This window comes from Zingiber officinale, chromosome 9B, assembly GCF_018446385.1.
Source record: "Zingiber officinale cultivar Zhangliang chromosome 9B, Zo_v1.1, whole genome shotgun sequence".
NCBI classification, from domain to species: Eukaryota; Viridiplantae; Streptophyta; class Magnoliopsida; order Zingiberales; family Zingiberaceae; genus Zingiber; species Zingiber officinale.
Genome location: NC_056003.1, coordinates 107,678,209 through 107,750,297, shown reverse-complemented (window position 1 = coordinate 107,750,297; position 72,089 = coordinate 107,678,209). Strand labels below are relative to the sequence as shown.

General features: G+C 38.2%; 1 protein-coding gene across 2 annotated transcripts; it reads right to left on the bottom strand.

The window, feature by feature from the left end:
* Positions 1-57,908: 57,908 nt before the first annotated feature.
* On the bottom strand, positions 57,909-70,362 carry LOC122022575 (BTB/POZ domain-containing protein FBL11-like). 2 transcript variants are annotated; one of them, XM_042580606.1, is made up of 19 exons: positions 70,052-70,362; positions 69,895-69,945; positions 69,275-69,395; positions 68,930-69,062; positions 68,753-68,802; positions 65,944-66,032; positions 65,776-65,875; positions 65,548-65,584; positions 65,309-65,454; positions 62,230-62,788; positions 61,698-61,976; positions 61,224-61,261; positions 59,676-60,014; positions 59,360-59,603; positions 59,217-59,272; positions 58,784-58,864; positions 58,501-58,545; positions 58,348-58,416; positions 57,909-58,274 (listed from the first exon to the last, which is right to left on the bottom strand). In XM_042580606.1, exons 1-19 carry the CDS (start codon positions 70,231-70,233, stop codon positions 58,104-58,106), a joined length of 2,790 nt encoding a protein of 929 aa, XP_042436540.1. In that variant the 5' UTR covers positions 70,234-70,362; the 3' UTR covers positions 57,909-58,103. The 2 variants fall into 2 exon arrangements, with proteins under 2 accessions (XP_042436540.1, XP_042436539.1); XM_042580605.1 differs by having other exon boundaries at positions 61,224-61,369; positions 70,052-70,361.
* Between the last annotated feature and the right edge of the window lie 1,727 nt (positions 70,363-72,089).

Sequence of the window (72,089 nt, the reverse complement as noted above, 5' to 3'; positions counted from 1 at the left end):
AATAGACCCTGAAGAATGGACAAATGATTTAAAGAAAAAGGCATCAATGGAGAACAAAGCCATCAACACTCTACTGCGGACTAACACGAGAAGAAGAACCGGTCGGACCGCATGAAAGCTAAGGAGCTCGGGATAAACGGTCGAGCTGCGAAGGAACAAGCGACGCCAAGGTAACAAAAGAGATTTGTTGTTAAATAAAATTTTAATATAAAAATGCGAAGGAGACGGCAAGTCAGCTCCACGCGAGAATCAAAGATATCCTCAACGGTCTCCGCGATAGGACACCAAATGGAGAACGAGACTTAATAAGGTACGCGTTAAATGCTTTTCGTGAAATAATTTGTGGGCATCAATTGTAGATGCTTACAAAATTTCAAAAATCTATCTAAATTAAAATTGGATGAACTCTTTTGTGAATTAGAACTTCATGAGCAAACTAACGCCGGGGTCGAGAAAGGTGTAGCTTTAATTGCAGGTTCCTCTAAAGAAAAGAAGAACAAGCCCGAATCTCAAGAAGATTCCGATCAAGACTCGAGGACGAAGAACACCGGTGAACCTGGTAAGGAAGATGTTCACCAGGAAAAAGAGAAGCTTCAACAAACAGGATCTTCGAAGATCAGTTCGCCAGCCGACTCGAGAAATGTCACATGTTTCGGTGTAACAAAAGGGCACTACAAGAACGAATGCCCAAGATTGAAACTTGACAAACCAAAGTCAACAAAGAAGAAAGCCCTCAAAGCAACATGGGACGATTCCTCCTCGGACGAATCGGAGGAGAAAGGCAAAACACCAAAGTCACCTCGCGCTGATGGCTCGCGAAGACGAATCAGAGGAATCGGAAGACGGGTCCGAACCCGAATCGAGCCACGAGTCCGCACTCGTTTCCGAAGGTTCCGAAGAGGTATACCGAAACTTAAATCATAAATTCTTTAGAATTATCTCGTGTTTAAATAAAAAATTAGTTAAATTGGAAAATGAAAATAAATCGCTTCTTGAGGAAAACCAAAACCTCAAGGAACAATTAAAAAATTCGAATCCAACTCAAGACCGAACACTTGAGGAGGAGAATATATCATTAAAAAGTGAAATTAATAAGTTAAAAGAATTGTTGGAAAAATTCACAACAAGATCTAAAAATTTAGATTTAATTCTAAATAACCAAAAGGCATGCTATAATAAAACCGGACTTGGATATAAGTCAAAATCAAACAAAACCTTTAAATCATTATTAACCCAACACAAAGCAACTAAACAAGCTTGGGTTCCGAAAGCGTGCTTAACCACGCAAGTAGGACTTAATCAATTCTATATACCTAAAGATAAAATACATTATATAAACTTGAATAAATCAGATCAAAAACTAAAAAATAAATTTAACTTAAAATCAAAATTCAAAACTCAACAAAATTTAGACTATCACCAAGTTGATTATAACTATAAAAAGAATCGACACAAACCCAAAATCTAAATTAATGGCCATTAATGGGGAGGCTCCGGAATAGCTGGCACCTCCAAAACTAACATACCCGACAGGGTAACCCAAAACAAACTAACCCGGCAGGGTAATCAGGATTAGTTAAAAGAGACCGAGGTTAACCGACTCATGGTACTGGTGAAGTTTTTGGATGATAGTACGTTAGGGAAGCTTGGGCATCGCATGTCTAGAAAGATATGGCTTCGATCTGGTGCATTTGGCCAAGTGGAACTGACCGAAGCTACCCTTAAACGAATCCTAACCAGTTAGACCAAGATTTAGTACTAAGTTCCGTGGATAGGACTATTCGGAAAACTTCGAAAGGTTGGTTACTTCTAATGATGTCCCTGTGACTCACCAAGCTTAGAAGTTTATCCGAAGAATGCCTATTTGTGGAAACCAAAACTAAATCTGAATCTAACACAAGTTAACCCAAAAGTCTGTAATCAAACCAATTTCATCTCACAAAATCATAGGATTCCCTGATTGATAATATAGATCGGGTGAGATGAATAAGGCTTAACTTAATTTTAAACTTTCAAAAATTTTAATTTTAAACTTAAAAATTATTTTCAAATATTTTAATTTTAAACTTAAAAATTATTTTCAAAATTTTAAACTTAAAAATTATTTTCAAAATTTTAAACTTAAAAATTATTTTCAAAATTTTAAACTTAAAAATTATTTTCAAAATTTTAAACTTAAAAATTATTTTCAAAATTTTAATTTTAAAACTTAAAAATTATTTTCAAAAATTTTAATTTTAAAACTTAAAAATTATTTTCAAAAATTTTAATTTAAAACTTAAAAATTATTTTCAAAAATTTTAATTTTAAAACTTAAATCAATTTCTTAAGTAATGATTGATTAAAAAATTGATAAACTAAGACTAACATAAATCCTACGTGTTGTAGGAAACCAAGTGGATTTTGGACAGTGGTTGCTCCAAACATATGACTGGAGATCACACCAAGTTCACTCAATTAACCTACAAAAGCCTAGGAACAGTTACCTTTGGAAACAACGGTAAACTCAAGGTAATTGGTATAGGTAATATTGAATTAAACATAGATTTCATAATTTCAAATGTTCTACTTGTTGAAAATTTTAAATACAATCTTCTGAGTATAAGTCAATTGTGTGACACTAGGTATAAGGTAAAATTTCTATCCACAGAATGTTTGATCAAACATCTAGATAATCCAACTATAAGCCTAAAAGGCTTTAGAAAAGACAATATCTATGCCATCAACTTAACCACTTCTTCAGTCAAGTGTTATTTAACGCAAAAAGAAGAAACCTGGTTATGGCACAGACGAATGTCACACACCCATTTCAGAAACATAAGTAAATTAAACGGTTTAGTTAGAGGCTTACCAAAATTACCTAACTTAGATTCAACAATATGTAATGCTTGTCAACAAGGCAAACAAACAAAATCTACCCACAAACCAATTAATGAATCCCAAACCAACTCAGTCCTAGAACTTTTACACTTAGATTTATTTGACTCCCATGGGGTCAAATCAATAAATGGAAGTCTGTACTGTTTAGTTATAATAGACGACTATTCTAGGTTCACTTGGGTCAAATTCTTAAAACATAAAGATGAAACTTTTGAAATTTTTACGAATTTCTGCAAACAAATTGAAAATGAAAAAGGCATAAAAATTAAAAGAATCAGAAGTGATAATGGAGGAGAATTTAAAAATCATAATTTTGATAAATTTTGCCTTGAAAATGGCTACCATCATGAATTTTCTTGCCCTAAAACTCCCCAACAAAACGGAATTGTAGAAAGGAAAAATAGAACCTTACTTGAAGCATCTAGAACTATGCTAAATGAATACAACTTACCTAAATATTTTTGGGCAGAAGCTGTTAGTACAGCCTGCTATGTACAAAACCGAACAACACTAAACAAAAACCACAATAAAACATTTTTTGAAATATTTTACAACAAGCAACCTAATATAAAATACTTTAAGGTATTTGGTTGCCCAGCCTTTATCCTAAATACTAGAGAACACTTAGGCAAATTCACTTCCAAAATAGAGAATGGAATTTTTCTAGGTTACTCTCTGAATAGCAGAGGCTACAGAATTTATAATAAAGTCACTTTAAGAATTGAAGAAACCACCAATGTAAAATTCAAAGAATCCAATCAAAACCTAGAACAAGCCCAACCTCAACCAGTTGACTCTGTTCACGAACATATCAATTCTGAGGGAACAAACCAAACCCAAAATAATGAAGAAGAAGAAGAACACCTACAAGAAAGTCAACCTCCTAGAACCATAAGAGTCAACCCAAACCATCCTACTAACCAAATAATTGGTGACCCAGACCTGAGAGTTCAAACTAGGTCATCTTTCAGAAACCTAAGTCAAATCTCGTTAATCTCAAATATTGAACCCAAAACTGTAGCTGAATCTCTACTTGACCCAGACTGGGTCATAGCTATGCAAGAAGAATTAGCTCAATTTGAGCGCAATGAAGTTTGGGACCTAGTACCTCAACCTACCGATAAGAAAATAATAGAAACCAAATGGGTATTTCGAAACAAATTAAGTGAAACTGGAGAAATTACTAGGAACAAGGCCAGGTTAGTTGCCAAAGGGTTCAGTCAAGTTGAAGGACTTGACTACGATGAAACTTATGCCCCGGTAGCTAGACTAGAGTTCATTAGAATGTTACTAAGCTATGCAGCCCATAAAGGATTCAAACTATACCAAATGGATGTCAAGTCTGCCTTTCTTAATGGATTGATAAAAGAAGAAGTGTATGTAGGTCAGCCGCCAGGTTTTGAAAGCCTAGAACACCCTGATTATGTCTACAAATTAAAAAGGCATTATATGGACTTAAACAGGCACCTAGGGCATGGTATGAAAGACTAACCTCTTACTTAACCTCTAAAGGGTTCAATCAAGGTCAAATTGACCCAACACTATTTGTGAAATCAATAAAAAAAGATATTTTTATAGCTCAAATTTATGTAGATGATATCATCTTTGGTTCAACCAACTCAGAATTTTTAAACGAATTTACAAACCTAATGGAACACGAATTCGAAATGAGTCTGGTAGGAAAATTAACTTATTTTCTAGGGTTACAAGTCAAACAAACAAATGAAGGAAATTATATTTATCAACAAAAATATACTAAGGAGTTACTTAGAAAATTTGGAATGGAAAATACTAAAGAAATAAAAACACCTATAGCCGTAAACACAATCCTAGATGATGATCCTAATGGAAAATCAGTAGACTTAAAACATTATCGGAGCGCAATAGGTAGTCTACTTTACTTAACTGCAAGCCGACCTGACATTTTATTTGCAGTTAGTATGTGTGCTCGATACCAAACCTGTGCTTAAGAATCTCATTTGACTCAAGTCAAAAGAATCTTTAGATACCTCAAGGGAACCACAAATGTAGGTATTTGGTATCCTAGGACCAACAACTTTGAATTAATAGGATATTCTGATTCAGATTATGCCGGATGCAAATTAGACCGCAAAAGCACAAGTGATGGATACCAACTACTTGGTCCATCCCTTGTCAGCTGGTTTAGTAGAAAGCAACACTGTGTTGCACTATCTACAACTGAGTCAGAATACATAGCTATAGGCGAGTGTGTTGCACAAATATTATGGATGATGCATACTCTAAAAGCTTTCAACTTAAATATCACAAATGTAAAAGTATTAATTGATAATATAAGTTCGATTAACTTAACCAAGAATCCTGTGCATCATTCAAGAACCAAACATATTGAAGTTAGGCATCACTTCATCAGGGATCATGTTACTAAAGGTGATATTGAACTCAAGTACATTGAGTCTAAATCAAATTTAGCTGACATTTTTACAAAACCACTCCCTGAAAGTGAATTTAGCAACTTACGACGACAATTAGGGATGTGCTCAATAGACTAGGATCATTCATAAATACTTTCAAAACTGATTTTATCAACTTATAGGCTAAACTTGTTTGTTTTCAAAATTTTCATTTTTAAACTTTCAAAAACAGTTTTGGCCTTAGACTAGTTTTGCATCCTTAGAAAGCATGTACCCATAGGTTTAGCTCTTGAGCATCTCACCAACACCTTAGGTTTACCTTGCTTGTGTTTGACAAACATAGAAAGGGGTGAGATGCATAGGCCATCTGTCTGGACTTAAGATGCTTATCTCAGTGCATCAGTATAAGTCTGGACGTTAAATACAATTCAAATATTAATCAGATTAAAGTTCATCAGTCAAGTCAAACACTGACTGATTATAATTAACTTAATCTGACTAACCAAGTGAAAGCTACTATTTTCTAATAGTTAGTTAGTACCTAATTGGTTAGACAGCTGGTTAAAGTTAGATATCAAATTCAGGGGGAGAAATAAACTACTTTAGTTTTCCAAATTGAATTTTAAACTTAATTTTGAAAATCAGAGTTTAAAAATAATTTGTTTAAAATTGTGAAATTTTTAAACTCACAAACTCTTTACCTATTCTTTGAAAACTGAACTTTTCAAGTATTTTAAACCATGGTTTTGAATCTAATACTTTTAAACTTTGAAAAATTTGATTTTGAAAAACAAATTTCATCTTACGTTTACCAAGACTCCTTTGAAAACTAAAAGTAAAGATTTAAACTTAATTTTACTTTGAAAATTGTCCTGAGTCTACTTCTTAAAAATTTGACTTTACTTAATTTTGACAATTTAATTTGAAGGATAAATTTTACAAAATTTAGTTTACAAACTAAGCTTCTCAAAGTTATTTTCCTTGTTTTGAAAATTAAATCTTGTACATTTAGTGTTGAAAAATAAATTTCAATTAGTTTTGAAAAATAGACTTTTCAAACTTAGCTTTGGGATTTTGGTTTTGAAAACTTATGTTTAAGTAGCATTTCAAAGTTGAAACTTGTTTTGAAAATTTTTTTTAGACCTTATACACTTATGTTTGAAAATTAACCTATCTAAACTTAGCATTTTTTTCTAAAAGCTAAAAGCTAATGCTTTAAACAAATTTTCAAAACTTTATACTCCCCCAAGTCAATTTGATCTTCTCTTGGAGTTAAAAACTCAGTTATTGTTCAAAGTATTATTGTTTTCGGTATTTCTCACTGTGATTGTTTACCCTTGTTTTTTGATGAATGCCAAAGGGGGAGGGTTAGGTTGGTTAAGTTAGAGCAACTAAATGAAAACAAAAAAAACTAACTTAAACCTTAAAAAAACCTCAAAAATCATGCTTGATTTTTGCATACTTTTTATCACTAACTTAACCAGGTTGTCATTCCATCAAAAAGGGGGAGATTGTTGGTGCGGTTAGCACTAACGGTCTAACTCAGGTTTTGATGAATGACAAATCAGGTTAAGTTAGGTTTGTTGTCGTCTGACACTTTTATCAAGTGTGCAGGAAAAGTCCAGCTAGGTCGACGGGCTGACCGGATAGCTGGCGAGGGCTGACCGGATAGCTGGCGAGAAGTCCAGACGGGTCGACGGGCTGACCGGACGTCTGGCAGGTAAGTGAGGTAAGTCACTGGAGGGGAGTGACTGCGAGGACGCGTTCCCGGGTAGGGAACATTAGGCGTCGATCCGACTTAGATCCATTTCGGATATCTAAGTCGAGATCGTGACTAGATTCCGGTCTCGGAAAGACGGAATCTAAGTCATACTCTGCTCATCTATAAAACTGTGCTAACATTCTTTTGCTGCAGGGTACATTTGCCTCGGACTAACCTTTTCTTGCAGGAGAAGGACTTTCTGGAGAAGAGGGGTCCGGGCGCCCGGAAGGCAAATTTCATCCAGCCGAGTCGTCGCCACGTGGAGCATCATGGTTTGTGCAGCTACGTCACATTCCAGGCGCCCGGAAGGGATTCAGGCGCCCGGGACAGCATATAAAAGAAGCCCCAGGCAGGAGCTTCAGAACCAATCATCAACTGAGAACTTTCGACTGCTGGTCCCACTGCTCTACGTTCCTGCGACGCTAACAAAGCTCCGACAAAGTGCTTCTTCGCTTTTGGTTAATTTTCTTGTCGGTATTACTTTGTTTCATTAAGCATTTCCTGTATTCATTCTGTAATTATATTCGAATTGCTAGTGATTGCCCAACGAAAGTGGTCAAGGACCACGGGCCTTCGAGTAGGAGTCGTCACAGGCTCCGAACGAAGTAAAAAACAACTGTGTCTACTTTACTTTTCCGCTGCGCTAATACTCTATATTTTCGAATCGATATTCACCCCCCCCTCTATCGAACCTATCGGTCTTACAATTAAAACCATCCTTTTAAACTACAAATAAGGAAAGAGATTAATCTCTTCTCTTAATCTTTTGTAGAAAGCTATAAAAGGAAATTTTTAATTTTTAAACTCTCTTTTAAAATCATGATATCCACATAAGAAACAATTTTAATAAAAATCCTTTTTAATATTCTAGTGGCCGGCCACCTACATGACTCATCCACTTGATCTTGGCTGGCCCTAGCTTGGGTTCCAAGCTAGCTTGGCCGGCCCCATTGGATGGGTAAGAAGGTGGGTATGCGATGGGTATAAATCTCTATATACTAGAGGCTACGATAGGGACCGAGAGGAGGAATTGGTTTTGGTCTCCCGATGAAATTAAGCATCCCGTGTTCGCCCCGAACACACAACTTAATTTCATCAATAATAATTCATTCCACTAAAGAACTATTATTGAACTACAGCACCAATCTCAAATTACATTTTGGGCTCCTTCTTATTATGAGTGTGTTAGTCTCCCTGTGTTTAAGATAACAAATGTCCACTAATTAAGTAAGTTACTGACAACTCACTTAATTAATATCTAGCTCCAAGAGTAGTACCACTCAACTTCATCGTCATGTCGGACTAAGTCCACCTGCAGGGTTTAACATGACAATCCTTATGAGCTCTTCTTGGGGACATTCTCAACCTAGATTACTAGGACACAGTTTCCTTCTATAATCAACAACACACACTATAAGTGATATCATTTCCCAACTTATCGGGCTTATTGATTCATCGAACTAAATCTCACCCATTGATAAATTAAAGAAATAAATATCAAATATATGTGCTTGTTATTATATTAGGATTAAGAGCACACACTTCCATAATAACTGAGGTCTTTGTCCCTTTATAAAGTCAGTATAAAAGAAACGACCTCTAATGGTCCTACTCAATACACTCTTAGTATACTAGTGTAATTATATAGTTAAGATAAACTAACACCTAATTACACTACGACCTTCCAATGGTTTGTTCCTTTCCATCATGGTCGTGAGCTACTGTTTATAATTTATAAGGTACTGATAACATGATCTTCTGTGTGTGACACCACACACCATGTTATCTACAATATAAATTAATTGAACAACTACATTTATCACAAATGTAGACATTTGACCAATGTGATTCTTATTTCTAGATAAATGTTTATACCAAAAGCTAGGCTTTTAGTATACACTCTAACACAGGGATCTCGAGGGAGTCGAAGTGCCGCACGATGATGCCCTCATCATCCGAGTGGTAATAGCGAATTATACTATTCATGCATCTTCATTGACACAGGGAGTTCGGTTAACATCATCTTCAAGAAGGCGTTCGACCAACTCCAGATCGATCGCGCCGGGCTTCTGCCAATGACAACCCCCCTGTACGAGTTTACGGGCAACAAGGTCCAGCCGCTCGGACAGATCAAATTGGTCGTGTCGCTCTAAGAGGAGCCTCGCTAGAGGACAAGAATAACTAACTTCATCGTGGTGGAGGCCCTCTTAGCATATAACGTCATTCTGGACCGGCCGACCCTCAATGAGTTCCGCGCAGTCGTCTCGACCTTTTGCCAGAAGATCAAATTTCCGGTCGAAGATCGAGTAGGAGGAGTGAAGGGGGACCAGCTGACGGCTTGGCAATGCTACGTCGAGATGATCAGGATAGAAGCCAAGTCCGCTTGAAAAGTCCCCCGGCTCGAGGTAAACTCCATAACCGAAAAACCTCCTACCTTAGTTTAAGAAGAAAAGGAGGAAGTACAGATACGTCCTAGCCGACCAGAGGCGACGACTTTCATAGCATCTGATCTGGGAGCCGAGCTGATCAGCTGCCTCCAGTAGAACCATGATGTCTTCGCGTGGTCATGCACACGAGTTGCCCGGCATCTCCCCCAGTATCGCGCAGCATGAGCTTCATGTCCGATCAGATGCCCGACTAGTAAAGCAAATAAAGAGGGATTTTAGCGCCGAGTAGAATCAGATTATCCGGGCAGAGGTTGAGAAGCTGTTAGAGGCCGGTCACATACGAGAAGTCCAGTTCCCAAGCTGGCTAGCGAATGTAGTACTCGTCTCCAAGCCAAACAACAAGTGGATGTTAGAGTGTATACTAAAAGCCTAGCTTTTGGTATAAACATTAATCTAGAAATAAGAATCGCATTGGTCAAATGTCTACATTTATGATAAATGTAGTTGCTCAATTAATTTATATTGTAGATAACATGGTGTGTGGTGTCACATACAGAAGATCATGTTATCGGTTCCTTATAAATTATAAACAGTAGCTCACGACCAAGATGGAAAGGAACAAACCATTGGAAGGTCGTAGTGTAATTAGGTATTAGTTTATCTTAACTATATGATTACACTAGTACACTTAGAGTGTATTGAGTAGGACCATTTGAGGTCGTTCCTTTTATACTAACTTTATAAAGGGACAAAGACCTCAGTTATTATGGAAGTGTGTGCTCTTAATCCTAATATAATAACAAGCACATATATTTGATATTTATTTCTTTAATTTATCAATGGGTGAGATTTAGTTCGATAAATCAATAAACCCGATAAGTTGGGAAATGGTATCACTTATAGTGTGTGTTGTTGATTATAGAAGGAAACTGTGTCCTAGAGATACTAGGTTGATAATGTCCTGAAGAGGAGCTCATAAGCATTGTCATGTTAAACCCTGCAGGTGGACTTAGTCCGACATGATAATAAGGTTGAGTGGTACTACTCTTGGACTTAGATATTAATTAAATGAGTTGTCAGTAACTCACTTAATTAGTGGACATTCGATATCTTAAACACAGGGAGACTAACACGCTCATAATAAGAAGGGCCCAAAATGTAATTTGGGATTGGGAGTTCAATAATAGTTCTTTAGTGGAATGAATTATTGATGAAATTAAGTTGTGTGTTCGAACACGGATGCTTAATTTCATCGGAGACCAAACCAATTCCTCCTCTCGGTCCCTATCGTAGCCTCTAGTATATAGAGTTTATACCCACCGCATACCCACCTTCTTACCCATCCAATGGGGTCGGCCAAGCTAGCTGGAACCCAAGCTAGGGGCCAAGACCAAGTGGATGAGTCATGTAGGGTCGGCCAAAGCTTGGGTCCCAAGCTTGGGTGGCGGCCACTAGAATATTAAAAGGATTTTATTAAAATTATTTCTTATGTGGATATCATGATTTTAAAGAGAGTTTAAAAATTAAAAATTTCCTTTTATAACTTTCTACAAAGATTAAGAGAAGAGATTAATCTCTTTCCTTATTTGTAAATTAAAAGGATGGTTTTAATTTTGGTAAAACTTTCCTTATTTGTAAATCATCTACATGTTTAAAAGAGAGTTTAAAATTTGAAATCTTTCCTTATTTGTTGATTAAAGGAGGATTTTAAATTTTAAGAAAACTTTCCTTTTAACCATGTTCATGATTTAAAGAAAGTTTAAAATTAATAATTCTCTTTTATTAGTTTCTACAAAAGATTGAGAAAAGATTTGATATCTTTCCTTATTTGTAGATTAAAAGAGATTTTAATTTTAGAGATAACTTTCTTTTATCCACATGTTTAAAAGAAAGATTTTAATTAAATTTTCTTTTTATAAACCAATCATGAAGGATTAAATTATTGGAGAAATTTTATAAATTTCTGAGACAAATTAGGAAGTTTTAATTAATTAAAACTCTCCTTGTTTATAACTTGATGGTGGCAGCCATGTAAATTGAGAAAAGGAAAATTATTTTTAATTAATAAATTTTTCCTTTTCATGGCAAAAGAATTAAGGAAGTTTTAATTAAATTTCCTTATTTGCCAAGACCAAGGATTATAAAAGAGGGGTAGAGAAGGCTTCATGGTGAACAACCTCTATTATTTCTCTCCCTCTTTTCCTTGGTGTTGTGGTCGGCCAACCTCTCTCCTCTCTTCCTCTTGGTGGTGGCCGAACCCCTCTATTTGCTTGGAGCTCTTGTGGTGGCGGATACTACTTGGAGAAGAAGAAGAAGAAGGAGAGAAAGCTTGTATCCCTTGGAGCTTGGTTGGTGGAAAAAGATCTTCATCTTTTGGAAGTTTTGTGCTTGGCCGAAACTTGAAGAAAGGAGAAGAAGGTGCTTTGGTGGATTCTCATCTCGGAAGATCGTTGCCCACATAACGTCCGAGGTTAGAAGAGGAATACGGTAGAAGATCAAGAGGTCTTTCTAAAAGGTATAACTAGTATTTTTTCTTTCCGCATCATACTAGTTATTTTTGGAAATAATATCAAATACAAGAGGCTTACGATTCTAGTATTTCGAATATGTTTTTCGAAGTTGTGTTCTTTTGTTTTATTTCTCCTTGTGATTTGATTGTTCTTTTCGGTTAACCTAAAGTTATTTTAGGAAATTAAATATTAGATTTCAATAAAAGGTTTTGTCTAGTCGGTGGTGGTTGCTCCCATATCCAAGAAGGCCATGTGCCTCGCCACGTCAGTACTGGGAACCAATTATGGAAATTAATATTTAATGGAATTAATAACTTAAGGTGATTTGGGTCGAACGTGTAAAGTTCCGCAGGAGATCCAAGTCAAAACCTAAAAGAACGAATAGATTAAGTTTTGGATCAAACGTGTTAAGTTCCGCAGGCGATCCAAAATTTAATTTAAAAGAACACATGGTAGCTAGGAAAAGGTTCAGACCTTTGTACAAAATTTTTGTACAGTGGAACCTCTAGGCTTTCCGAGTAGCAACCAACAATTGGTATCAGAGCTAGGGTTTTGCCTCTGTGTATTTGGTATTAGTTTAATTATGCACATGTCATACATAATTTAGGCAGGTTAATAGTAGGATGTGCTAACTTTGTGGATGCAGGATCCAACTATTATGGCTTTTAGTTATTATGTGTGTGATTGGACCCTTGGACATGTCAAGGGCATTTATCTGTGTGTGCATGATTGTATTAAAATACAGCAGGAGCTGTATTTAGTTTTATTAGGATTTTATTTTTGATCTAGATACATGTACATTCCTTTTATGGAATATAGGATCAAAATGTAAATTCTATGTATGTCGCGGATCGAATCTTGCAAAGCGTGGAACCTTCTAAGGACCAGAGGCGCAGCGGAACTAGTAGCAAGATGGATGCAGCTAGACCCGGTGGCAGTGGCCAAATATGGCAGCAGCTTGGGATGACAACACACGGAGGACAACTAGAGATAAAAGCTATAATAGTTGAAAATTAGATTTTCTATTTATTGCTTTTATATTGTGCTGTGTGTGCATGTTGGTTTACATATTTAGTAGGCTAGCATAGTTAAAATTCCTCATTTATAAATAACTAAGTGGGAGAGGGATTTTTAAGTAAATCCCATGGTCTCCATTACTGGTTTGTAAGTGATGCAAACAAGCTTGCGCGTTGGCTCTGAGTGCCTTCCTCCATAACGGATGAGCTTGTTTGCGGATCACTAGAACAGACTTCCATTTTTGGATGACTATAGGAAGTTAATTAAGAGTGTGTGATCTTCCCCAACGGAAGGGGCATAATCTTATTAATGGACTTAGTGTCAAGTAATGGTATACACTTAGACACATCTAATAGTATCCTCCCCATCGGAGTCACTGCTATTATTTGTGTGACCAAATGAAACCAACTATTAATTTTTCATAAAACTAGGTTGACAAGATAATAAAATTAAAGGGTTAAAACCCCTCTTACAAATGATTGATTTTGTATACGTCCACACTAACGTGGCATACAAAATTAACGGTGTTTGAGATAATTTTATTTGTCAAAAAGATACGTTGACAAGATAGTTAATGGGTAAAACCCTCCTTTTACAAATGTTGAATTTGTATACGTCCACACTAACGTGGCATGCAAAATTCACGGTGTTTGAGGTGTTGGTAAATTTAAATAATATTGTTTGAGGAATCAATGTTATTTTAAATTCAAAGAGTTTTGACCAAATATTTGATCAAAGACAGATCAACTATTAATTTTTTTCGTCATAAAGTAAAGTTGACGAGATAATAAAATTAATGAATAAAATCTCCTCTTCAATTTTGTATACACAAAATTCATGGAGATTTTAAGGAGTTGATCTTGACCAAATGTTTTTGTGATTCTTAGGATGTTTGTCAAATCCCTAGTAGTCATACTATAGAAAAAGACTTAGTAGTCTAAATTGTAATGATTGGAAATAGGACTTGGACATTAAGGTAGACTGTCTTCTTAGAACTAAGAACAATTTAGGTGTATTTAATTCATTAGTTGAAACATGTCTAATGGTGTTATCTACCAGAACCTGGAGTGTAGATACAAGATGCCATTAATCATGTATGCAATTCATTGCAGGGTTCCAAGAAACCCGACAACTAAATGAAAGGTAAATCACCATCCACATGGGCACTACTGTAAAAGTGGTAGCTGTTGCAGTGGGAGATGTTTATCCTTTGATAAGAATAAAATATGGATTATTAGAAATTATCTTTACGTACTAAGTTTAGAAAGAACCTGATTTCAGTTTCTAAACTATTATAGAATAGATATTGTGTCTATTTTGATAACAAAGCTGTTATCAAGAAAAATAGAGAAGTTATCTATTCTGGTATGTTGGTTGACAATTTATAATCCAATAACTCCTACGATGTAATAAATGGAAATTATAACACATCTTCTAAACTTTAAGAGGAAGCAACCTTCGGAAATGAACCAATATATCTTTGGCATCTAAGGCTAGGTTATATTAACTTGAGTAGGATTCATTGGTAGCTGATGAACTTTTTGGTTCATTAGTAGTGGAAATCTTTCCAACCTGCGAGTCTTACTTGGAAAGAAAAATAACCAAGAAGCTTTTAAGTCTAAGGGGTATGAAGCCAAAGATATGTTGAAATCGGTTCATTCTGATTTGTGTGATCCTATGACTATCCAGACAAGAGGTAGTATTGAATGTTTCGTCTATTTTATAGACAACTATTCAAGATACAAATAAATTTACTTAATGTACCGCAAGACTAAGTACTTTGATTAGTTCAAAGAGTACAAGGGTGATGCGGAGAAATGTTAAAGTAAAAAGTCACTATGGAAGATCGTAGTGGCAAGTACCTCTTGAGAGATTTTAGGAGTCACTTATCAGAAGTTGGATTTCAATCCCAACTCTGGTACACCCCAATAGAATGGTGTAGTAGAAAGAAGGTAAAGGACTCTTATGGAATAATTAGATAGATGATGAGTTATTCAGAAAATTACCAAATTTGTTTTAAGAATAAACTCTGAAAACGAAAGTGAACATAGTACCTTCCAAGTTAGAACTCTCTACTCATATAGAATTGCTGAATAGGTGAAAACCTATTTTGAAGCATATTCGGATTCGAGTAATCCAGCACATATGTTAAAGAGAGACAATGATAAGTTGGATAGGAGTTCACTTGTTTGTAAGTTATCCTAGATAATCAAAAGTAGGTTTATAGTCTTAAAAATCAGAAGGTCATTGTTAGCATCAATGACTGATTTTTTAGAAAATGACTATATAATGAACCATGTGCTCATAACTAAATTTGTTCTTAAGGAAATAATAAAGGACATGTCTAACCTAGTACCAACTGTACAAGATGAGATACCACAAGAAAACTGCAACACGTATCACAAATGATACACAATTGCAGTAAGTGCCTTGTCGTAGTGGGAGGGTTGTTAGGCAACCTAAAAAGATTCATGTTTTGGGAGAGTTTTTGGACTCGATCCCTGGAGGACATGAACCTGATCTCCGGTCATATGATGAAGCACTCCAAGATAAAGATGCAGCATCTTGGCAAAGAGTAATGAATAATAGAATTAGAATATATGTATTCTAATAAAATATGGAAGCTTGTAGAATCACCAAATGGTGTAAAAGCCGTTGGGTGTAAAAATGTCTATAATAGGAAAAGAGGGACAGACAGGAAGGTAGTAACTTTCAAAGCAAGACTTGATGAAAAAGGAAACTTTTTCACTGGTAGCCATGCTTAAGTCTATCCGGATTCTTTTATCTATTTGGCAAGTGGATGTCAAGACAGCATTCCTTAATGGAAGTCTTGAAGAAAGCATCCATATAAAGCAACCAGAAGGGTTCATTACAAAGGGCTAAGAGCATCTTGTGTGCAAGCTCAATCAGTCTATGGACTGAGGCAAAGCTTCAAGGTCTTAGAACATCCGGTTTATCAAAGTAATCCAGATCTATGGATTTAGTAACCGGATAAGTCTTGTGTATACAAAAGGTGTGATGGAAGCGTGGTGGTATTTCTTGTACTATACGTAGATAACATTTTTGGTAGTTGGAAACAATATCAAAATGTTGTCAGAAGTAAGGGTATGGTTGTTCAAACAATTCGATATAAAGGACTTGGGAGAATGTATATATTCTTAAGATCAAAGTAATAAGTGATCGCAAGAAAAGAATATTTTACTTATCCCAAGCTTCATATATCAGAAAAATCCTTGCTCGTTTTAAAAGCATGCAAAACTCCAAGAAAGGTTTCTTACCTTTTCAGGATGGAGTAACTTTATCTAAAGATATGTCTCTGTAGACATCAAAGGAGATAAAGGAAATAAAGGCAGTTCTTTATGCTTCGGCTGTCGGAAGCCTAATGTATGCTATGCACGAGATCAGAAATCTGTTTTGCCAAGGGCATAGTTAGCAGATATCAAAGTAACCCTGGACAAGGACAGTGGATTGCAGTAAAGCATATATTGAAGTACCTTAGAGGCACTAGAGAATATATGCTAGCTTACAAGGCAGTTAATTTGGTCCTAGTGGGTTGCATGGATTTTGGCTTCCAATCAGATAGGGATAATAATAAGTCAACCTCGGGGTTTTGTGATTACTTTAGGAGGTATAGTCATAACTATGGAAGAGTGATAAGCATAGGTATTTTTCTGGACTCCACCATAGAAGCTTAGTATATGGCAAGCCTATGAGGTAGCCATAAAAGCTGAATGACTCAATAACCTCAAGATAGACTTAGATATGATTTCTGGTTTGTCCAAAGATTGTTACAATTTAATGTAATAATGTTGGTGCAGTATCAAACTCGAAGAAACCATAAGTCTATAAGGCAAGTAAACACAATAGAGCGCAATACGAGAAATCGTATAAACGAGGAGAAGTTGTTGCTGCCTAGATTGCATCAGGTGATGACCTATAGATCTTTTCACTAAGGTCCTTAAGGCAAGAGCTTTTGATGGACATGTTGAAGGGTTGGGAATCAGATGTATGGCAGCAGATATGGCAGCTTAGTCTTTTAGTATAAGTGGGAGATTGTTAGAGTGTATACTAAAAGCCTAGCTTTTGGTATAAACATTAATCTAGAAATAAGAATCGCATTGGTCAAATGTCTACATTTATGATAAATGTAGTTGCTCAATTAATTTATATTGTAGATAACATGGTGTGTGGTGTCACACACAGAAGATCATGTTATCGGTTCCTTATAAATTATAAACAGTAGCTCACGACCAAGATGGAAAGGAACAAACCATTGGAAGGTCGTAGTGTAATTAGGTATTAGTTTATCTTAACTATATGATTACACTAGTACACTTAGAGTGTATTGAGTAGGACCATTTGAGGTCGTTCCTTTTATACTGACTTTATAAAGGAACAAAGACCTCAGTTATTATGGAAGTGTGTGCTCTTAATCCTAATATAATAACAAGCACATATATTTGATATTTATTTCTTTAATTTATCAATGGGTGAGATTTAGTTCGATAAATCAATAAACCCGATAAGTTGGGAAATGGTATCACTTATAGTGTGTGTTGTTGATTATAGAAGGAAACTGTGTCCTAGAGATACTAGGTTGATAATGTCCTCAAGAGGAGCTCATAAGGATTGTCATGTTAAACCCTGCAGGTGGACTTAGTCCGACATGATAATAAGGTTGAGTGGTACTACTCTTGGACTTAGATATTAATTAAATGAGTTGTCAGTAACTCACTTAATTAGTGGACATTCGATATCTTAAACACAGGGAGACTAACACGCTCATAATAAGAAGGAGCCCAAAATGTAATTTGGGATTGGTGCGGTAGTTCAATAATAGTTCTTTAGTGGAATGAATTATTATTGATGAAATTAAGTTGTGTGTTCGGGGCGAACACGGGATGCTTAATTTCATCGGGAGACCAAAACCAATTCCTCCTCTCGGTCCCTATCGTAGCCTCTAGTATATAGAGATTTATACCCACCGCATACCCACCTTCTTACCCATCCAATGGGGTCGGCCAAGCTAGCTTGGAACCCAAGCTAGGGCCGGCCAAGACCAAGTGGATGAGTCATGTAGGTGGCCGGCCAAAGCTTGGGTCCCAAGCTTAGGTGGCCGGCCACTAGAATATTAAAAGGATTTTTATTAAAATTATTTCTTATGTGGATATCATGATTTTAAAAGAGAGTTTAAAAATTAAAAATTTTCCTTTTATAACTTTCTACAAAAGATTAAGAGAAGAGATTAATCTCTTTCCTTATTTGTAAATTAAAAGGATGGTTTTAATTTTTGGTAAAAACTTTCCTTATTTGTAAATCATCTACATGTTTAAAAGAGAGTTTAAAATTTGAAATCTTTCCTTATTTGTTGATTAAAGGAGGATTTTAAATTTTAAGAAAACTTTCCTTTTTAACCATGTTCATGATTTAAAAGAAAGTTTAAAAATTAATAATTCTCTTTTATTAGTTTCTACAAAAGATTGAGAAAAGATTTGATATCTTTCCTTATTTGTAGATTAAAAGAGATTTTAATTTTTAGAGATAACTTTCTTTTTATCCACATGTTTAAAAGAAAGATTTTAATTAAATTTTATTTTTATAAATCAATCATGAAGGGATTAAATTATTGGAGAAATTTTATAAATTTCTGGAGATAAATTAGGAAGTTTTAATTAATTAAAACTCTCCTTGTTTATAGCTTGATGGTGGCCGGCCATGTAAATTGAGAAAAGGAAAATTGTTTTTAATTAATAAATTTTTCCTTTTCATGGCAAAAGAATTAAGGAAGTTTTTAATTAAATTTCCTTATTTGCCAAGACCAAGGATTATAAAAGAGGGGGTAGAGAAGGCTTCATGGTGAACAACCTCTATTATTTCTCTCCCTCTTTTCCTTGGTGTTGTGGCCGGCCAACCTCTCTTCCTCTCTTCCTCTTGGTGGTGGCCGAACCTTCTCTATTTGCTTGGAGCTCTTGTGGTGGCCGGATACTACTTGGAGAAGAAGAAGAAGAAGGAGAGAAAGCTTGTATCCCTTGGAGCTTGGTTGGTGGAAAAAGATCTTCATCTTTTGGAAGTTTTGTGCTTGGCCGAAACTTGAAGAAAGGAGAAGAAGGTGCTTTGGTGGATTCTCATCTCGGAAGATCGTTGCCCACACAACGTCCAAGGTTAGAAGAGGAATACGGTAGAAGATCAAGAGGTCTTTCTAAAAGGTATAACTAGTATTTTTTCTTTCCGCATCATACTAGTTATTTTTGGAAATAATATCAAATACAAGAGGCTTACGATTCTAGTATTTCGAATATGTTTTTCGAAGTTGTGTTCTTTTGTTTTATTTCTCCTTGTGATTTGATTGTTCTTTTCGGTTAACCTAAAGTTATTTTAGGAAATTAAATATTAGATTTCAATAAAAGGTTTTGTCTAGTCGGTGGTGGTTGCTCCCATATCCAAGAAGGCCATGTGCCTCGCCACGTCAGTACTGGGAACCAATTATGGAAATTAATATTTAATGGAATTAATAACTTAAGGTGATTTGGGTCGAACGTGTTAAGTTCCGCAGGAGATCCAAGTCAAAACCTAAAAGAACGAATAGATTAAGTTTTGGATCAAACGTGTTAAGTTCCGCAGGCGATCCAAAATTTAATTTAAAAGAACACATGGTAGCTAGGAAAAGGTTCAGACCTTTGTACAAAATTTTTGTACAGTGGAACCTCTAGGCTTTCCGAGTAGCAACCAACAGTGGAGGGTCTGCATCGACTTTTGGGACCTGAACAAAGCGTGCCCGAAGGACTTCTATCCCCTACCCAGAATCGATCAGATGGTGGACTCGACCGCTGGGTGTGAGCTGATATGCATGCTGAATGCATACCAAGGATACCATCAAGTGTCGCTCGCCCGAGAAGATCAAGAGAAGGTGAGCTTCATCACGACGGACGACACCTATTGTTATAACGTTATGTCGTTCGGATTGAAAAATGCGGGAGCTACGTACCAGCGGCTCATGAACAAGGTGTTCAGGAGGTAGATCGGCCGCAATATGGAGGTATACGTCGACGATATCTTAATTAAATCCCTCCGAGCTGCTGATCTTTGCACAGATATCAAGGAGACCTGTCAGACCCTCTGAACGTATGGAATCAAGCTGAATCCCCAAAAGTGTCTGTTCGGCGCGAGGAGCGGGTGTTTCTTGGGATATATAGTTACAGAGCGGGGGATTGAGGCCAACCCCAGCAAAGTAAAGGCACTCCAAGATATGCTGCCTCCGAGAAATCTGAAAGAAGCCCAACGTCTTACCGGACGGATAACGACTTTATCAAGGTTCATCTCAAAATCTACCGATCGGAGTTTGCCCTTTTTCAAAATCCTACGCCGAGCCACAAAGTTTCAATGTGACGAAGAATGTGATCGGGCGTTCGAAGAGCTCAAGTCTTATCTCAATTCTTTGCCTGTGCTCGCTAAGCCAGTTGCTGGTGAGCCCCTAAGGATTTACCTATCCTCGACCAAGTATGCGGTCGGGTCGGCTCTTGTAAGGCCGAACAGCGAGGAGCAGCCTGTATACTTCTTGAGTCATATATTGAAAGACGTTGAATCTCGCTACACTGGTCTCGAAAAGCTCGCATTTGCGTTAATACTAGTCGCTCAGAGGCTTCGCCCATACTTCCTCGCGCACAGTATCATAATAATGACGAACAACCCTCTAGGACGAGTCCTCCTCAACCCAGAAGCATTCGGATGGTTGATCAAGTGGACAACAGAGTTTAGCGAATTCGACATCCAGTATCAACCCCAAACGGCTATTAAGGAGCAGTCTTTGGCAAATTTCGTCACCAAAGTACAAAACCCCGAACCTGAGGTCGCGTGGCGGATATATGTGGACGGATCGTCCACTCGGCGAGGAGGTGGAATTGGTGTACTGCTAGTTTCTCCTCGGGACGAACGGATTCATCTGGCCGTCCAGCTAGAATCTTCTAGCCGCTCAGCATGTGGGAGCCATCAAGGTTTTGATCCACTCAGATTCTCAGCTAGCCGCTTAGCAACTTGTCAGAAATTTTGAGATAAGCAACCCAAGGCTCAGACTCTACGCCAAGGCATTTGAGAGGCTAAAGGGCAATTTCGAGGAAGTGATCATACAAAAGATTCTCCGATCAGAAAATCAAGCTGCTGATGATTTAGCCAAGCTCGCCAGTGTTGGTGCAATATTCCCAAGGTCAAGGTTGACCTGGTTGACTGAGCTTGAGTTGGCTCAAGCTTGAGTCTTGATGTTTGGGTTTCGATGTTTGACAATACATGGAGACAATACATGAAGATTGTAGATGCAATTATTCATGTGGGGAGATTGTTGTCAAGTAGGTCAAGGTTGACTGGATACTTGACGGGAAAATCCTGGTGAGTGAAGCTAGGTGAAAGTCTTGGTGAGTGAAGTCAGACAGATGGAAAGACCTAGTGAAGCTGGGCAGAAGGAAAGTCCTGGTGAGTGAAGCTAGGCAGAAGGGAAATCCTGATGAGTGAAGCTAAGTGAAAGTCCTGGTGAGTGAAGCTAGGCAGAAGAGAAATCTTGGTGAGTGAAGCCAGGTGAAAGACCTAGTGAGTGAAGCTAGGCAGAAGGAAAATCTTGGTGAGTGAAGCCAGGTGAAAGTCCTGGTGAGTGAAGCCGGGCAGATGAGAAGTCCTGGTGAGTGAAGCCAGACAGATGAGAGGTCCTAGTGAGTGAAGCTAGGCAGAAAGGGAAGTCCTGATGAGTGGAGCCAGGCATAGGAAAATCCAGGTGGATCAAGGCTGATCGGACATCTGGTAGTGGTAAGTCCAAGTGGGTCAAAGTTGACCGGACACTTGGCACGAGGAGAAAGTCCAAGTAGGTCAAAGGGATTGACCAAACGCTCGGTGAGAGAGTCCTAGCAGGTCAAAGGTGGTCGGATGGTAGGCATGATGTACCAACAGGTCAGGTTGACCGGATGTTGGTTTAGGGGACTTTGGACTTGGTTTTGGGCAAAAACCATGAGCTGGATCGATCAGCCGATCGATTGGCTCATGCTCAATCGATCGGCTGATCGATTGGGTGAGTCCCCGTGACAAGCCTCCTCTCAATCGATCGGAGGATCGATTGGGAGAAGCTCACGATCACACAGAACAGCTCTGGATCGATCGACCGATCGATTCAGAGCCTCCAATCGATCGGCTGATCGATTGGAGAGCTTCGTTTCTACGCGATAAGCCCTAGATCGATCAGCCGATCGATCCAGGCAATTCCCAAGAGCACAGAGGCACTATGGATTGATCGGTCGATCGATCCAAAGCCTCCCCAATCGATTGGAAGCAATCCAATCGATTGGGATTCGACCGTTGGCGTTGTTTTTAACCGTTGGCGAGTGTTTCTCTCGGTAGAACTTCCACGGCTTTGATCCTTTCTCTTCAGTGATTCCACAACTTCTCCACAGAGCTCTCACCGCCAGATCTTGAAGGTTCTTGGAGGCATTTCCAAGTCAAGAGGCGAATCTACAGCAAGAAGAAGAAGCTAGGGTTAGGGTTTCTTGTGTAAACCGTGTAAGCTTTCCCTTGTATTTGCTTCTCTTTGTTTCTTGTTGTACTGAGAGTGTTGTAAGGCTTCTCCGCCTTCGGTAGTTACCGAGAATGAGTGTTTTTCATAGTGGAGGGTGAGTGAGTGTGTGGATCCTTAGACTAGTCGCCTCTTCTTGATGTAGATACCAAGTAAATCCCTAGAGTTAGCGGTGTGTGTTTGTTTCCTTGTATTTTCCGCTGCTATCATCTTAAAGAAGCAAGCCACGCCGAGCACGAGATCGCGCTGAACTATTCACCCCCCCCCTCTAGCTACATTTTCGGTCCCAACAGCCAGTTTCATATCACCGGTTGTCATTCAGCAACCGGTCGATCAGGTAGCCCTGGTAGCTCATGTAGACAGGATGGAAGGGCTCACCTTTCCCCATGACTGGCGGAAGGCCATAACGGAGTTCTTGAAGTCCGGGGCCACTCCCTCCGATTGGGAGGAAGCGCATCTGCTTCGAAGAAGGGCTAGCCGTTTCATCCTGATCGGAGAACAACTCTATAAGAAAGTATTCTCCAAGCCTTTACTTAAGTGCGTCGGTCTGGAAGATGTCGATTATATACTACAAGAGGTGCATCAAGGGTCCTGCGGAGGACATCCGGGCAGTCGCTCATTAGCAAGAAAGGTCCTTTTAGCCGGGTACTTTTGGCCGACACTCCAGGAAGACGCCGCTCGGATAGTCAGCATGTGCTTGTCTTGCCAAAAATATCATAGCTTCTCGCATCGATCGACGGAAGAGATGAAGTGCTCCACCGTGTTCTGCCCGTTCGACCAATGGGGCATGGACATCGTAGGGTCGTTTCCTATGGCACCCAGGCAGCGAAAATTCTTACTGGTGGCGGTTGACTATTTCTCCAAGTGGGTCGAGGCTGAGCTGTTAGCGAAGATAACTGAGCAGATGGTCATGAAGTTCATCTGGCAGCATCTCATCTGTCAGTTCGGCATTCCCCGTCAGCTCATTTCGGACAACGGGAGGTAGTTCTCAGGTCAACAACTAAAGGAATGGTGTAAGGGATACGACATCCAACTAAGCCTTCACCTCTGTTGCATACCGGCGGAGTAACGGGCAAGCCGAGGTAGCGAATCGGGAAATCTTACGGATTCTTCGAGCTCGGCTCGATCATGAAGGGGGAAGCTGGGTGGACGAGCTGTCGGGTGTATTGTGGGCGATCGGCACAACGCCTAAGGAAGGGATGGGGTTGCCCCATTCCACTTGGTATATAGAGGAGAAGCTGTTGTTTCGGTCGAAGTCGGAATAGAGTCCGACCGGATCCGACGCTACAGCGAGGACAACGCCGAACGGAAGGACTTGGAGCTAGACCTGGTGGACGAGACACGAGCCAAGGCAGTCGTCCGGTTGATGGTGTATCGATAAAGAATGAAACAGAACTACAGCAGGCGAGTGGTACCCAGATCATTTCAGGTCGGCGACTTCATTTGGAAGAAAGTCAAGTCTGTCGACGACGTCACCAAGCTGGAGGCCCATGGGCTGGACCATTCAAGGTTGTGGAAAAGCTCCGTTCAGGGGCATATTATCTGGAAGACGAGAACGGGCGGCGACTAGAGCGCCCGTGGGGTGCTAACCACCTGCAACCATACCGAGCTGGATGAAAGGTGCGATAATGTAACTAATATCCTGTACCTTTACATTCTCTTGCGCCTTTTCATTACAAACTGAAAACTAAAAGCGTAATATTCGCTGAATTTATCGCCGAACAGTCATTCCTCAAGACCTCACCAGACCGTCGAGCGGCAACGTTAAACCCAAGAGTCGAGCGGCGACTATAAATCCTAGGGTCGGAGCGGCGACCATAATACCCCGCCTTGAAGACCATTGAGAGGCGACGTTAAACCCAAGAGTCGAGCGGTGACTATAAACCCTAGGGTCGGAGCGGCGATCATAAATAATCCGCCTTGAAGACCATCGAGCGACGACGTTAAACCCAAGAGTCGAGCGGCGATTATAAACCCTAGGGTCGGAGCGGCGATCATAAATACCCCGCCTTGAAGACCGTCGAGCGGCAACGTTAAACCCCAGGGTCGGAGCGGCCACCATAAATACCCCGCCTTGAAGACCGTCGAGCGGCGACGTTAAACCCCAGGGTCGGAGCGGTGACTGTAAATAGCCCTCCTTGAAAACCATCGAACGGCGACATTAAACCCCAGAGTCGACGCGGCGACTATAAAAACCCCGCTCGGAAGACCATCGAGCGACGACGTTAAACCCAAGAGTCGAGCGGTGACTATAAAACCCCGCCATGAATTGTTTAAATTAAGCATAAACTCGGGCCCTCCAAACGGGAGGGCGTAATCCTAAAACTCGAAAATCGAGCGGCTGATCAATAACCAAAAGAAAAAAAAAAGCACTCGCGAATATAGTAGCGTTCGGAGGATCAAGAAGCCCGCTCAGGCATACATAGCAAAGGAACAAACACGGGGCCGAAAAAGGAAAGTTCATTAGTCAAAATATGTCGAACGACAATTACATATCATCGGCTTCATTCCAGATAATCAAAGACCTCATCGGGCATCGTGGTGAGGAGCCCAGCACGGTCTTGGACAGGGATGCTGAAGTCTTCAGGGAGACTGCCCTTGGTCTTCAGATGATCAACCGTGGCAGTGACGGCCAACTCGAACGTATGGACAAACCGATCACAGACCTTCTTTACAAATTCTTCCGAGCGGATATACTTCTGCCCCATAGCAGTAAATCGGCTCGGCTCGGCGCCTTGATATTCCTTTAAGCAGCATGGGAGGCCTCGAGAGCAGTTTAAGAGGTTTTCAGCTCCTCTCGTAGAGCGGTCACTTCAACCGAACGACCATTCCGCTCGACGTTGATTAAATCGGTCAGCTCCTTGACTTTTAGCTCCAAGGCCCAAGCCTCGACTTTCTTCGCATCCAGGTCGGATATGGCCCTAAGCTTTCTGGTGGTGGCCAGATCGATCTTGCCATCATAAGATTTGACCTTATTTTCTAGCTGCTCCACCATGCTCTGCCGATCGGAAGAGCTCTTCCGCTCGTCCTCCTGGAGTCTCTGGGTCTGGGCTAGATCCTCCTGCAGCTCGGCGTATGAGGGCCCCTGAGCGGGAGCTCCTGTAGAGAGTTTGAGCTTCTTGATCTCATCTTCCAAAAATGTCAGGCGGTGGCACACCGCCACACTCTCCACTCAGTACTACAAGAAGTCAAGGACATGTTAATGCTGAACGGAAGTAAGATATGGATAAGCGAAGGGGAGAACTTACTCCTGTAGCGTATGACAGATGGTTGTTGCCGAGCAGCCCTGGGGGCACGGCCGTAACCCGAGCGCGAGCATCCTCCCAAACCTTGGCCAGCGCCCAGCGAATAACTATTTGGTGTTCAGGAGCCGTGGGCTGATTGGCGGGCGAAAGGAGCTCCTCAGTCGGGAGGTGCAAAAGGGCCCTTATGGATCGTCGACCGCTTGAGGTCGACTAAGCGAAGGCCGACGGACCTGAAGATTGGCCGGTCGGTGAAGACTGGATTCCTGATCGCCGAATTCTCTTGCGGGTGGGGGGCAGAACTCTGATGGGCTGAACGACGATCGGGTCGGATGGCAGGTCGCATTGCGAGGGGGTTCGATCGGAGGAGATCGCTTCCGCCGTGCTCGGAACGGCTGCAGAAGAAGGGTCATCCACTTGTTCGGAAGCGCTGATGGCCGAAGCAGCTAACCGAGAGGGGGTGTCCGACCGATGGCGTTTGCGGGTGGCCAAGGTTTCTTCATCACCTTCCGACGACGAGCCCCCCGCTCGGACAGTGGGGTGCGTCTCTGAAGGGGCGTCCGCTACCTCTTTACCTTTGGCCCGAGCGTCAGATCCCTCACCAACAGTTGGCACCTCTTCGCTTTCGCCCTCATGTGAGCCGACTGGCGCAATGTCGAGCCGCTCGATTTCCTTGGCCGTGGCTGCCTCGGCCTCAGTGGCCTTGAGCTTCATCAAGCCAATCGCTATCGACTTCATTAGGACGTTAGCTGCAAAAGAAAAAGGGTAAATCAGTTAGACCCAAAGAAAGTGGTAATGTGAAATTCCTTACCAATGCCACCCGGGAGGCCCGTTCGGATCGGGCTCAGCCCGAACATATACAACACGCCCTCAGGCAGCAACTTGTGGATATTGAATTTCAAATCGGCCAGCAGGTTGGTCGCATGGAGGTACTCCGGCCGGGTCTTGTATCTCGTCAGCTCGAGCTGAGGAGGAACGGTAGTCTGCCAGTGGGTTCGGAAGCGGGGTCGCTCGGGAAGACGCAGGTAGAAAAAATATTCCTTCCAATATTTATTGGAGGAAGGTATCTTATCGAAGAAAACCAAGCCGATCTGAGATTGAAAAAGAAAAGTACCAAATTTGGACTGCTTCGGATAATAGAAATAGTGGAAGATCTGGGGTCTAAGGGGAATGTTATGCACTCGGAATAGGACCACGACGCCACACAACAAACGGAAAGAGTTGGGGATGAGTTGGGCCAGCGGGATGCGGAAGTACTCGCAAACTTCAATAAAAAAACGGATGGATAGGAAAGCGCAGGTCGGCAACAAATTGGTCTCGGAAAAAACATACTGTGTCAGCCTGCAGTGTATGAGGTCGGACGGATGGTCCGGCCAGAATGATTTCGTGGTCGGAGGGGATGTCGAAAACATTGATCAAGCTCGCCGTGTCATCCTCGTCAAACCTGGTCTCCATGGTGGTGTACCAGAGACTAGGGGCGGGATCGACCGACTGAGGAGAACTTGCCATGATGGAGAAAGAAAAGAGCGGTGTCTGATGAAAAGGTCACCGGAGAAATTGAGGAACAAGGTCGACGCGGGACCCCGGAAAGCACGAGAGAACAAAAAGGAAAGAAGGGAGCTTATGAGAAAAGGGAAGTTGAAGATCACCGGAGCACTCAGCACAAGATCGCCGGAGCACTTGACACAAAATCGTCAGAGCATGCGAGCAAGCAGCAGCAGTAATAAGACAGAGGTCGGCGTATCTGGCTTATAAAGGGCAAGCTCGGCTAAGCAGAGCCATCCGATCTAGGTCGCGGCGACCAACGCGCGCATCCGACCGTTGATTTTGAACGGACGCCTATCACGTCACCGTAGACCCTTCGATCGCAGGGCAAAGGCAGCGGCGATACGTGGCATCTACCCATTGGGCGCATTTAATGAACACCATAGCCCGCGTGCTCGACCTTAATGGCAAGGATTTGCACGAATTTTGAGGCGATTTGGATGACGTCAGCTTTGACCATTTGCGGACCAGGACGCGAAGCAGCAAAAGTAGGAAGTGCCAGTGTGTGAGTCGCTGCTCGGCATATGGGAGCACGGTCCACGATGTTCACCACTTTTGAATGAGCCGATCGAAGCATCTTTCAACATCCTTGCCGATCGACCAACTAAGCACTAGGCTACTTGTCCAGTCAGTCGGATTTTCAGCCTCCTTCGACTAGACTTGAGGGGGAGGCAAGTAATCCGGCGGTAAGATAGGGCCCCCGCCCGGCAGAGGGTCTTAGGCCATGTGTGATGTCAAAGTCAACAGTCAAGGCAAAATTCAACGGTCATCACCTCAGCTCGACTCGGGTCTGAGCTCCCGATGCCCGGCGGGCGACTAGTACGGCTTAACAGCAGGGGTCGAGGGCTGAGCGGTTTTCGTCTCGGTCGAGCAGGAACCATGGCCATCGAGGTTCTCCCGTTCGCCCGGGCAACGCCGGGGCCGCCGTATGATTGGCTGAGTAGATGTCCCGCTCAACCGACCGCGACGTTAGCCGAACGGTTCTTCCGTCCGGCTTGGTACAAGACAAAAGGAGCAGGTAACTCTATCTTCCTCGAGACAAGTGTCGCCGACAGGCAGCATGGTCGGCGGCCGGATCAGACAGAGAATCGTATGACGAAAGTTTCCACTGTCACGTCAGGGATATGCTCGTACCATTGAGGTATGGCATCAGACACGCTTTTTTAACACGCCCATTCCAGGTATGCTTTGAGGGTCATGCACACCTCGGGGAGCGTGCGCGAGCCCCTGAGAAACCCTATATAAGGGCCTCCAGACTCTAACGAAGGTACGTGCTATTCATCACTGTAGCTACAGTTCTCGTCACTCTCTTTCGATTTCTTGCCGCTGGGAGCTGACTTAAGCGTCGGAGGGTCGCCGCCGAGAACCCCTTCCCGGCCCGGTTTTGTGCTTGCAGGTTCTCGCCGGAGGTCTACGTCACTCAGAGGGCCACGCGGAGTCAACGAGAGTGCCACGTCCCCAGCGACCATCGACTTAGCACTCGGACAGGATCAAATATACTTTAATACTTCATGATCAGTAAACAAGATGAATTCCTTCTATACTAGGTAGTGACGTCAATGCTTTAAGGACTGAACAATGACATAGAACTTCAAATTATAAATAGAATAATTCTCCTTGAATCCGGAGAGCTTCTCACTAAAGAAAGCAACTGGACACCCTAACTGATTCCTATACCAATGTCAGATGCATCACAGTTAACCTTGAATAGTTGGTCAAAATTAGGAAGTGTCAAAACTATTGCTTCTATCATCTTTGCTTGATCAGTTGAAAACTAGTCTCTGCTTCTTCAGTCCACTTGAAATCTCGTCCCTTAATACACTCGGTGATGAGAGTAATCAGAGTGCTAAAATTTTTAATGAACCAGCAGTAGAAAGAAGCCAAGTTGTGGAAACTTTTGATGTCGTGCAAGGTCCTCGACTGAGACCACTCCAAGATTACATCTATCTTCATTTGATCTACGTGTACACCATTAGTAGACACAATAAAACTAAGAAAAGTGATCGGTATAGTAAAAAAAGAACACTTCTTATTGATAAATAAACACTCTATTTTTAAAATTTTTCAAAAATAGCACGGAGATGATCGAAGTGTAATGTCCATATTGGATTATAGACGAGAATGTTATCAAAGTAAATCATCTTAAACTTTCCCATGAAAGGCCGCGGGATCTAATGCATAAAGCTCATGAATGTGCTGGGGCATTGGACAATCCAAAAGGCATAATCATCCACTTATAAAACTCATGTTGTGTCTTAAATGTTGTCTTCCATTCATCTCCTAGCTGTATTCTGATCTGGTGGTATTTACTTTTAAGATCAATTTTTGATAAAAACTTAGAACCAGATAGTTGATCCAACATGTCATCCAAGAGGAGAATTGGAAACTTGTAATTCACTGTAATCTTATTGATGGTTCATTTGTTGACACATATATGCCATGAGTCATCTTTCTTCGGCATTAGTAGGGTGGGAACAACACAGGGGCTCATGCTCTTATGGATGTGACCCTTTTCCAATAACTCCACCACCTAATGTTGTAATGCCTTGGCTTCCCTAGGACTGAGGCGATACGCTGGTTGATTAGGCAAACTCGACCTTGGAATAAGATCAATCTGATGTTGAATATCTCGTATAGTGTAGGGACCTTTATGCCCGCTAGAGGGGGGGTGAATAGTAATTCATCACGCTTGCTTTGGTTTGTTTCGTCTTGATGATGATATGCAGCGGAAATACTCGAAGACAAACTATACAATGCTAACACACGGATTTACTTGATATCCACCTCAAGATGAGGTGACTAATCTAAGGATTCACACACGACACTATCTCCACTATGAAAACCCTCCTTCTTGGTCGCAGCCGAAGGCGGAGAAGCCTTGTAAAAACTCACACTACAACACAACACGAATACAAGAAGAAGAAATGCAAATACAGGTACAAACACTCTCTTCTTGCTTACTTGTGCTTGTTGTTGCCTCTTGAACCTTGAGAGAACACCCTCAAGAGCCTTCAAGAACTGGCGGTGAAGATCGGAGAAAGTCACCGAAAAATCGCTGTGAGCTCTCGTGGAGAAGAATCGAAGTAGTGCCGAAGGAATCGCACGCCAACGGCTAAAACCTGCGCCAACGTTCGAATCCAAATCGATTGGATTGCTCCCAATCGATTGGGGAGGCTTTGGATCGATCGATCGATTGATCCAGAGCGCCTCTGTGCTCTCTAGAAATCACCTGGATCGATTTACCGATCGATCCAGGGCTTATCGCGCAAAAATGCAGCTCCCAATCGATCAACCGATCGATTGGAGGCTCCCAATCGATAGGGATGGCCTCTGTGCTCGCGATTTCACATCCCAATCGATTGGGCCATTCCCATTTTCGCAACACACTCTAATCGATCGACCGATTGATTGGACATTGGTTCAATCAATCGACCGATCGATTGGACACTGGTTCAATTGATCGACTGATCAATTGAACACCCAGAACTTGCCTCAAACTCAAGTTCAAGGTCCCAAACCCAACTCTCGGTCAACTGTGACTTGTTGGGTATCCATGCCTAGCATTTGGCCAATACCCGACCAACCTCGAACTAGCCTTCTAGCCTCCTCCATCAACCTTATGTCCTCGGATATCTCCCCATCCTTCACGCCTTACCATCAAGAGCTTCCTTCGGCCTCATCCTAGTTGTCGGGTTCTCCTTCCCAAGTCACACTAGGACTTACCTTGCCAAGACCACATGCTTGGACTTACATCCTTTGTCAAGATCACACTTGGACTTTTCACTTGCCTAGCTCCTCACCAGGAGTTTCTCCTTTGCCAAGCTCCTCACTAGGACTTTCTCGTTGCCTGGCACCTCACCAGGACTTTCTCCTGCCTAGCTCCTCACTAGGACTTCAAGTTGCCTGGCTCCTCACCAGGACTTTCTCCTGCCTAGCTCCTCACTAGAACTTTCTCCTGCCTAGCTCCTCACTAGAACTTTCTCCTGCCTAGCTCCTCACTAGGACTTTCCAAATGTCTAACCTCCAGTTAGGACTTCCACCACTACCTAAACTCCAGTTAGGAGTTCAACGGTCAAGTCTTCTGTCATCCCTTACCTACTTGACTTGTATTCTCATTAACCTGGTCCACCCTTTGACCATCTCCATAATCGAACGATTGCCCTAACAATCTCCATATATTGTCAAACATCAAAACTCAAACCCCGACTCAAGCTTGAATCAACCCAAACTTAGTCAAACTGGTCAAACATGACCTAGGGAAATTGCCCCAACAATCTCCCCCTTTTTGATGTTTGACAATATCACTAAGTTAGGCTAAATCCCATAGCCTTAACTTCTTCTTTACACTAAGGCTAAATCCCATATAGCCTTACCTCTTCTTTACACAAGGCTAAATCCCATAGCCTTAACCCTTTCATGACAAGGCATGAATGAAGGTTTCCTTCATTCTCTCACTTTCCTTGAGGGCAAACTCCCCCTTCTTGGGAGAAGGCCTAACTTAACCTTCCATTTTCCCCCTTTGTCACACATCAAACCAAGAAAATAAACTCTTCTCCATAAGAGTTAACTCTCCGTTGTTTACAACCTCATATGTTGTTAACAACCCCACAATGAAGATCTCATATTCTTCATTGTCTCCAAAGCTCCCCCTTGAGCTCTACTTCACTTCACAATGCTCATCCTAGAGCATGCATCAACTTCCCAATGAAACTCTCATTCATTGTATTCAATGTCCCCCTTGAGCAGTAATCGTCTTCACAATGCTCATCCGAGAGCATTTAATATCCTAGCAATGAAGATAACCAATCTTCCATTGCCCCCTAATACTCGACCTTGAGTATTAATTCATCACGAAGGTTTAACCCCCTTCCAAGGTCTTTGAAAAGATTTTTATATTTTTAAAGAGTAACTCCCCCTAAAAACATGGTCAAACTTCTATCATTACACCAACAATGACTTGGGGTTCCTAAATAATCAGGAAAACCAAAATTCGAAGTTTTGAGGTTCAAAATTCAATAATGAAACTAACCTCAACCTAAACTTCACCTAAGTTGACATTAACCAAACCATGCTTGTTTTCATCATGAAAACTCTCCCTAAGTGTATACAAATATATTCCAAAGGGTTAGGAATGGTTAATGACCCTTGAAAACCAAAACTTGAAGTTTTGAGGTTCCAAAATTTGAAATTGAAACTAACCCCATCCTAAACTTTATTTTGATTTATCTTAACCAATCCATACCTGTTTTCATCAAGAAATCTCCCCCTAAATATATACAAAAGTATTCCAAAGGGGTTTTGAATGGTTAACGGGACTCGAAGTGACTTGAAGTGCTAAAATCAGGCTTTTCCAGCCAAAATCAGACTTCTCAATCGATTGAAGTTGGGACTCAATCGATTGAAATTACTTCAATCGATCCATTGATCGATTCTGCAAGCTACTGCTCGCAGAAATTCTCTCTGAATCGATCGACTGATCGATCCAAACTGGGTCAATCGATCAGCTGATCGATTCAATATCCTTCTAGTCGTAGGAATTGGTTTCCCAATCGATCAACTGATCGATTGAATCCAATCCAATCGATCGGCTGATCAATTGGGTTTCTGATTTCTCTGAAATCCAATTTCAGTAAAATTCAGAAACTCCCCAAAAATTCTATAAAATTCAAAAAATCATGAAAAATTCATGTAGACACTACTTAGGGTATAGACTATCAAGGAAAAATAGTTTTCTATGAAAATACTTCATATTTTCAAAGATTGACATAAACTTGAAAACTCTTGAAAATTTCAATATTTTCTTCTAGTTTGTGACTAACTTTCCAATGATGATTACTATCAAAAGATAATCTTCACCAAGGTTTTCCAAAAGCATTTTAAAATCATTTTCAAACCAATATCCAACCATGTTCTTTGGGCTCAATGCACATTACTTGTACATTAACTTTCCCAATGATTGGAAGACACATAACTATGTGTTTTGATGAACTTAAAACTCAACAAGATGCACTAAATTAACATCTTAAGTTTTGTTCACCATCCTAACATCTCACTTATATCTAATGTGTACTAAAACACATACAAGTCACCTTATGATTCTTTGTGAGATGTATATTTAGTTTTTTCCCTAACTAAGGGATCATGAATATCTATCTAGGCATTATGAAACTTATGATCATCCACCTAGGGTGTCATTTGGTATAATCCCACTTCTTGAGATATTTACCATTCTTAATAAATGTCTTTTGTCCTTAATTACAGGAAATTAACATAATACATGATATGTTATGACATACATCAAAAATATAGAATATTCAAAAAAATATTTCCTATGACTACATGATGTATGTATGACATGACACGGTATTTTTTATATTTTTCATAATAATCATGAATGCAAAAATAAATATGATGTCATGATATATGATGGGCAAACAATCATGACATTTTAGCATAAATAAAATATACCTAGATAATCTATCTAAGTATCCTTAATTCTTAGCTAAACCTTAAAATTAAGTCCTAGATTGCCCAATTTTATCAAGAAAGTGTCAAACCCAATTTTGACTTTTCTTTCTCCCTTTCTAAATTTGTGTCATTTTAAATTTAAACAAATTCCTCAAAGTATGACACATTTTACTCTTTCAAGGAGTAAATGAAATCAAATTAAGACTTAGATTCGCCTTTAACCTTCTAAGAAAATGTTAAAACCCCAACTTGTCATTTCTTTTCCTTTTCTAAATGTGTCAATTTAAATTAAGTTTAAATCCTCAAAGCTTGACACATATTACTCCTCTTAAGGATCAAACATTTAGATTGAGACTTAATTTTGCTCTTAATCCCTTAAGAACATACTAATATCTCAACTAGACATTTCTTATCGTTTTTTCCAAGTGTACCAACTTACATTAAATGTGATTCCTTAAAGTTTGGCACAACTTACTCTTCTAAAGAGTAGTTATTTAGATTTAAGGCTTAGATATACCTTAATCCCTTTAAGAAGATATCAAAATCCCAACTTGGTATTTCTTATCCTTTTTCTATATGTGCCGATTTAAATTAAATTCAAGTCCTCATATTTTGGCACATTTTACTCTTTCTGATAATGACAATTTGGATTAAGGTTTTATATTTTCCTTGATTCCATAAGAAAACGCCAACTTCCCAATTTGGCATCTCTTTTGCTTCTCTCAAATGTGTCAATTTTAAATTAGATTCAACTCCTTAAATCTTTGACACATTATACTCTTTTAAAGAGTGACAATCAATCCTTCACATTTTCAAAGATTAGCAAAAATCTTGAAAATGCTCTCAAGTGTCAACTTTATCAAGGTTGGGTGACCTACCCTTCCAATTGGAGTTGACACTCTCTAAACCCATCTAGCATGTAGAGAGTATGCTTCTAGGAACCCAATACATATTGGTGCTCCTTGGATGTTCTAGGTACTCACTAGGGATAACTTTCCTAGATACCTTCCTAAGAACCTTTCTAAACTTCTTAGAAGCCTTGGTCATGTTGGTGCGGGAAGCATCCGACGATCGAACCTTGGTTTTGATAATGGCAAAGGATTCAAAGTTAAGTTAGTGTGTGATCTAACATGTTTGAATGAGTGTTTCAGGAAAGTCCTAGCTGCGGTTAGGCAAGTGAAAAACTCTAAGGGGTGGTAACCTTAGGTCCTAGGGGGTGGTAACCCTAGGTGGAGGAAAACCCTAAGGGGCGGTAACCTTAGGTCCTAGGGTGTAGTAACCCTAGGTGGAGAAAAACCCTAGGGGGCGGTAACCCTAGGTCCTAGGGGGTGGTAACCCTAGGCGAAAAGTCCAGTTGATCTGGAGAACCGGACTGGCATCAAGTAAATCTCCTGAGTGGAGTAGGTGAGGACGCGTTCCCCGTAGAGGGAACAGTAGGCGTCGGGTCGACCTAGGATTTTCGGTTGGAAATCCAAAGTCAGACTCGGACAGTCCGAAGACTGTCAGTTCTTTTTCACTTATGAATTATCAGATTCTAACATTGTCTTGCAGGGTATGCAATTGCTCGGACTAACCTTGTTTTGCAGGAGAAGCGGCTCCTGGAAAAAGGAGGTCCGGGCGCCCGGGATGGATCCGGGCGCCCGGAGTTCCAAGCGCCCGAAACAGGTCCGGGCGCCCGGGACCAACATTTATCCCCTGCGCGACTTCACGACGTGGAGCAACCTGGTTGGCTGGCCACGTCACATTCCAGGCGCCCGGAAAGGCCCCAGGCGCCCGGAACCTCATATAAAAGGAGGGTTGAGGTGCAGCTTTAACAACAACGATCTTCTAAGCATTCTCCGTGCGACAAGCTGCTAACGTCTCGACTGAGAAGTGCTGCAACGACAATTCGGAGCTTCAGCTTTATTCTTTTTATTGTCGGTACAATATTCTTTTCTGCTTAAATTGTACTTAACGTGTAATAGCTTTTACGAATTATAGTTGTTGCCCACCGGAAGCGATCAAGGATCGCGGGCCTTCGAGTAGGAGTCGTCACAGGCTCCGAACGAAGTAAATCCTTCGTGTCCACTTTATTTACTTTTCCGCTGCGTTATTTTTGAACAAGCTTTTACGATTTCGAAAAACGAAATAGCCACGAGCGCTATTCACCCCCCCCCTAGCGCTTTCGATCCATCAGGTCACTTCTACTAGGTCAACTCTAGGGATAACTTCCCTTGTAACCTTCTTTATGGCTTTATTTGACCTTTTTGGAGCCTTAGTCACCTTGGTCTTGTCAAAAGTATTCTTAGGGATTCCTTCCCTAGTGTTTTTGACTTGACCTCTAGACCTAGGGTTTGTTCTATAGCTATATGACACCCTATGATATGAGGCTACATCCCTCTTAGTTTTAGGTTTGTATCCCAAACCTTTGTGACTATAGGATTGCCTTGGTATTCCTAAGCCTAAGTTTTGCTCATTTTGACCCCTAAGAATATTTTCCATTCTTTCTAAGGTCTTCTCTAAATTATCAAGTCTTGACCTTAAGACTTGATTTTCACTCTATAAATCCCTAGATTTTGGGTTTTCATTGAATCCTTGAGCATTTCTATTTTTAGGCATATATCTATAATCCTTAGAGTGATTGTCTAAGTAGTTAGCTACCTTCCTAACCTTAGGTGTGGTAAATCTAGCATGAGGAGGAATATATTTATCCTTAGTGTCATCATGCTTCCTACTTTCATGATAATTAGCATTAAAATGATAAGCATTATTTCTAGCATGCTTTTTATCATGTGTCAAAGGAATAGGTTCATTAAATGATACCTTAGTTTTTATCTTGGAAGCTCCCCCTAGACTTGTGCTTCCTCGTTTGACCTTTATTGTTTTCTTCCCCTTTAGGCATTGGCTTCGATAATGTCTATTTTGATTGCACAAGAAACATACAATGTGTTCCTTGCTCTTCTTAGTTGTGGGGATTTTCTCCTTGGGCTTCTCCTTGCCCTTGGGTACTACTTGGCCCTTCTGCTTGGCCAATTTGGGATATTTGCTCTTGTAATGCCCATGTTTCCTACACTCAAAGCAAATGATATGATTTTTATTCTTAATTAAACTAATTATACCTTCATGTGTAGAGATGATGCTTGATTCTCCATTTAATGTAGCTTGAATTGTGGAGATGGCATCATCTTCTAATTCTTCTTCTTTACTTGAAGGTGTGGGTGCTTCCATCTCTTCAACTCTTGAGGATGTGGATGCTTCCACCTCCTCCTCTCTTGAATATGTGGAGGATCTCTCATCATCTTCCTTCTCCTCCTCCTCTTTTTCTTCCTCGAAGGTTGCACTTGTGTCAACGTTCAATTGGTCCTCTTCTTGGACCAATGAGCACTTCTCCTTGGGCTCCTCCACTCCTTGGAGTTGTGTAGGGGTCTCATGATAAGCAATGATCTTTTTCCAAAGATCACATGCACTTGTGTATTCACCTACACTCAAAATTATGTTAGAGGGTAATGAATTTAACAAATTTTTTGTTACCTCCTTATCCGCCTCCGCTTGCTCCTTTTGTTCCTCGGTCCAATGTCGAGGTTAGAGGTGCTTCCCCTTTTTGTCCGTTGGAGCTTCAAATGGGTCCTCTAAGACCACCCATTGGTTCCAATCCATTTGGAACCAAATCTCCAACCGATTCCTCCATGAGATAAAATCTTCTTTGTCGTACGGAGGTGGAATCCGGATGTTCCATCCAAGTGGACCTCCCAAGTCCATCTTCTTCTTCCTCTAGTTTCTTGCTCTCTTGGAGGTTAGTCCGTAGAAGAGCGACCTCGCTCTGATACCAATTGTAGGGACCTTTGTTCCCTCTAGAGGGGGGGTGAATAGCGGTTCGCCACGCTTGCTTCGGTTTGCTTCGTCTTGATGATGATATGCAGCGGAAATACTCGAAGACAAACTATACAATGCTAACACACGGATTTACTTGGTATCCACCTCAAGATGAGGTGACTAATTCAAGGATCCACACACGACGTTATCTCCACTATGAAAACCCTCCTTCTCAGTCGCAGCCGAAGGCGGAGAAGCCTTGTACAAACTCACACTACAACACAACACGAATACAAGAAGAAGAAATACAAATACAAGTACAAACACTCTCTTCTTGCTTACTTGTGCTTGTTGTTGCCTCTTGAACCTTGAGAGAATACCCTCAAGAGCCTTCAAGAACTGGCGGTGAAGATCGGAGAAAGTCACCGAAAAATCACTGTGAGCTCTCATGGAGAAGAATCAAAGTAGTGCCGAAGGAATCGCACGCCAACGGCTAAAACCTGCGCCAACGGTCGAATCCCAATAGATTGGGGAGGCTTTGGATCGATTGGTCGATCGATCCAGAGCACCTCTGTGCTCTCTGGAAATCACCTGGATCGATCGGTCGATCGATCCAGGGCTTATCGCGCAAAAATATAGCTCCCAATCGATCAGTCGATCGATAGGAGGCTCCCAATTGATCGGCCAATCGATTGGGATGACCTCTGTGCTCGCGATTTCACATCCCAATCGATCGGTCAATCGATCGGGTCATTCCCATTTTCGCAGCATACTCCAATCGATCGACCGATCGATTGGACACTGGTTCAATTGATCGACCGATCAATTGGACACTGGTTCAATTGATCGACCGATCAATTGAACACTATGAACTTGCCTTAAACTCAAGTTCAAGGTCCCAAACCCAACTCCCGGTCAACTGTGACCTGTTGGGTATCCATGCCTAGCATTTGGCCAACACCCGACCAACCTCGTGTTGGGTTTTTTGGGCTGTAAAAATCACTTTTTTACGTTGTGAAAACCCCGAAACGCCCGCCACCGGATCCGTGCGAAGAATAAAAGTAGTAAAACTTCAAGTATGAGTTTTCTAACCTAGATCTACACTAGATATACAAGGAGAAGAGTTTACCCTTGATGCGAAGCCCTTCGCGTAATCCCGCTCGTCCTAGGTTCGTCGAATCTCGAAAGTATCAAGGTAGATACTTCTCTATGTGTATCCACACAAGAAAGAGATGGAGAGACCAAACAATAGGTGTGCTAGCACCTTTCTAGGGTTCGGCCAAGGAAGGAGAGGGAGAGAAGAGAAGATATTGAGGAAGAAGATGGAGGTTTCACAACACAAATGAAACTCCCACACTAATCACAAGTGGTTGACCACTTTCAAGAAAAGGTTTATATACTCCATGGAATTTCAAGAGTCAAAAACCCTTGATCTCCCTCATGAGGTGACACACCATGAAGTAACATTGATGATGTGGAGCATCACCATTGGCCCACTTAAAGCCAACTCACCAATGAGGTGGCAAATGGTCAAGTCAAACTTGGCCCTTCATCTTCCTCTCAAGTCAAGTCAAACTTGATCACTTCTCTCTCTTGGTTGACCTAATCTAACCATTGATTCAAGTTAATTTTAATTTAATGAATCTCTATTCATTGAATTAAATTAATTAAATGAGTCTAAGTCCAAATTAGACTCACTTAACACATGAACCAAATTAAGTCCAACTCAATTAGCCTAATTTGGATTACTCTTAATCCAATTTGGTTCATCACATGAACCTAATCCTTTAGGTTCATCAAATGAACCTAATCTCCATCTAATTGTCCTTTGTGTGTGACCCTATAGGTTCTTGTAACGTTGGCAATGCTCCTAAACCTATTTAGAAGCATAAGTAATGAGCGGTATCTAGCAACACATCATTACTACCCAAGTTACAAGAATGTTGAGATCCAACATCACCTTGTGACTACTAATCGTGACTCCTCACAATATATGACATTGTCCTTCTATCCTAGACATCTAGATTGATCAATATGAGGCATAGATCGTGTCATCCTCTAATCAATCTAAATCTCAAACTCCAAGTAGACTCACTCGATCAAATGAGCTTAATATCTCATATTGACTCATTTGGGCATGACCATGCACTTAGTGGTCTCACTCTATCAAGAATATCGATGTCTCTCCCGTCATATAAGAGGGATAGATCCCATCTACATCACTCACATCCCTCCGCATAATTTGTTACATACCCAGTAATCGCCTTTATAGTCCACTCAGTTACGGGTGACGTTTGACGAAACCAAAGTACATAACTCCTTATGTAGGGAACCATGGTGACTTCAGGTCCAAGGACTAGTAGTCATACTAATAGCCACATGAGAAAGTATATGACACTCATATAACGATCCATGATACTTTCTCATGGCGGGTCATTCAGTATACATTCTCCAATGCATACCCATGTGTCAACTTGATATCTCCATATCCATGACTTGTGAGATCAAGTTATCGATTTGACCTACATGCTAGTCTCGTCGCATTAACATTGTCCCTGAATATTAATACTTGGCTAGGAATGATTAAGAGTAGTGTTTCCTATATCATCTCACTATCGATTCAACCAATCGATTGATATAGGTAAGAACCTTCTACTCAAGGACGCTATTATACTTAGTTATTTGGCACCAATACAAGTAAGTATAATAACCAAAACAAATGCCTTTATTTATATACAAAAATATGATATAATGAGTCCATACAATAATCATCAAATGATTGGCTCTAGGGCTCTAACTAACAATCTCCCACTAGCATTAGTGCCAATTAGTATAGGCTCTAAGGCCTAATGACCTAGTGTGACCTTCATGCTTTCTCTGTGCCAAAGCCTTGGTCAAGGGATCTGCGATGTTAGCCTCTGTGGGTACTCTGCAAATCTTCACATCTCCTCTATCAATAATCTCTCGAATGAGATGGAAGCGTCGTAGTATGTGTTTGGTCCGCTGGTGTGAGCGAGGTTCCTTAGCTTGCGCAATTGCTCCATTGTTGTCACAATAGAGCTTAATAGGGTCAGCGATGCTAGGAACCACCCCAAGTTCAGTGATGAACTTGCGGATCCAAACTGCCTCCTTTGCTGCTTCTGATGCAGCAATATACTCGGCCTCTGTCGTAGAATCAGCTACTGTGTCCTGCTTCGAACTCTTCCAGCTCACAGCACCACCATTTATGCAAAACACGAATTATGACTGCGATCGATAATTATCCTGGTCTGTTTGGAAGTTGACATCACTGTAACCCTTTACAGCTAGCTCATCATCGCCTCCATATATCAAGAAATATTCTTTAGTCCTTCTCAACTACTTAAGAATATTCTTGACCGCTATCCAGTGACTTTCACCTGGATCTAACTGGTATCTGCTCGTCATGCTCAAAGCATACGAGACATCAGGACGAGTACATAGTATGGCGTACATGATAGATCCTATGGTTGAGGCATAAGGGATCTGATCCATGCGGTCTCTCTCCTCTCTAGAAGAGGGACCTTGAGTCTTCGAAAGACTCACGCCATGTGACATCTGCAGAAATCCCTTCTTGGAGTTCTGCATAGCAAACCGTAGGAGTACCTTGTCAATATATGTACTCTGACTTAGGCCAAGCAACCTCTTAGATCTATCTCTATAGATCTGTATGCCTAGAATGCTGGATGCTTCACCTAAGTCCTTCATTGAGAAACAAGTCCCTAGCCAAGTCTTGACGGACTGTAGCAAAGGGATGTCTTTCCCAATAAGTAGTATGTCATCCACATACAATATGAGGAAGACAACTGTGTTCCCTACAACATTCTTGTAGACACAAGGTTCATCTTCATTCTTGATGAAACCAAACTATTTGATTGCATCATCGAATCAAAGATTCCAGCTCCGAGAAGCTTGCTTTAGTCCATAAATGGACCTATGCAGCTTGCATACTCTGCCAGTATGCTGTGGATCTATAAAACCTTCAGGTTGTGTCATGTACACATCCTCGAGCAGGTTTCCATTCAGAAACACGGTTTTGACATCCATCTGTCATATCTCATAGTCATGGTATGCTGCAATAGCAAGCATGATCCGAATGGACTTAAACATCGCTACTGGAGAAAAGGTTTCATCATAGTCAATACCATGAATTTGCTTGAAACCTTTAGCTACCAAGAGACCCTTATAAATAAGTTCATCCATGTCAGTCTTTCTCTTAAAGACCCACTTACACCCTATGGGTTTTACCCCTTCAGGTGGATCAACCAAAGTCCATACTTGGTTAGTGTACATGGATTCCATCTCGGATCTCATGACTTCTAGCCATTTCTCAGAATCTGGTCTCATTACAGCTTCTTGATAGGAGGTGGGCTCATCCTCTATGAGCACAACGTCATCATGGTCAGACAAGAGAAATGAGTATCTCTCAGGCTGATGACGTACCCTATCAGACCTGCGAAGAGGTATGTCTACTTGAACTGGTTGTTGTTCCTCAACTCCTTGTGGAACAACATCATCCACAACACTTTGTGGTTCCAGTTAACCTTCCATCAAGGCTTCAGTGTTATTGTTCGCATCTTGAACTTCTTCAAGATCGAATGTACTCCCACTAGTTTTTCTAGAAACAAAATCTCTTTCTAGAAAAACCCCAGTCTTAGCCACAACTATCTTGTGTTGACTAGGAATGTAGAAGTAATATCCTTTCGTTTCCTTGGGATATCCAATAAAATAACACTTGTCAAATTTGGGTCCAAGTTTGTCCGAGACTTGACGTCTAACGTAAGCCTCACAACCCCAAATCCTCATAAAAGACACCTGGGCATCTCTCCCAATCCATATCCTATATGGTGTCTTTATTACAACCTTGGATGGAACACGGTTGAGTATAAAGCTGCCGTGTCTAGAGCATAGCCCCAAAGGAATGTCGGAAGATTTGTGTGACTCATCATAGACCGTACCATATCTAATAGGGTACGATTCCTCCTTTCAGATACATCATTCCACTGTGGTGTTCCAGGAGGAGTGAGTTGGGATAGAATCTCACACTCAGCTAGTTAGTCACGAAACTCATGGCTAAGGTATTCCCCACCTCGATCTGATTGAAGTATCTTAATACTCTTGTCAAGCTGGTTTTGTACTTCATTCTTGAATTCTTTGAACTTTTCAAAGGATTCAGACTTATGTGTCATCAAGTACACATAATCATATCTACTGAAATCATCAGTAAATATAATGAAGTACCTATAACCACCTCTAGCAGTGACATTGAAAGGACCACATACATCGCTATGTATAAGACCTAACATGTCAGTCACTCTCTCACTGTCCACTAAAGGGAGTCTTGGTCATCTTACCTAGTTGGCATGACTCGCATGTCTCATATGATTCAAAATCAAATGAGTCCAGCAAACCATCTTTATGGAGCTGGGATAAGCGCTTGTCATTTATATGACCTAAGCGACAGTGCCAAAGATAGGTTTGGTTCATGTCATTTGACTTGAACCTCTTGGTATTTATGTTATAGATAGGGCTCTCAAGGTCTAGAATATAGAGTCCGTTCATCAGAGGTGCACTACAATAGAACATATCATTTAAATAAACTGAACAACATTTGTTCTTTATCATAAATGAAAACCCTTTCTTGTCCAAACAAGAAACTGATATAATGTTCTTAGTCAAAGCAGGCACATAACAACAATCATCCAACTCTAATACAAGCCCAGAGGGCAGAGATAGAAAATAAGTCCCTACAGCAACAGCAGCAACCCGTGCTCCATTGCCTACGCGTAGGTCCACCTCGCCCTTCGTCAATGCTCTGCTATTTCTCAGCGCCTATACATTAGTATAAATGTGAGAAGCACATCCGGTATCTAATACCCATGATGAAGAAATAGATAGATTGACTGTTGGGGTTGCAAGGCTACAAACATAGTCCCACATTGAAAACACATGGGAAAGATCATGAGTTTATAAGAGAAAAGATATCTCCATTGGTATAAGGCCTTTTGGGTAGAGCCCAAGAGCAAAACCATGAGGGCTTAGGCTCAAAGTGGACAATATCATACTATTGTGGAGATATCTAAATTCTTTTTGATCCTGCAATTGATATCAGAGCTCGAACTACCAGAAGGTTTAACCGCCGACTGTGCACAAGAGCTATGGTCTGATTGAGCCATGTGGGTATAATATTGACCTCAACAAAGAAAGTGGGGGCTCCTATATTCGGATCAAGAGGACCAGACACCAGGCAAGGAAGTCCTAGTAGGTCGGGTGGACCGAGGGGCAGGAAGACCTGGTGGGTCGAGGATCGGATGTGGGAAGCCTGTGGTCCTTTGTTTGAGGGGGGATTGTTGGGGTTGCAAGGTTACAAATATAGTCCCACATTGAAAACACATGGGAAAGATCATGAGTTTATAAGAGAAAAGATATCTCCATTGGTATGAGGCCTTTTGGGTAGAGCCCAAGAGCAAAACCATGAGGGCTTAGGCTCAAAGTGGACAATATCATACTATTGTGGAGATATCTAAATTCTTTTCGATGCTACATTGACTTCTATAACATATATACCTGAAGTGGAAGTCTCACTTCTCTTCTTCTTAAGATCTTCCAGGTAGACTTTGCAGTTCCTCTTCCAATGCCCGATCTGACCGCAGTGGAAGCAGGTAGCATCCTTGGCAACCCCTCCTTTAGGCTTCAGTGCCTTGCCTTTATCCTTGGCTTGGGACTTTTCCTTGCCTTTAGGCTTGCCCTTGCCCTTGTGTTTCTGAACCATCATAATAGAGTTGGGCTTAACCTTCTTAAGGTTGAGCTCAGTAGTTCGTAACATACTAAGCAGTTCGGGCAGTGGCTTGTCAATTTCGTTCATGTTGTAGTTCGTGACAAATTGACTGTAGCTCTCTGGCAAAGACTGCAAGATCAGGTCAGTGGCCAGCTCTTGGCCAAGTGGGAATCCCAACCTCTGTAGATTCTCTATGTACCCAATCATCTTGAGTACATATGGACCTACGGGAGCCCCATCTGACATCTTGCACTGAAATAGTGCCCTTGAGATCTCAAATCTCTCATGCCGCTCTTGTCCTTGATATAGTTGACGAAGATGTTCAACCATATCATAAGCACCCATTAACTCATGTTGCTTCTGAAGCTCAGAGTTCATGGTCGCGAGCATTAGACATGATACATCTAATGCGTCATCTTGATGCTTCTTGTAAGCATCTTTGTCTGCTCTCGTGGCATTGGCAGGAGGAGCCTCCGAAATGGGTTTCTCCAGAACGTACAGTTTATGTTCTTGGGTGAGAGCTATTCTCATATTCCTGTACCAGTCCAGGAAATTTGCTCCATTGAGCTTGTCCTTATCGAGGACAGAACGCAGGGAGAAAGAGTTCGTGTTTGACGTCATGGTTATCTACAACAGAAAATGCATAAAAATAAATAAATATCATATTCTATTAATCATCTAATTAGGCCTTTTAATTAAATGATGCTCCCACTAAATTCTATAATTAATGTGGGACAAGATCCACATCATACTATGCCCTGAGTTAGCTTTGGCTAAATCGCCCAAGACTTAGTATGATTGGTAGGTAACTAATTACCAATTACATCTCTATGCAACGCTTGTTTATAGGATCAAGATCCACATTTATATTAAAACTCGAGTTAGCTTTGGCTAATACGCCCAAGAGTTAATATAAACGTGATTTTGACCTATCTACCAACCATTGGAAAATTCCTATAGTTAAACTCGATCCAATTGAGTTAACTAGTTACTCAATCTAATTGAGTTGTACTCACCCATGCGTTGATAGGCGAGACCAAGATTATCCCTCCGCACCCTACCAAGATAGTATGCGTTGCTCTGTTTTGGCAGATTCAACAACATCATGAGATTGAGGTAGTGATGGGTATCACGGCATGGTAGGCATTTCGAGTTGTCGCGATTGAGATCTAATCTAATCGACGAGGTGTATCATATACTCAATTTAGATCCAATCTAATCATTAGAGTGCATCATGTACGTGATTTAGATCTAATCTAATCGTCGAGGTGTATCATATACGCGATTGATCGAATCGAATCGAATCGAATCGTTAAGGCGCTAATTAATCACTTATACTAGCATGCATCACATATACACACACAAGCAATTAATTAAATATTTTTGTGATTAGTCATGACCCTACTACGATCTTCTCAAGCCAATGAGAAGATCGGATGGTCAAACTAAGGTCAACAGCTTCTCAAGCTCCTTCCTTTGACCACCTTGTGTTGCTCGCGCCCTCCTTGTAACTCCGTCTCGAGTGGACCTTCCACCGCTCCAATTTTGTACATTACAATTTTGAAACTTGAGTTATATTTGAGTCTAAAAACTATTTTACAACAGGAATATAAAATAGAGAAAGGCACGACGCGCAGGTCGCGAATTAAGTACAACACGCACATCACAAAAATGGCACGCAGGCCATAATATGAATTACAACACAGAATTTCCAATCTAATTGGGTCTTTTGGGCCATGACCATCATAAAATAATACATAATTCTAAATTATGCCATTTTTATAAATTTTTGTAATTTTTATTACAATTTTTATGAATAAAAATTCCCGGCGGTCCCGTTTAGCGTTTTTCAAGCGCAATCGCGGAACGAAGACCCTTGCGGGGTCAGGGGCAGCACCCCTACCCGCGATATAACCATCACGAGTATTCCTAAGCGATCCTACAGTGCCTTAGTCCGCTGTCCCAAAAGGATTTGGGGTGAAACTTTGCCGTTTTGGAAAAATCTTCTCGGTAGTCGAAGCCTACAAGTGTCTAAACACTTGTGCTTCTACGAGAAAAATATCCATAAAAACTATAAAAATCATAAATTCACAGAAAGTTACAGATATGTAATTTTCATAAAAATACAAAATAAAACTCATACTCGCTTCGCACGTGGCTCTGATACCACTGTTGGGTTTTTCGGACCGCAAAAATTACTTTTTTTGCGTTGCGAAAACACCGAAACCCCCGCCACCGGATCCGTGCGAAGAATAAAAGTAGTAAAACTTCGAGTATGAGTTTTCTAACCTAGATCTACACTAGATCTACAAGGAGAAGAGTTTACCCTTAATGCGAAGCCCTTCGCGTAATCCCGCTCGTCCTAGGTTCGTCGGATCTCGAAAGTATCAAGATAGATACTTCTCTATGTGTATCCACACAAGCAAGAGATGGAGAGACCAAACAAAAGGTGTGCTAGCACCTTTCTAGGGTTCGGCCAAGGAAGGAGAGGGAGAGAAGAGAAGAGCTTGAGGAAGAAGATGGAGGTTTCACAACACAAATGAAACTCCCACACTAATCACAAGTGGCCGGCCACTTTCAAGAAAAGGTTTATATACTCCATGGAATTTCAAGAGTCAAAAACCCTTGATCTCCTTCATGAGGTGGCACACCATGAAGTAACATTGATGATGTGGAGCATCACCATTGGCCCACTTAATGCCAACTCACCAATGAGGTGGCAAATGGTCAAGTCAAACTTGACCCTTCATCTTCCTCTCAAGTCAAGTCAAACTTGACCACTTCTCTCTCTTGGTTGACCTAATCTAACCATTGATTCAAGTTAATTTTAATTTAATGAATCTCTATTCATTGAATTAAATTAATTAAATGAGTCTAAGTCCAAATTAGACTCACTTAACACATGAACCAAATTGAGTCCAACTCAATTAGCCTAATTTGGATTACTCTTAATCCAATTTGGTTCATCACATGAACCTAATCCTTTAGGTTCATCAAATGAACCTAATCTCCATCTAATTGTCCTTTGTGTGTAACCCTATAGGTTCTTGTAACGTTGGCAATGCTCCTAAACCTATTTAGAAGCATAAGTAATGAGCGGTATCTAGCAACACATCATTACTACCCAAGTTACAAGAATGTTGAGATCCAACATCACCTTGTGACTACTAATCGTGACTCCTCACAATATATGACATTGTCCTTCTATCCTAGACATCTAGATTGATCAATATGAGGCATAGATCGTGTCATCCTCTAATCAATCTAAATCTCAAACTCCAAGTAGACTCACTCGATCAAATGAGCTCAATATCTCATATTGACTCATTTGGGCATGACCATGCACTTAGTGGTCTCACTCTATCAAGAATATCGATGTCTCTCCCGTCATATAGGAGGGATAGATCTCATCTACATCACTCACATCCCTCCGCATAATTTGTTACATACCCAGTAATCGCCTTTATAGTCCACTCAGTTACGGGTGACGTTTGACGAAACCAAAGTACATAACTCCTTATGTAGGGAACCATGGTGACTTCAGGTCCAAGGACTAGTAGTCATACTAATAGCCACAAGAGAAAGTATATGACACTCATATAACGATCCATGATACTTTCTCATGGCGGGTCATTCAGTATACATTCTCCAATGCATACCCATGTGTCAACTTGATATCTCCATATCCATGACTTGTGAGATCAAGTCATTGAGTTGACCTACATGCTAGTCTCGTCATATTAACATTGTCCCTGAATATTAATACTTGGCTAGGAATGATTAAGAGTAGTGTTTCCTATACCATCTCACTATCGATTCAACCAATCGATTGATATAGGTAAGAACCTTCTACTCAAGGACGCTATTATACTTAGTTATTTGGCACCAATACAAGTAAGTATAATAACCAAAACAAATGCCTTTATTTATATACAAGAATATGATACAATGAGTCCATACAACAATTATCAAATGATTGGCTCTAGGTCTCTAACTAACACCTCGAACTAGCCTTCTAGCCTCCTCCATTAGCCTTACGTCCCTCGGATATCTCCACATCCTTCATGCCTTGCCTTCAGGAGCTTCCTTTGGCCTTATCCTAGTTGTCGGGTTCTCCTTCCCAAGTCACACTAGGACTTACCTTGCCAAGACCACATGCTTGGACTTACATCCTTTGCCAAGATCACACTTGGACTTTCCACTTGCCTAGCTCCTCACCAAGACTTTCTCCTTTGCCAAGCTCCTCACTAGGACTTTCTCCTTGCCTGGCTCCTCACCAGGACTTTCTCGTGCCTAGCTCCTCACTAGGACTTCCAGTTGCCTGGCTCTTCACCAGGACTTTCTCCTGCCTAGCTCCTCACTAGGACTTTCTCCTGCCTAGCTCCTCACTAGGACTTTCCAAATGTCTAACCTCCAGTTAGGACTTCCACCACTACCTAAACTCCAGTTAGGACTTCCACGGTCAAGTCTCCTATCATCCCTGACCTACTTGACTTGTATTCTCATTAACATGGTCAACCCTTTGACCATCTCCATAACCGGACGATTGCCCTAGCAATCTCCATATATTGTCAAACATCAAAACTCAAACCCCGACTCAAGCTTGACTCAACTCAAACTTAGTCAAACTGGTCAAACATGACCTAGGGAAATTGCCCCAACACATAGGTGGTAGCCCAGAAGGAAGGTCCTCTGACATCAATTCTTCAAAATCCATTGGCAGCTGTTGCACTTCAGTTAGTAGCTCTGTGCCTGTGGCTTGGACATCGCTTTGGAATGGCAACAAAGCATAGACAACATCGCCATGCTCCATCTCATCTAAAAACCTAGAAATAAAAAGTATATTAGTAGTTTTGACTGTCGAAATTAGAGTGGTTTCATCTCGGAATGGTGTCAACACAATCTTCTGTCCCTTAATGTAAAGAGTATATGTATTCTTCTGTCTATCGTGGATGACACTGTGATCATATTGCCAAGGTCGCCCACGTCCATGGCCACCACATCATGCCAAACACGATTATAATATGTGCTACCAATTGAAAAAGATACGAGACATCGTCTTTCTACTATTGCATCCCTATTTGTATTCATCCAAGACAACTTATATGGCCTAGGGTGGCAACTCGTCTTTAGTTGTAATTTTCAAACAGTCTCCTTAGATACTACCTTCTCATAACTATCGTTATCGATGATCATCTTGTAGACTTTATCTGTAATAGTACAGGTAGTATAAAAAATATTGGTTATCAACCATTTATACCCTGATTCGCCTTTAGGAGTCAGTAAACTCTTGCACACAACCAAAGTCTCATGCTCATCACTATATAGCATGTCGTCCGCTTCATACACTAGCTCGCTAATGGATGTTGGATCTTTTATTAAGTCTTGTTTGATCAATAAATATTTGCCCTTCGAATCAACAGGAGTAGATTTCCTATATTGGTTCACTCTATATCCCTGTTCACTATATTGATAACATCTGATAGGGGCCTTAGAGTAAACCTGTGGTGGTTGTTGTCGTGGTTGCTACTATGAAAGATAAGAATTCTAAGGGTGAACTAGTCGATTGTTGTTTTGGTCGCTTCTCCCCACCGGTTTTTGATTCTGTTGCTTTTCAAGTGCCAGTGGACGTTGGTAGGCCTCTGAAACTATCAAGAACGAATGAAGGTTGAGGGCTATTGGTGCAATTTGTACTAACGATCTAACTCAAGTTTTGATGAATGACAAGTGAATTAAGTTAAGTGTTGTCATAGTCTAATCTTGTTATTGAGTGTGTAGAGTTGACTAACCTCAGTCAGGATGTTCGATTCCTAATTGGTTGAAGATCGAATGTGTGATTCCGGCAAGTCGGGATGTTCGATTCCTGACAGGTTGAAGTCCAGATGTGAGATTCTTGCAAGGGTCAGGATATGTGATTCCCAATTGGAGAAGGCCAGATGGGTGATTATGGTAGGTCAGGATGTGTGATTCTAGATTAGAGAAGACCAGATGTGCAATTCCTGTAGGTCGGGATGTGCGATTCCTGATTGGAGAAGACCATATGTGCGATTCTGGTAGGTCGAGATGTTTAATTCTCGAAGTCTAGATGTGTGATTCTGAAACTTATCTCTACACCTAGTAAGTAGAGAGGTAAGTCACTAGAGGAGAGTGACTAAGTGAGGACGCTTCTCCATTCAAAGGGACAGTAGACATCGGTCCAATTTAGGTCCATTTCGAAAACCTAAATTGAGACCCTGGCTAGATCCTGATCTCGAAGAGACAAGGTCTAATTACTACTCCTTATTATTACTATGCTAACATTGTCTTGTAGATTATTGTACTAACATTTTTTACAGGATAACACAAAAGGTCTCGAGTGAACAGTGCTTGAGACGCCTTCTATGCTATGGAAGGAGTCTTTGCACTGTTCATGGAAAGCGCCTTCAGTGTTATGGAAGGCGTCTTTCACAGGATAAAATTCAAACTTCGTTGCAGATAAGGTGCGAGTAGTTTAGGATCAGATTCCTCACATTGGAGGCGCCTTCAAGGTTATGGAAGGCACCTTCCATGCTCAATAAAAGGATGTTTTGCCCAAGGCTCAGCAACTTCCATACGAGCTTCTACGCGTCTGATTGGCTTTCTGACTACTCCGGCTTGTTATTGTTGCCCTACTACGACTCTACTATGTTTGACTATTGCCGAGAAGCTGCCCAAACACCGAGCTCAAGCCGACCAACTACAAACAAGTGTTTGGTAAAAAATTAATTATTGTACTTACTTTCTGCAAACAGGAAGTGTAGCGTGTTACACTTCTCTTACTTTCTTTGTATTCGATTGCTCTATCAGCGGTTCCGAAAGAGGATTTAGTGAATTATCCGTCGATAAGTCTGCGCGACCTGGGTCTTGGAGTAGGAGTAACCGAAGGCTCTGAACCAAGTAAAAATTGAATCGTGTTTTTTCTTGTTTGTTTATTTTGTTTTCTTACTTAATTCTCCGTTGCACACTTTGTTATTCAAAACCAAAAAAAGTCAGTTTTCCAAAACCACGTGATTCGCCCCCCCCCCCTCCTCTCGCGTACATCTCGATCTAACAAGTGGTATCAGAGCGAGTTTGCTCTGAATTGGTGAAACCACCAATCTAGCAGGGAGTTATTTTTTTAAAAAAAAATTATATATCATTTTTATTATTAATTAATCTTACGTCTTTCATTTTTTCCCTCCAATTTTTTTTCTTCATTGAAAAATTATCATTTTTTCATTTTTATTTTTTCACCATTAGTTAGAATTGATGAAATGTCTCATTTGACAAAAAATTTTATCATATTTTTTATCATTATTATTTTTTTATTTTATTATTACTTTCCTCGGAGTTCATATAATACTACTCAAGTAATTTCTTTATCTTCCGTACTACTTATCCCAAGACATAGTCTTGGAATCTTTTTGAATTTTCTTTTAATACTGAAAAATGGTGTACAAAGAATTACACGGGCGAAATGTCAACAAACTACCTCAATATGAGTTGTACAAGAAGCACGAATTCAATCTATGGAGGATGCAGATGGAAAGCTTCATCCTAATGAACGACTTCGATGGCGACATGGCACTGAGGTGATCAACCCAAAACACAGAAGCCAACAAAAAGGTAATAAATTCAATTGTAAAATTATTACCTAATGAAATCACATGTAAAATTGAAGAACACCCCTATAAGTTCTGAACTAGTCTGACCAAGCTTCACGAGGAGACGATGGAGCTAGATGATCAAGTCAAAAGTGAATTCAGACTCGAGTCCAACTCAACGAAGAAGCCTACTAAATTAGGGGTTATGCTTAAGATAAGTCCAATTTACCAAAATACTCTTATTAGTAGTAATTACATAATATGCCCGATAAATTAGATATTATTTCTTATAGTAATTATATAATATTTTGCATGACAAATTAGATTTAAAAATTTTAAATGAAACTAAAATTTTAATTAATAATTTAGAAAATAAAACTATTAATTGAAAAAAATTAATTATTTTAGAAAACTATGAAAATTTAGGTCTAATTAATTCAATAAATTCAAATTTAAATAAAGTAATTAATAATAATTTAATCAATTCAAACCTTAAGATAAAATTAAAACAAAAAAAAATGATGAAGTAAATATAGATCTAGATAAGATTAATATATTTTTTAATAAAATATTTGATAATCTAGATAATGTCAATCTATAAATTCCATCCAAAACAAAAATAATTTAATAACTAAAAATCTTAAGGATAAATCTATATATATAACTAATCTAATAAATTCAACTAACAATATGAAAGATAAAAAAAAAGTAAGGATAAAATCAAACACTTTAATAAAATCAAAACTAAATCTAGATTCACAATCAACAATTAATAAAAAGTCAAATATTAAAGATAAACCTTTAAAGAAAATAATTTAAACAATTCAAATAATTCAAAATTGAAAATTAATAAATATAATTAGATAAACAATAATAATTCAAATAATTTAATAAATTTAAAATTAAAAGAAAATTTAAATCTTAAGGATAATTTAACTAATTTAATTAATTTAAAATTAAAAATATAAATTCAACCTAAACTACAATGAATTAAACATTAACTAAAATTTAATTAAATTAAACTTAACAAATTAAAGAAAGGATTCTGAAAGCTTGTCTAACAAAGTAAGTAGAACCAAATCAAATCCATATAAACCTAAACAAAAACTTTAAAGGAAAATTCATGATTCAGGAGAGGCTCCAAATTAGTTGGCACATCAAAAATATAGACCTTACCCATTAAGGGTAATTAGGACTAGAATAATTAGGAATAAAATTTAATTTGATAAACAACACTAGAGAAGTTTTGGATGATAGTAGATTAGGGAAGCTCTGTCTATACATGTCTAGGAAGATATTGCTTCGACTTGGTGCATTTGGCTTTGTGAAACTAATTAAAAATACCTCTTACTAATTCTAACTGGTTAGACCAAAGTTTTGTACTAAGTTCAATGGATAGAACTATTTAAAAAATTTTGAATGCGTGGTTACTCTAATAAAGTTTAGGTGACTCACCACAGATTAGACGTTTATCCAAAGAATGTATGCTTGTTGAACCCAAAGCTAAAATTGAATCTAACACAAATTAAGCCAAACTATGAAATTAACTTAACTCATCTCATAAAATTATATAATTCACTGATTAAAAATAAAAATCAGGTGAGATGAATAAGGATTAAATTAAATTAAATCAAATTAAATTAAAATAAATAAATTAAAATTAAAATAAATTTAATTAAACCTTGAAATTAAAATTATAATGGAATTAAATATAAAGTTAATTAACATATTTAAGAAACTTTTAAAAATTGTTTTAAATTATTTTAAAATTTGTTTTAAAAACTATCTTAGAAATAGACTTAAAAATTGTTTTAAAATTTGTTTTAAAATTTGTTCCAAAATTTATTTTAAAATTTGTTTTCAAAATTTATTTTTTAAAAAAAATTTGAAAATTCCAATTAAAATCTTTTTAAAAATCTCTTAAAAATTATTATAAAAATTCTTTTAAAAATTCTTTCAAAAATCCTTTTAATAATCATTTAAAAATTATCTTAAGAATTATTTTAAAAAATCTTTTAAATTTATCTTAAAAATTCTTTTTAAAATTTATCTTAAAAATTCTTTAAAAAGTTATTTTTAAAAAAATCTTTTAAAAATGCTTTTGAAAATCCTTTTAAATATTATTTTTAAATTCTTTTAAAATTTATTTTAAAATTATTTTTTTAAATCATTTTAAAAATTCTTTCCAATATTTTAAAAAATTATTTTAATAATCTTTTAATTATTATTTTTAAAAAATAAAAACATATTTTATAAATTCTTTTAAAAATCTTTTAACAATTCTTTTAAAAATCTTTGAAATTATTTTAAAAATATTTTTTTAATTATTTTAAAAATACTTTAAAAAATTATTTTAAAATCTTCTAAATTTTTTTAAAAAAATATTATTTAAACACATAACTAAAACTTAAAAATTTTAATTCAAACTTATACTAAAATATAAATTTAATTTAACTTAAAATAAAAGAAAATCTAAAACACTAAATAAACTTACATTAATTAAATAAAGTTAAACCTAATGTTTCTTAAATAAATAAAATTAATTAACTTTAATTAATAATATAATTTAAGTTAATTCTAATCAAAATTTAAAGATGACTTCAATTAAAATTAAAACTAATACTCTCACTAATCAATTAACTCAATTAATTAAATGAAAATTTAAGTTGATTAATCAAATAAGTGAATTAAGAGTTAATCAATTGACTATTAATAATGATTAACTATTAGTTAGTAAAAAAACATTTAACTCGAAACTTAATTTTAACCTCAGGTTAATTTTTTATTAATGATTAAGTTAAATAATCTTATTTTAATTAATCAACTTAAATGAATAATTATAATAAGTATATAGAAATACTTATGTAAATAATATATTTGTTGAATACATGTATTAATAACAATAAATTCCCTAAATACTTAGGTAGAACTTCTTATTGCTAACAAAAATTGTCAAAATGTGCTAAGTTAAGGGGAGAAAGAGCCTTGAAAATATATTGTAAAATTTAACATATCCAAACTCTAGTACGAATTAAGGGGGAGTATTAACTTAAGGGGGTGAAAGAGTTCACCTACTTTGAAAAATATTTTCACTTTATTCTGAAATCTATTTTAAAAATATTTTTAAAATTAATTTACTGAATTTCTTTGAAACATTTATTTGAAAAACCCCTTTCAAAATTTGCAACTTACCTTCAATACATTTTAGAAAAATTATTTACTCTGAGAAATACATAATTTTGTAAGTTTTTAAAAAATCAAATAATTTGTAAAATTTGAAAAGTATACCAAATTATCTTGAAAATACTTCTTACCTAAATTTTTTTTTGTAAGCATTTTTCTTAGAAACTTTTCTTTAAAAATACTTTAAAATCGTTCAAAATTCTTGGTTAAAGGATCTTTTAAAAAACCTTCGAGTTCTTAGAATTTTGTTTTGAAATGGTTGAAAAAGTTTATTTTGAAAAGTGCTTTGCAACCCACTCTTCAAATATTTCAAAAAATTAGTTTAAAAATATTTTTGAAGCTACTTTAAAACTTTAAACTTTGAAATTATTCTGTAAAAGTTAGCTTTCACAACTTATTATAAATTTTAAAAACTTTTTCAAAATTAAGTGAAAATTTTTTAACACTAAATTCCTCCCTACAATAAACCTGCAAGTTTTTTTTTGAAAAGTTTATACTTACTTGTGTATTCAATACTTTGGTATTCTTACTTGCATATTTTTTTATGAATGTCAAAGGGGAGGGTAAGAGTTAAGTAAGAAAAAAAATAAAAGACAAACAATCCTTGAAAACCGTTAATCCTAAAATGATCTAGAGAATAAAATAGTAATTAATCTTTCTTAATTAATTTTTTATTTTGAATTAGTTATTATTATTATTGCATATATTTTCCTAACTCTAACCCAAATTGTCATTAAATCAAAAAATAGGAGATTGTTGGTGTAATTTGCACTAACGGTCTAACAGGTTTTGATGAATGACAAGCGAGTTAAGTTAGGTGTTGTCGTAGTCTAACCTTGTTATCGAGTGCGCAGGGTTGACTAATCCTAGTCAGGATGTTCAATTCTTGATTGGTTGAAAACCATATGTGTGATTTCGATAAGTCGAGATATTTGATTACTGACGGTTAAAGTCCAGATGTGAGATTTTGACAAGGGTCAGGATGTGTGATTCCCGATTAGAGAAGACTGGATGTGCGATTCCAGTAGATTAGAATGTACAATTCTTAATTGGAGAAAACCGGATGTGCGATTCTGGTAGGTAGGGATATTTGATTCCCGAAATCCAGATGTTTGATTCCAGAAGTTCGGATGTATGTTTCCGGAATGTATCTCTACACCTGGTAAGTAAAGGTAAATCATTGGAGGAGAGTGACTAAGGGTGCGTCCCCTTTCGAAGGGACAGCAGGCATCAGTCTAATTTAGATCCATTTCAAAAATCTAAATTTAGACTCTGACTAGATCTTGGTCTCATACAGACATGGTCTAATTACTACTCATTATTACTGTGCTAACATTATCTTGTAGGTTATTGGACTAACATTTTTTGTAGGGTAAAAGGAACACAAAAAGCCTCAGGTGAACAGTGCCCAAGGCGCCTTCCATGCTATGGAAGGCGTCTTCACACTATTCATAGAAGGCGCCTTCCATAGGATAAAATACAAACTTCATCGCAGATAAGGAGCGGGTGATTTGGAATCAGATGCCTCACATTGGAGGCGCCTTCAAGGCTATGGAAGGCACTTCCATGCTCAATAAATATGTTTCATCCAAGGCTTCAACAACAACTTTCGTACGAGCTTCTACACGTCCGATCGGCTTTCCAATTGCTCCGGCTTACTACTACTGCCCTGCTATGACTCTACTATGTCCGACTGTTACCAAGAAGCTACCCAAACACCAAACTCAAACCGACCAACTACAAACAAGTGTTTGATAAAAAAAATTAATTACTGTACTTACTTTCTGCAAACGGGAAGTGTAGCGTGTTACACTTCTCCGACTTTCTTTGTATTTGATTACTCTTCTGATGATTTCGAAAGAGGATTTAGTGGATTATCTGTCAATAGATTCACGGGACCTAGGTCTTAGAGTAGGTCTTGGACCTAGGTTTTGTTTATTTCGCTTTCTTACTTAATTATCCACTATGCACTTTGTTATTCAAAACTAAAAAAGTCAGTTTTTCAAAACCACGTGATTCCCCCCCCCCCCCCCCCCCCCCCCCATGTGTCTCTAAAATTGTCAAGAACGAATGAAGGTTGAGGGCATCTTGCAAGGCCAGGTGCATCACCCTAAGTACCGTGCGACTTTCTACTCCTCCGTCTCAAACAAGTTGTTTCAGGCAACCAATTCTGCAAGAAATCTTCTGTATATTCGTCGACCAATATTGTACCTTATCTCAATGAGGGGAGTCGCTAGAACAAAGTTTGGGTGTCTTCGAAAGGAAGTGTTCCCTCATCTTCTTCTTCATCTTCTCCTAATCAGTAATTTGAGATTTTCCCTGTCTGTCTAGTGAGCACCGCATCTGTTCCCACCATGTCAATATTTGCCCCTTGGGTCTTATGACAATTAACTTCACCTTCATCCAATCTAGAATTTGTTTATAATCTAGAAGGATCGAAAAGCACGCTAGAAAGGGTGAATAGTGCTCATGATTTTTTTACATTTTTCATAAAACTTAGAGAGAATAACGAAGCGGAATTTAAAAAAACAATACTAGCATTTTCTTTTACTTGATCTGAACCTCACAACTTCTACTCCAAAACCTACGATTGTTGATCATTTTTATTAGACAACTTATTATCTGTAAATATCTAGATGATAATTTAACGTCGTAAAACACCAGCCTCCCTCCTATGTCTACTTCAGGATGGCTGATAATCAAGCTGTTTGAGAGTGTGCAATCGCATGAAGAATCTAAAAATTGTTACAAATATGTTCACCACGGACACTTTAAGGGCAATATCAGAGTTCCAATTTCACTATAAATAAATATTTTAAAGATCGACGTTTGAATATCCATAAACTATACTCAAAATTTTCTATGAACCAGATGAAAAGCCGTCTATCATACATAGGGACCATAGAAACAAAATTTAAGCAATGAAATGTTAAATCTAGTGAACAACACGCAATGTCATGCAAGGATACAGTTTGGTCCCCTAGATCCTCTCCTTCACCACTGATGTTCTTGCATCCTTGCAGTTCCATTCAAGAACGATGGTGTCCTTGTGCACGGACCGACAACTCCCAACCGCAAGAGACTCGAATGCGCATTTCTGGGATTTGCAGCGACTTATCATCACGGCACTGAGAAAGCACCTTTCAGCATGCTGAAATGAAGAATAGAGTTGAGAATAAAGTTTAAAAGCTCGAGTCATAAACTTGATAACCAAGGCCCCTTACTAGTGGACTGTCAAAACCTCCTTCACAAGCATCGCAGAGATCCAATGCTAGTTTACGTAAGAGTGGCAACTAGATTGATGAGGAAAAACAATATTGCGTTATCAATCGTCAAAGTCATAGACAAAATGGCTTTGGAGAGGGAAGATAACTTACGGAAGAAGTAGCATCGTGTATGAATTTCCTTCCAATCCCTTTTCCCTGTGATCATGAAATAATAACGATGAGAAAGACAAATTTTCAATTGCAGAGTAATTCTAGTCCTATTCACAATCTCTTTTCCCTGTGATAAGTTCTAAACGTCCCAGATTAACAAAAAAAATTAGGTAGAGAAAAAATAACAAGAAAACAAAGAATGAGAACTGATAAGGACTTTGAATTTAATATTTAATGGAGCATTATGGTGTAGGTTGAACAGAAGCATTAACTAAGCACTCACATTGTGCCGCAGCAATAAATCCTCAATAGCCTTACAATTGAAAAGAGAAGAAACCCCACTCGAAGTAATTTGTCCACATTCCTGAATTTCATAAGCTTTTAGGTATATATATATATATATAAACTGACAAGTAAAGATAAAGCAAATCTCGGCAAACAGAGGGCGACAAATGCTGGGAAGTTGTACTACGAAATTCATAAAATTGCATCTAGCCTTCCTGAATTTTGATAATAGAAATGCTACAGCTTCAAACGCTACTTCATTTAAAGATAAATTCCTTAAGCATTCATAATGATTTTCGTCTGCATTTAAAGAAAAATTCCTTAAAGCATTCATAATGATTTTCGCCTGCTGATAAATATAATCGACAACAGATTAGCAGTAGCATTAAGATTTTTGTAGCACCAGGAAAGACTACGAAAAGCATGCAAACCTCCAAATGGATAAATGTCAGGCCTGGCCATCCATCTGCAATGATTTTTTGTGAGGCTGAAAATATGTGAAAGTTTTGGAGCAATAAAGCAATTAGTACACATTATGCATATATTGAAAATACAAGCACCTGTGGTACACCACCTGAATCAAGAAGTTTACACCCCGTCAATGAAAACTCCAACACAAGTGGACAGTTCTGAGTAAGGACAGACAAATCCTCATTTGTCATCCATGGGGTTACCCTCTCTAACCTTAATATCCTCAGAAGATGCATTCCAGATGTAAAATGGAAGGAAGTCAAATCACCAAGACAGCAACATAGATGTAATACCCTTAGGTTTTTTAATGATTCCCCAAAACTTCTTAAAATACTGTCAGAAATTACCTGCATAAAAGAAAAACAAAAAATATCGAAAATGCATCAAGTGACATTAAATAACACAGTATTAAGTTTTACCTGAAAAATGAGGATAACAGACTGCAACATGGGGCAAATTTTGGGAAGTGCATTCAGCATATGATGGCCTGGTGATGCACCAAGACCAATAGTTATGCCCCTTAAGCAATTAAGGTGTAACGGCTCTTCCACTGATAAGGAAGAAAATCCCCATCCGAATGCTATTTCTTCCAGAATGCAATGACGGGTGACTTCAAAGAAGTGATCCCTTATGTCATTATAGCTGGTTAACACCAGATTCTCTCCAACACACTGATTCAGATTTGTACAACCAGTTGCTTTCAAGCATCGAATATCTGGGTTTCTCCTAATTACCAATGACAAAGCTTCCAAAGAAACCTGAATTTTCCAAGCTCAAATAAATCAAAAGCTAGAACAAAGGCAACCTATCTCAAGCTGGTCTGTCACATATAAGTTGTAGAATATTGGGAAAGGAGAGACTATAAGTATGATTACTGTATGGAACTATAACTCGTAATTATAATCCTCGAGTATGATTAAATTTATCCAAATAGCAAATTCTATCTAAACCTAGGCACAAGACTAGGTAATAACCTTAGATTAGTTTTTCTATATTATCTACCACTCAATCTTAAGCTAGAGCATAGATCTTATATATGCTCGGCTTGAAAAACTAAAAAAAAACAACCCAATTCTAGATATTAAACTAGAAAAACTCATCTAAGATTAAAAAAAAAAAATGGGTGTGAAAATAATGAAAGAAAGCATGATATTCACATACAGGCGGAGTAAAATCTAAGCTAACAAAATGAGCAGGCGACAATCCCTTTGATCATGATATGAAAAACTCTAATGAGAGTTGGAGTACATAGGCAGTCAAATCAAGAACAGATGTTGATACTGGTTGTTCTTGCATCTGGGTGAGGCACAGTTGTCGGCAAACTATTGAATCACGAGCTGAGGTAGGTAGGACTGATGATCACATTCACCAAAACTCCGCCTAGCGGCTTGGTAGTCAAGTTGTCAGCAGATGCATGCTGCCCTTCACATAGTTCCGACTTCTGACTTCAAATTGCAGTGATTTGGCATTCAGTCTATGAGCAGAGGCATGTTTCCCCTTCACCTAGCTCTAAACATAGACATCAAACTAAGGTAAATCCTAGACTAGGTTTCATATATTGTCTAACAAAAGTAATGCACTTAAGGTTGCACACTTCACCTTGAAGGTTGTAACCCCAAAATTTTTATCAATTCTAAAACTCACACATCAAACAATTCAATATCAGAGGATACAGCAGCTGGTTAAGGCTTTATGTGTTTTAGCAAACTAAGTTTTGGCCATATGATTTGGAAAAATAAAGAATAAAAAAACTTACTTATAGCTAGTTTTCATGCATGCCTATTTGAACACAGACCTAGTTTAGATTAGCACGATAGGATGCAATGAGAGGAATGATAAAGCATGGTCCACAAGGGAAACAGTTTATAAACTCACTGAGAATCAGACAAATTAACAAAAGAGAATTATTAATCTAGATACACAATATTACTATAAAAAGAAATTTGTTGAGTTAAAAAGGTAATTACCACAGTCTCGGAAACATCAAGACTTTCAAGGAAGGAACCTGAAAAATTGTAAAGAGCATCATCATTAATAGCAGTTTCCCTTAATATCAGTCCCTTTAACATGTATGAACAACGCATCAGTTGTGAGAGAGAATCTCGGTCCACACCTGCACCAGAACTTCAACTTACCATAGCTATCCTTGTATAGATAAGTCATGCAAAGCCAAAAAAACAATTATGAATCCAAAGCAATTTTGAAAAGTCAAATTCAGTACTTGTTTACAAAATGAATAATCAATAGTTTCCCTCCAACATCAAAATTATAATAATGTTTGGGGATCAAGTCCAATGGTGTAGGAGCCATATAGCGACCCCACTTAGTGGGATAAAGGGTTGGTTGTTGTTGCATCATAGTTCTAGTAATGTTCAAGTTCAAGTTAAAATGCCTATGGTTTCATCTTGTGGATGTTGAATTAGAAGAGTGAATTTCAATACCTTTACAACCATCAATATGAAGCTGATGGAGCCTATAGGCAATCGTCTTTGAATATTTGTGATCATCCACTTCCGTAAATTTCTGAATCAGTAAGCAGTCTGAACAAAGCACCTCAATTGAATTTCTACCAAAGGATGTATATGATAGAAAAAGAGATTGGATTTTCAGACACTTGCTTACAAGTGTTGATATCCCCATATCTGTTACCACAGTGCAACCTTTGATGTTTAAGTAAGATAAAGAACCACAGAGAGCAGATATCTTCAACAAGTCTGTGTCTGGAAATAAATGAACAAGAAATTATAATTACCCAATTTTGAATGGTAAAATTAACTGATAGAATATAACAATAAATTTTTTAAAAAAACATCTTTTCTAGTACTAGATAAATACATTGTGAGCAATGAACTAAATATATCATCTCCATAGTACTATCTTATTGAGAGGTAAATAGAGAATAATAAGTGAAGAACTGGTGTTCACTAAGAGCTATGGTTTAAGATATTTGACAAAAGGATGTTGCAGTCTTACCAGTAATATCACGTCGTCCCTCGAGTGTGAGTTTTGAGATATTTGACATAATTGGGTTTTCCAATGTGGGCCTAGCAACACTGAACAATGATTTATCTCCTAGCATTGCATATGAACTGGTATTGGAAACACGATATTCTTCGATGTTTGTAGATACAATATATACTTTTGCAGGTAAAAGAGGACTCACATCAACAGAAATGTCAGCTTCAGTGAGTTTAGGAATGTTTTGTATCAAAAAATATAAATCTTCCATTTTAAATTGTGAACAGTGAGAGGCCCTCAGAATACTCAGTGATGGAAATGCCAAAGCTAAACATTTAATTGTGGCAACAATGTGCAACTTTGGGCACTTAGAAATATCCACCTCACGTACACTACTAAAGGTAAATAATCTTATTGGCTTCTCTAGCCTCACATTGTTGTTCATTCTGCCACTATCAGCCTCTGTAAAAGCATGCATTATCCTTTTCTTGGATGTCATTTCCAAATCAGATGGAAACAGCGCCAGAAGAATTGAAGCAGTTGTTATGTGAATGCAGCCGGAAAGAACAATTTTCTGGATGATAAAAAGTAAATTAGGAATTTTGTGCTTTCCAAATCACTACTAAACAATACCAAATTCACTTTGTGGTAAAGTAAATTGACAACACAAGAGCATGATTGCATGTTAAAAGCCATAATAAATTAGAAGATAGATACTACCCGTACAAAGTCTTATTTTCCATTGCTGATTAGAAAACCAGGCTTAACAATGTTGAACTTCAGAGATTAAACATCTTATTAAGCTGATTAGGCATACAACTTAGAACAGGACTAGTATTTTTAAAGAAGATGCATAAAAGAACAAAGATCATACAGGTACTTTCTCATACAAATATTTCATTTGTGTTGACGACAAAGACACTCTTGACATTTTCTTTGAGAAGTGCCTTGTCCATGATTGTTTATAAAACTAACAATCAACATTTACTGTACTAGGACTAAATAAACAGAAGTTTCATATATTTTATTTTGCATATTCTTAATAGAGTACCCAAATAAAAAAAACACGTGTGGGTGGGTGGGTGTGTATATGAGAGATTCTACTAGGTTGGTAGGCTAGTGTCTTTGTTGATCAAGCTGAATCCTATATAAGGAGTCGGACCAATTTATACATTTGTTGTTAATACTCCTTTTATATGTGGATGGCACTCCCTCTTCATGTATGTGTGGAGTACTTGACTTGATTGACAGCTACCTCCCAACAAATGCATTGGTTAGAATTTTTTTTTTCTTTGACACAAGTGAGATTCAAACCGCTACTTCATGCTTTCTTTCCTACTAGCTCAGTCGTGGGACAAAGGATGACCTCACGAATGATGATGCAAGCAAAGGATTTGCTTATGGACGCAGTCACAAATGAAGGATAAGCTTGTGATGAAAGATACACTCACAAACTAAAGATTTTGCACCATCTTGCATGTACAAGCAAAATGAAAATTTTCGCTCTTGCCAATTGCCACAAAACAAAATTTGAAACACAAATACAATCCCCATAAATAGTAACTAAATCAAAAATTAAAATTTGAAACTTTGTACTACTAATTACTTGTATTTTGTTTTTTTGTATAAGCAAGATAGTAGTAGCTGTTGGATTTTCTGAAGCCACAATGAGCTATTTGAAGATTTGACTTATTTATAACGTTTTGTCAAAGAAAAAAAAATTGGTGCAAACCCTTTGATAAGATTTGCAGAAACATGAATGAGTTTAGGGAAGGGATCACTGAATATTGGGTATCACTGCTAAACTAGGTTGAAAACTTCATGAAATGGGTGGAGTATCAAAATTATAGCTAGAACAAACTATTTCACAAGTTGCATCCAAAATTTCTAAATGTACTCAATTTGTCATGATGGGGATGTAGAACTAAACCTTTGTTACTCTGAAGGATGGAATTACTTCTATAGATGGGCACAAGGTCAAGGTAAGAATGGGCTTCCATCCACTATTTACCTACACAAAAATTCAGGAGGCAAGGGCATCAATCTCATTCTGCAGATTTGATTTTTCTCCAAAATCCAACCACTCCAAAATAGGTAGAAGCCAAAGTCTTCCACTAATTCCACTTGAAATCTTATTTTTGCCCCAAGCACTAAGGCATGCAGATGATGAAGATGAATACAACAATGCAAGTGTTAGGTAAATGGTCATCTTCAGGCATCTCTGCCAACGACTCCATAGAGAGCTTCATGTTAGACAGTTAGGGTAGAGCAACTTGGTGATGATGTGATGGACATTGAAGAGAACCATAAAGGACAACATAAGTCTTGCCCATATTGGATCTTTGAGGTTGCTAGTATCATTGAGGAGACAAGCTGGCAGAAGTACAAGTGTGTGACGTCCTCCCGAAGGCGACTGGAGTGATTTGGCAAAGAGCTCCTGCTGAAAACAAGTTATATTGAGAAGAAGATGCAGGTGCAGGAGAACATCGGGATTTGAATTGGGAGAAGGAAACGATCGAGAGATCAACAACAACGTCATTCCTCCTTGTCAAGGAGGCAATTAGAATGGAGTGGTGTTGTGCTAAATCAGTGTGGAGAAGACAGAAGACAGAGAACGAGGTTATTTTACAAAATTTTCTCCGTCTTTCCTTTTTTTTTTTTGTTTCTCTTCACTAGTTAAACAGAGTTGAATTGAATGGATGTTGATTCCTCATCATCTCCTCCCTCCAAATATTCCTATATGGATCCCTTTCTGTCCACTTTTCATCCCTAAGGTAAACAGGCCCCTAAATAGTCTATTGAGAATGAGAAAACAATTTCAAGTTTCTTACTTCTTGACAAAAAAAAAACCCATTTTTTCTTCATCCTTTCCATTAAAATAACAGATTCCAACGAAATGACAGGTTGTTATGTGAATTTTAAATCAGCAAGCAAAATTGGCTTCAACCAGGCATACAATTAATTACCTATTTGGACTGCCCAAACAAGCATAGAAAAATAAATTGTTTTTAAAGTCAGATTCTTGAAGAAAGATCAACAAGAAAAAAACATATTTTAATCATTTAATCTATTAAATAAATAACAGAATAATAACCTCAGTATATTCCGTCACTCGAATTCTCAAATCATCCAGCTCATCACCTTCAACAGCACGAAGTATGCTTGAGGAGCAATCTTTCAACTGATCCAGAAAAGTACCAATGCCCTCTACACCAAGCTGTGATAAGTCTTTTCCCAAACCTACAGGAACACCACCCAAGCTAGTTCTAAATGACAGTTCGAACAAAATCAGAAAACCTACTTTCGCAACAGTTAAACCAAATTAAGAACTACCTGCAATGAACTCTAATGGCAGAAGGCAGATCTTCACCTGGTCAGGAAAGAGATAAGATCATTTAGCAAAAGAAGAAAGCAGCTCCTTCACAAACAATTTAACTTGTCGACTATTATGAATCATATGTTACAAAAATAGAAGCATCTGCATCCAGCAAAGAATTTCTGAAACTTTGGTGATAGCAGATTTCTTTTCCATGATATGTGAAGGAAACTTAAATCTTTTACCTTCTTAAGAATGTCGAAGTGATAATTACTTGATGAGCCTTTCCAGGATGTTCTGTTTGTAGAAATCCAGTTTACTAATGTCTCGCATAGTTGCCTCTCACTATAAGTGGCAACTAGAAATTAGTTCATCTAGTTCCACAACTCAATCTATAGAAGACAATAACCAACCTATCCAAAGTCAGCAGAGGATGTTCAATACAGGAATGTAATAGATCATAAGGAATATCAGGAAATGAGCTCCATGATGTAATCCATGCCTAAAAAAAATCCAGATTACTCTTTATCATGATACACGAACTAACCAATTAACAGACATATTTTTGGAAGAAAATAAAATAAGAAACATGTTCAAATTCAAACCAAATAAAATAAGGAATTATCTATTACATGCTTCAAGATACTGGATGAAATATCAAGAATGGATAAGCACTTGACTGCTAAACCAAACACCAATATGAGGATTCAAAAGACTTTATTGGCGACCTTGAATTCATCTTCATTCAATGCTGGACCACTATAACATGAAGTTTTAGTCACAACTTACAGCTAGTATCAAATAGTTGTCACTAAAAGTATTTTGGTGATAAAGTACAGATAATAATTATATGTATGACAAAAAATCTTTTATAATAAAATTTTATCACAAATGTAACATTTAGTGGTGATATTTTAAAATAGATTGTCAATTAATAATGAAAAAAGTTGTCACTAGCGTCACAATTATTGATGGATCAATTAATTTACTATTACTAATAATTTTAACTATGAGACTTAGACCAATTAATCTAGTACCAAAATTATTGCCTCCAAAGCAACCGAAGCTTATAGTGACAAACTATTAACTTTAGTGACAAATTGTTTTGTCATTAATATGCACTTTTTTATAATGGAACCATTAATGTTAGCTCCAAGTGTGCTAAGGCCTAGGTTGCCTCTCTTAGGGAGTGTTTGGTAGAGCTTTTACTGAGCGCTTCTTAGATTCTAGCTATATGGAAGCATTTTTGAGTGTTTGTGAATGTCAACTTCTGCTTCAACTTTTATAACTTTTACTCAAAAATTGGAAGCAAGAATTTGATGCTTTGCTTGCTTCTGTTTTTTTATTTATGGTCTAAAATTAAAAGTTGACATTTATGTACTTAATAAATTTATCATTTTACACAATTGCCACCACATTTTTTACCTTAATAAATTTATCATTTTACATAATTGTCATCACACTTCTGCGATATTTATTTTTTAAATAATATTTTATATTTTTATATAATTTGTATTTCTAGAATTTTTTTATAGTCATTTTTTTTATTAATTTTATATATTTTTCATTATAAAAAATAATTTTGATATAATATTTAAAATATAATAATAATTATATAAACAAATTGTGTATCAAAATTATATTTGGATAATTAAAAAAGATTAATTATATAGTTTAAGGATATTATTGTCATTTAACTAAAAATTAAGCTTAGAAGCAATTATTCATCAAGCACTCCAACTTTACCTTGTATTAGCTCTTGACTTATATTTCCAAACGCTTCATACTTTAGTTTCTCACTAACTTCAAAATAATATCTATAAGAATCACTTTTAAATAAGCAAAAGCTCTCCCAAACACTCCCTTAATCAGTTCCCTTATGATAGTTGTCAGTTATCTTATTATCACAAAAGTCAAATTGTTAATTAGTATTGGAACAATATATAAAACCTAAATGCAAAGTATTAAACAATCCTTTTCTTATATTGACAGTTCAATACCCGTCTAAATAATACAAGCCAATTTACCTACTATTAGTAAACAAAATGATTTCCTTCACTTCTGAATCTCAAACTACACAAAGATTTAAGATTATTTTATTAATCTGCTCTCCTCTACTAAGTTTATAGGGTTCATAGTAGGTTCATCAATGTTACCCATCAAATTAAAAGCCTATACTGGAAGATTGTCAAATTCACTTGAAAGGACAAAATGAAACACTGGAAAAGGTTGATAGAAAAAATATGTATTTGGTGCGGCTTCTTCCTATACCTATTGGGATCTGGAAATGAGACATTGGAAAAATTTTATGATCTTCCAATATCAATAAGTTGATTGCTGCTTTAATAAAACTATTGTATCTATAATTCAACTTGAAGAGACAGGAATGCTGAGAGTTTAATAGTAGTAGGCTATCAGCTATTTAAAAACAACATGGAAGTATGGAAAACTGGCTGCAACAGGAAGACATGATAAATCGGTATTAGACTGCTGTCCAACAATATACAAGAATTAAATAAGCAGTCTCCAAAATCTCCAAGGAAAACATATCTATGAAATGGTTAATATATACTATGTTTTTAAAATCAGACCGGATGGCTCAACTGGTTAGCCAGAACCCAGCCATAAATCTGGTCTGGTTGGAAAGAAAAATACACGTTATATGAATGGTAAAAACCGTTATAAACTTGCAATCAACACAAATATAACAAACTGGGTTATTAGCCTCATGGTTAGATGTTTAACCATTTTTCAAGACAGGGGGTTTGAATCTACCCTAATACGAGTTTGTGCTTTCTTTTGAATTTTTTTATTATATTACATATAAATTTTATAAAATTCTTAATAATTTCATTACTGAAAATATTATATACATAGAATTTATCCTTAATTAAAATATTTGTTACAGAATAAATTATATCATCACATTATTTTTCAAGTTGACAATTGAACTAGTAGATTTGTTATTATTTTTAATATATTTAGCAAACCCATATAAAATGATTTATAAATATTAACTCTAAATTAGGGCTATGTTTTTATTTCTCAAGTTAACCTGTTGGACGGGTTTGATTGGTTGAATCAATGACCAGATATTCTTAACAGTTTGATCTCCGGCCTAGTTTTTGAAACATTGACTATATAAAGTTAACTAGAACATACAAATAGCACAAGAAAGAATAAACCAAGATAAAATCATGGTTAAACACATCTTGTACCTACAAAGTTCCTAGCAAGATAGCCCTTGCAGAGTTCTGGAACAAATCCAACACCTGAAAATGCAGATCAGTCAAAATTTACGTTAAGATCATTTGAGCATTTGCACATGTTAGCATCATAATTTCGTGGAATGTTTAGATGTCATCATTTACGCAAAAAATTATACAATTCAATACTTACCATGCTCTAAGCCAAAATTCCATACTTCAATTACTAAATTCAGGGGAATTTGTAGCCCTCTTGCATATGTCATCTTATGAAACCATGACTCACATTCTACCAAAAGCGTCTCAACACCGAAATATAGAGAAGTCTAGATAAACAAAAGGAAAATAATTAGAGTATTATATTTCAAATCCTCGAATGGAACCTACAAACCTTCATGGATCATTAAAGCTCAAGTTTTAAGGAGCTAATGGTATGTTTCCTCCAGACATCAAAAATGATGAATACAGCAAATGAATAACCAGCCTTTTCAGTATTTGAATGAAAAATTTCTGATCCACAAGGAGTATGTAAACATGCCTCCAGAATTTGAAGAAAATCGTTGGATGTTATATATAGCTGGGAGCCATGTATAAACTGCAAGAAGGTGAGGAACCCTTCAAAGTTCCACTGTATGGATACCTGTGTAAGCCCTGATTCACTGCAAGGATGATAGTAAAATGTGATAATATGCAGGACCATGGAACAAATAATTGAACAAAAAAAATTGTAAATTACTATAATTAAGGATGAGAGATACAATGTCATAATATGCACAATCAAGGTATATAATTGAGCCAAAAAAATCCTAAATTATCATCATTACTACGTATTGCCTAAGTTCTACAACTGGGTCATCAAAATTTTCAAAGCATCTAATGCAATGGTCAATGATTGCTGAAGATAAGCCTTAACATAGCAAGTTCCATAATACAGATAAAACACTTTCAGAAGCCAAAAACATTATGAGACCAATTTGCATAACCATTAAACATTCTTCTCTGCTGTCTAATTGTACAACAAAACATGGGAAAATGACAAGAACTCCATTAAAAAGGACAAGAAAACATGCTAGCCCAAAAGCCAAGAATCAAGAAAATTCAAAATTTTACTGCAAAAAGAGAAAGAAAACGCAATTCATTTTCAACAGAGGATGTAACCTGAAGTTTCCACAGAAAAGGCTACGGAAATAGGTGGACTGTTCCACAAGCCTGCAAGGAATCCCAGAAAGACATTTGAGGCAACAGCCAACATACAACTGCTGGAACAAGAAGAATTCTCGAATTACCAAAGAACTCATCGGTAAAGCAAACTTGCCTGCTTCGAGCCGCTAGAATTTTTATAGCCGGCGATAGGAGAATTAGATCAAGATTCCAGGAATCGATATCTAAGGTTGAAATAGATGCGAGATCCTCTCGAGCTACAAGCTCATCCTCAAAGGCGGAGGGATCAATCAGCACGAGGACGACTTCATCGCCGTCGGAACCGGCGGAAGCCATGGATTTGAGTCGCCTAATCTCTTCGTGAGACGATTCATAAATTAGAGCCCTTGAAGCTAGAAGAGAATTAATTATTAAAAAAAAACAAAAAACAAAAAACAGCCGCCGCTGCGAGTCCAACCTCCGTTTCTCTCTATATGCATACGACCAGTACTAAGAGACTATTAAGATAACAGACTTATATTTTTTTTAATATTTCGGAAATTAGTAAAAATCTCTGGAAATCTTGCTTTAAAATTTATTTTGTATATTTATTAAGAATCAAACTTTTACTAATTAATTTTTGATAAAGTACAAAATAAAATTATATTAATATTTTTTCATATTAAACATAACTTTAACACTTAATAGTAATTTTATCTAATTATTTTTTATATAAAAATTATATACCGACATGTTCATTCTTGACGTTTTTATTAAAATCAAATGTAATATTTATTCTTATCAATTTAATATCTGATATAAAAAATTATATTAATTTATATATATTTATGTATTATATTACATATGCAATATGAGTACACAATGACAATATATATAAGGATGCTCAAGGCATTCAGAATGAATCCAAGCACCTCGATAATTCGTGCATTAATATTTTTTTTTTATTTTTTAAATCAATTTTTTTAATTCTAAACCCTAAATATATATATTATACACTATAAGCATCTAAAATTTTTAAGCTTTAATTTTTTTTAAGTTGAATACTATAACCTAATCCTAATCTCAAAGTTTAAAAAATTATATATATATATATATATAAGCACTTTAAATATATACTTTGTGAGCACTAATTCGAACATTATAATCTAAACCCTAAAATAAAATTTAATTTTAATCTCAAAGCTAAAAAAGTTATATATATATATATATATATATATATATATATATATATATATATATATATATATATATATATATATAAGCGTTCTATTGCGGAACGTTTCTTCCGGACTGCTGCGGACCTGCTCTCGTGGCAGGTCCGCGTCACTTTTTTTTGTTAGAGTATATTAGTTTTTTTCCACTGTTACCCGCAACCCTAATTTCTCCTTCATCCTTCCTCCTTTATCGTGATGCGGCCGCAGAAGAGGAACACTCACAGCCGCGAGGAAACTCCACAGATTTCTCCTTCCTCCTTCCTCCTTCCTCGCGACGCGACGCGGCTGCAGAAGAAGAACACCCACATGCGTCTTCCTCCTTCGTCGTGCCAAGCTGAAGCAAGGGTTTCCGCCCCTTCCTCCTTCGTCGCGCTAAGCTGAAGCTAGGGTTTCCGCCCCTTCCTCCTTCGTCGCGACGCAACCGCAGAAGAGGAACACCCATAGGCGCCTTCCTCCTTCGTCGCGCCAAGCTGAAGCTAGGGTTTTTCCGCACCTCACTCCCCTCCATTTGTTCTCCTTAACGGTACAACCCCTTCTCATTGCTTGGGTTTCTTTTCTTCAATCATTTGTGACCTACAGTCTTGGTTTTCTTTTCAAAAATCGCTTGTGACCTAGCTTGAATTTATGCATTTTGTAATGTACAATATCTTGAATATTTGTCTGGGAGATATTGATTAAACCCTAAGTGATATAGGATTCATTAAAGATATTTTAAACTGCTTGGTGTGTGTATATAACTGCTTGACGTTACTTTTTTTTTCTCTTGCCCTTTATTGTTACAAGACTTTATATTTCATCTCTTACACTGTATTGATTTTAGCAGTAAATTATGAATTAACTTTGGGGAAGGGGTTGTACTAGTGCTCCTCACCTATATTGTAAAAATGGATTTGAGTAAGTTGTGCATTGGAGAAAAAACATGATCATATCCTTACCAAACACCTTATTTGAACCTCAAAGTGCTTCGAAGCCTTAAAT

What these genes read in the sequence shown, in the direction of transcription:
- LOC122022575 (XM_042580605.1), bottom strand. Translation starts at nt 70,233, where the DNA reads ATGGCTTCCGCCGGTTCCGACGGCGATGAAGTCGTCCTCGTGCTGATT. An exon ending in ATTTTCTTCAAATTCTGGAG is followed by an intron (nt 69,063 to 69,274) that starts GCATGTTTACAT and finishes TTGTTTATCTAG; the next exon opens with ACTTCTCTATATTTCGGTGT. An exon ending in GCTATCTTGCTAGGAACTTT is followed by an intron (nt 66,033 to 68,752) that starts GTAGGTACAAGA and finishes GATTTTTTTTAG; the next exon opens with GCATGGATTACATCATGGAG.